The sequence below is a fragment of the Bos taurus genome, chromosome Y (assembly GCF_002263795.3).
Source record: "Bos taurus isolate L1 Dominette 01449 registration number 42190680 breed Hereford chromosome Y, ARS-UCD2.0, whole genome shotgun sequence".
In the NCBI taxonomy this organism is placed as follows: Eukaryota; Metazoa; Chordata; class Mammalia; order Artiodactyla; family Bovidae; genus Bos; species Bos taurus.
In genome coordinates, this window is record NC_082638.1 from 50588501 (window position 1) to 50660589 (window position 72089).

Below are 72089 nucleotides of genomic sequence, written 5' to 3' on the forward strand. Positions count from 1 at the left end.
GGATTGCTGGGTCATATTTCCAGTTTTTTAAGAAATTTCCACACTCTTCTCCACAGTGGCTGTACTAGTATGCATTCCCACCAATAGTGTAATATAGTTCCTTGTACTCCACACCCTCTCCAGCATTTACTGTTTGCAGACTTTTTGATAGCAGCCATTCTGACCGGTGTAATATGGTACCTCATTGTGGTTTTGATTTTAATTTCTCTGATACCGAGTGTTGTTGAGCATCTTTTCATGTGTTTGTTAGCCATCTGTATGTCTTCTTTGGAGACACGCCTATTTAGTTCTTTGGCCCATTTTTTTGATTGGGTCGTTTATTTTTCTGGTATTGAGCTGCATGAGCTGCTTGTATATTTTTGAGATTAACACCTCTGTACAGAAAACTATAAAACACTGATGAAAGAAATCAAAGAGGACACTATTAGATGGAGAAATATACCATGTTCATGAATCAGAAGACTCAATATAGTGAAAATGAGTATTCTACCCAAAGCAATCTGTAAATTCAATGCAATCCCTATCAAGCTATCAATGGTATTTTTCAGAGAACTAGAACAAATAATTTCACAATTTGTATGGAAATACAAAAAAACCTTGAATAGCCAAAGCAATCTTGAGAAAGAAGAATGGAACTGGAGGAATCAACCTGCCTGATTTCAGACTATACTACAAAGCTACAGTCATCAAGACAGTGTGGTTCTGGCACAAAGACAGAAACATAGATCAATGGAACAAAATAGAAAGCCAGAGATGAATCCATGCACCTATGGACACCTTATCTTTGACAAAAGATGCAAGAATATACAATGGAGAAAAGACCATCTCTTTAACAATTGGTGCTTGGAAAACTGGTCAACCACTTGCAAAAGAATGAAACTAGAACACTTTCTAACACCATACACAAAAATAAACTCAAAATGGCTTACAGATCTAAATGTAAGACCAGAAACTATAAAACTCCTAGAGGAAAACATAGGCAAAACACTCTCTGATATAAATCACAGCAGGACCCTCTATGACCCACCTCCCAGAGTAATGGACATAAAAGCAAAAATTAACAAATGTAACCTAATTAAACTTAAAATCTTTTGCACAACGAAGGAAACTATAAGCAAGGTGAAAAGACAGCCTTCAGAATGGGAGAAAATAATAACAAAAGAGGCTCTTTAGTTCTTCTTCACTTTCTGTCAAAAAGTGGTGTCATCTGCATATCTGAGTTATTGATATTTCTTCCAGCAAACTTGATTCCAGATTGTACTTCCTCCAGCCCAGCGTTTCTCATGATGTACTCTGCATATAAGTTAAGTAAGCAGGGTGACAATATACAGCCTTGACCCACTCCTTTTCCTATTTGGAACCAGTCTGTTATTCCATGTTCAATTGTAACTGTTCCTTCCTGACCTGCATACAGGTTTCTCAAGCGGCAGGTTACGTGGTCTGCTAATATGTACCATGGGTGTATACCCATGGATGTATATGGGTGCCTAATCCTGAACCCCCTCCCATCTCCCTCCCCATCTCATTCCTCAGGATTGTCCCAGTGCACTGGCCCTTGGCACCCTGTCTCATGTACCAAACCTGGACTGGTCTTCTATTTCACATATGGTAATATGCATGTTCCACTTCTATTCTCCCAAATCATCCCACCCCTAGCTTCTTCCATAGAATCCAAAAGTCTGCTATTTATATCTGTGACTCTTTTGCTCTCTCACATGTAGGGTCCTCATTACTATCTTTCTAAATTATATATATATGTATATATATATATATATATATATATATATATATATATATATATGTTAATATAGTGTATGGATGTTTTCCTTTCTGCCTTGCATCACTCTGTATCATAGGATCCAGTTTCATTCACCTCATTAGAACTGATTCAAATGCACTCTTTTAAGTAGCTGAGTAATATTCCATTCTGTATATGTACCAAAGCTTTACTATCCACTCATCTGCTCATGGATATCTAGGTAGCTTCCATGTCCTAAACATGAAAACACTGCTGTGATGATGAACATTGGGGTAGACATGTCTCTTTCAATTCTGGTTTCCTCAGTGTGTATGCCCAGCAGTGGGTTTCTTGGGTCACATGACAGTACTAGTTCCAGCTTTTTAAGGAATCTACACAGCGTCCCCCATACTGGCTGTATTAGTTTGCATTGCCTCCAACACTGTAAGAGGATTCCCGTTCTTCTGCAGTCTGTTCAGCATGTATTTTTTGTCGACGTTTTGATAACAGCCATTCTGACAGGTGTGAGATGGTATAACATTGTGGCTTGATGTCCATTTCTGTGATAATGAGTGATGTTGAGCATCTTTTCATGTGTTTCTTAACCATCTGTATGTCTTCTTTGGAGAACTGTCTGTTGAGTTCTTCAGCCTAATTTTTGATTGGGCCATTAATTTTTTCTGGTATTGAGTTGCATGAGCTTCTTGTATATTTTTGAGTTTCACTTAGTCAATTGCTTCATTTACTATCATTTTCTCCCGTTCTGATGACTGTCTTTTCACCTTCCTTGTTTCCTTCATTGTTCAGGAGCTTTTAAATTTGATTCGTTCCGTTGGTTTATTTTTGCTTTTATTTACATTACTTTGGGAGGTGAGTCACAGAAGGTCCTGCTGTGATTTATGTCAGAGACTGTTCTGTCTATATTTTCCTCTAGAAGTTTTACAGTTTCTGGTCTTTCATTTAGATCTTTAATCCATAATTAGTTTATTTTTGTGTATCATTAGAAAGTATTCTAGAATCATTATTTTACAGGTGGTTGGCCAGTTTTTCCAGTGCCACTTGTTAAAGATATCGGTCTTTTCTCCATTGTATATTCCTGAGTACTTTGTCGAAGATAAAGTGACCATAGGTGCGTGGATTTATCTCTGGGCTTTCTATTTTGTTCCATTGATCTATATTTCTGTCTTGGTGTCAGTAACATACTGTCTTGATAACTGTAGCTTTGTACTATAGCCTGAAGTCATGCAGGTTGATTCCTTCAGTTCCATTCTTCTTTCTCAAGATTGCTTTGGCTATTCGAGGTTTGTTTCCCCCCCCCCCCCCTTCATACAAACTGTGCAATGATTTGTTCTAGTTCTCTGAAAAACACTTTTGGTAGGTTGATAATTACTTTAAATGTAAACAGATTAAATGTTCCAACCAAAAGACACAGACTGATTGAATGGATACAAAAACATGACCCATATATATATGCTGTCAACCAGAAACCACCTTCAGATGCAAGGACACATATAGACTGAAATTGAGAGGATGGAAAAATACATTCTATGCAAATGGAAAGCAAAAGAAAGCTGGAATATTAATCCTGATATCAGACAGGCCTTAAAATAAGAATACTATAAAAAATAAGGAAAGACACTACACTACGATAAAAGGATCAATCCAAGAGGGAGACATAACAGTTGTAAACATCTATGCAGTGAACACTTTACTGCCGAATTTTACCTTAAATTGAAGAAACTAGCGAAAATGACTAGATGATTCAGGTATGAACTAAATCAAATCCCTTATGTTTATACAGTGGAAGTGACAAATAGATTCAAGACAGAATATTGAAGATTCAAGACAGAATCAAGATAGACAGAATGCCTGAAGAACTATCGATGGAGTTTTGTGACAGTGTACAGGAGGCAGTGATCAAGACCATACCCAAGAAACACAAATGCCAAAAGTCAAAATGGTTCTCTGAGGAGGCCTTCCAAATAGCTGAGAAACGAAAGGAAGCAAAAGACAAAGGAGAGAGGGAAATATATACCCATTTGAATGAAGAGTTCCAAAGAATTTCAAGTAGAGATAAGAAAGCCTTCCTCAGCAATCAACAAAAAGAACAGAGGAAAACAATAGAATGGGAAAGACTAGAGATCACATCAAGGAAATTAGAGATACTAAGGGAGCATTTCATGGAAAGATGGGCACAATAATGGACAGAAATGGTATGGACATAAGAGAAGCAAAAGATATTAAGAATTGATGGCAACAATGCACAGAAGAATTATACAAAAAAGATCTTCATGATGCAGATAACCAGGATAGTGTGATCACTCACCTAGAGCCAGACATCCTGGAATGTGAAGCCAAGTGGATCTTAGGAAGCAAAGCTAGTGGAAGTTATGGAATTCAAGTTGAGCTATTTGAAATCCTAAAAGACGATGTTGTGAAAGTACCACGCAATACGCCGGCAAAGTTTCAAAGCTTGGCAGTGGCCACCGGACTGGAAAACGTCAGTTTTCATCCCAGTCTCAAAGGAAGGTAATGCCAAAGAATGCTCAAACAACCACACAGTTGCACTCATCTCACGTGCTAGTAGAGTAATGCTCAAAATTCTCCAAACCAGGCTTCAACAGTATGTGAACTGTGAACTTCCAGATGTTAAAAGTGGACTTAGAATAGTCAGAGGAACCAGAGATCAAATTGCCAACATCCACTGGATCATGGAAAAAGCAAGACTTCCAGGAAAAACATATATTTCTGCTTTATTCAATATGCCAAAACCTCTGAGTGTGTGGGTCAAAATAAACTGTGGAAAATTCTAAAAGAGATGGGAGTACCAGGCCACCTGACTTGCCTCCTGAGAAATCTGTGTGCAGGTCAAGAAGCATCAGTTAGAACTGGACATGAAACAACAGACTGGTTGCAAGTCGGGAAAGGAGTATATCAAGGCTGTATTTCATCACCCTGCTATTTAACTTATAAGCAAAGGACATCATGCTAAATGCCAGGCTGGATGAAGCACAAGCTGGAATCAAGATTGTCAAGAGAACTATCAGTAATCTCATATATGCAGATAACACCACCCTTATGGCAGAAAGTGAGGACCTAAAGAGCCTCTTGATGAAAGTGAAAGAGGAGAGTGAAAAAGTTGGCTTAAAACTCAACATTCACAAAACTAATATCATGGCATCCAGGCACATCCCTTCATGGCAAATAGATCAGGAAACAATGGAAACAGTGCCAGACTGTTTTTCGCAGTTGGGCAGGCAAATCACTACAGATGTTGATTGCAGCCATGAAATTCAAAGGTGCTTGCTCCTTGGAAGTCACGCTATGACTTACTTAGAAAGCATTAAAAAGCAGAGACATTATTTTACCAACAATCAACCAATGTGTCAAAGCAATCCTTTTTCCAATAGTCATGTACTGATGTGAGAGTTGGAGGAGAAGGAAAGCTGAGTGCCTAAGAATTGATCCTTTGGAACTGTGGTGTTGGAGAAAACTCTTGAGGATATCAAAGCAGTCAATCCCAAGAAAATCAGTCCTGAACATACATTGAGATGACTGAAGCTCCAATACTTTGGCAACCTGATGCAAAGAAGTAACTCATTTGAAAAGACCCTGATGCTGGAAAAGATCGAAGGCCAGAAGAGAAGGGGACGATAGAAGATGAGATAGTTGGATGGCATCCTCAATGCACATGAGTTTTACCAAGCTCCGGAAGTTGGTGATGGACAGGGACAGGGAAGCCTGGTGTGATGTTTTACCATAAAGTATGATGTTAGTTACACAGTTTATTACCATCATCAGGTTGAGGAAGTTTTCTATTTCTAGTTTGCTAAGAGTTTTTATACAGAATGTGTTCAGTCACTCAGATCTGCCCAGCTCTTTGCGACCCCATGGAGTTTAAACCCAAACGGTTCCTCTGGTTGAGGATTCTCCAGGCAAGAATACTGGAGATGGTTGCCATGCCCTCCGCCAGGGCATCTTCCCAACCCTGGAATAGATATTAGACTTTATCAAATTATTTTTCAGCGTTTTTCGAGATGACCCTACTGTGTTTTATTTTTTGTCCTTTAATACTTTAAATTACACTGATTGATTTTCAAATGTTTAACCAATCCTGCATTCTTAGGGGACAAAAATTAATAGATTATGCTGCGTTCTCTTTGTATATATTGGCATAGTCTGCGCTTCACTCTGAACACTTTCTGTTGCTACGTCTTCAAGTGCACAATTTTCTCCTGCTGTCCTGTCTAATCTGTCATTTATTCCATCGACTGTGTTTGCCATCTGACGCTACAGTTTTCCTATCTACAAGATGGAATTGGTCTACTGTATTATTTGCATGTCTCTACTTAATTTTACAAAATGCAAAACACAGTCATTCCAATATTTTAATGTCTCTGTCTGCAATGTCTTAAATCTATGCCGCTTCTGGGTCAGTTTGATTTCTCAAGGGAAATTTAATATGATTTTTTCTTACCTTAGTGAGATTAAATATCTTTTTAATGTGGTTAGTGTATAGTCCCATATCTTTCTTGTCAAATGTCTGCTCATGTCTTTTAAACATCTCTTAATAAAGTGAATGTCCAGTAGTACATCTTTCTTAGAAACTGTTGGCTCGTGTGTTTTTCACATTTTCTATCATTCTTTAGGTTCTTTGTTATAAAATTTTAACAGTCATTTTTTGGGTTTGTTTATGGTGCTTTTTTTTTTTTTTCTACCTCTTAAAATTTTAAGCAGTGTCATGCATCCAGGGTGAATAAGGAACCAGTGAACACCAGGAAGTGAGCACTTCACAGGAAATCCAGGAAGTCCCACTAAGACAAAAAACTGTGTACCCCAGGGCACACCTCAGGCTGGCTGACCCTGCTTGTCAATTAGGAACACAAGGACTGAGATGAAGCCGACACCTCATTCCCCTTTCCTCCAGAGGCAACCACCTCAATGAGAGACCTTGGGAACTAGGTGAGGATACATGATTACACAGTGTTTCTTCCAGGAAGCTGGAATCTTGTCGTAGTTCTTCATGGAAATGAATTCCAGCATGGTCTCAATGGTGACGTAAGCAGCAATGGAGGTACCAGCTGGAAAACAAGATGAGAAAAGAGATTTGTAAGGGCACATGTTGAGAAAGCCCTTTCCAGACGAGGCTCACACAACTCTGAGCCAGCACCGCCCCTTCGGGGGAATACTAATCACTCAAAGGTCGTCATTTCCTTCTTGGGATGCCTCATCCCCATCACCCTGTAGAAACCCAAACTTGGGTATTACACCTAATGTGGTGAGCATGAGTCCTAGATTTGAAACTAGACAGCTCCAAGTGGACCAATAGCAAAAATATTCAGTGCATTCTCACAGCCTGAAGACAGGGTTTTCAGACTGGAAACTAGAAAAGTGAGGACACCTATGTGCAAACTGAGCAAAGGAAGTGGGATGGAAAAGATTCCTGGTAGGTGGTCCAGAATTAAATGGTGCTCAAAGTGCTTTAAGAACACCTTATAGGAGGAAAGTAGAATGATTCTCTTTTCCACAGAAACTTCGATAGAACCTAATTATCATGGAGGAATTTTAGGCAGGATATGAAAAACTAGATAATGGTGAAATGTGAGAGAGAAAAGAATGAAAGCCTGAATACTGTGGCTGTGGGCCAAGGTTTGGAGGAGACCCAGTCTCCCTGCCATGTGGCCCTTCATGTAGACTTAGAGAGATGAGGATGGCAGGTGAGTTTGGAGGGCTCCTAAGGCCATTAAAAATGCTACCTTTCCCCCACCAAATCATCTGAGTTGCTCTCCATCCTCCCCTAGAGTTGACAGGATCGGGCTTTTTGATGTGAAGGCCCACCCAGGGCCACCATTGGCTGGTGGCAGCAACTTTATGAGTTGCTGACCTCAGAAAGCATAAGGCTGTGGCCCCCTGGGAGGGGTATACATAGGGCTGCTCAGGGGCTCTGGAGCAGACCACTGTGAGTCTTCAAAATGACTAAGGTGACTGGGAAGCCACAAGGCTCTAGAGAAGTTGTGGAACAGCAGACTCTAGATACCCAGGAGGAAAAGATGAAAAGCTCCTGTCAACAGATGTCCAAAGAAGTGTCAAGGTGAGCTGAACCCATGCAAGGTCCCTTTGCCCATTGAGACCGCCCCATAAGACCCCTCCCCTTGTCCTTGCCAGGCCCTTACCCCTTCTCCTCCCACACCCCTTCTCCTGAAGCCATTGTTCCCATCCATCTTCACCCTCTTCCCCAAACAAACCGCCACTCTGTACTCCCTTTTTTTGTTTTCTCCAGGTGGCCAGGGTAACCATGAGGGTGAATAAGCCATCTGGTCCTGAGCTTAGTTTTTCTTGTGGTTGGAAGCTTTTTGATTGCAGTTTTGCCTTCTGTGTTCGTGATGGGTCTGTTGAGATTATCTATTTCTTCCTGGTTCAGTTTTGGAAGGTTATACTTTTCTGAGTATTTGTCCATTTCTTCTAAGTTGTCCATTTTATTGTCATATAGCTGCTGATAGTAGTCTCAGGATCCTTTCTATTTCTGTGTCGTCTGTTGTGATTTTTCCATTTTCATTTCTAACTTGTTGAATTGATTCTTCTCCCTTTCTTTCTTGATGAATCTGGCTAATGGCTTGTCTTTTTTTTTTTTTTTTAATTCTTCTTAAAGAACTGTCTTTTCCTTTCACTGATTTTTGTAACAGTTTCCTTTCTTTTTCACTTATTTCTTCCCTAATTTTTATGATTTCTTTCCTTCTGCTAACCCCGGGGTTCTTCATTTCTTCTTTTTCTCATTGCTTTAGCTGGGACGTTAGGTCATTTATTTGAGGTTTCTCTTGTTTCTTCAGATAAGCTTGTATTTTTATGAATCTTCCCCTTAGCACTGCTTTCTGAATCCCATTGGTTTTCATTTCATTTTCATTCATATCGTGTTTTCATTTTTGTTTGTATCTATGCATATTTTCATTTCTTTTCTGATTTCTTCTGTTATATGTTGGTTATTCAGAAGTGTGTTGTTCAGCCTCCATATGTTTGTATTTTTAATAGTTTTATTTTTCCTGCTGTTGTAGGTTGTTTAGTCGCTCAGTTGTTTCCGACTCTTGTGGCCCCATGGACTGTAGCCTGCCAAACTCCTCTGTCTGTGGAACTCTCCAGGCCAGAATACTGGAGTTGGTTGCCATTTCCTTCTCCAGAGAATCTTCCCAACTCAGGAATCGAACCTGGGTCTCCTGCATTGCAGGCAGATTCTTTGCTGACTGAGCTACAACATCTAATCTTACTGCATTGTGATCAGAAACGATGCTTGAAATGATTTCATTTTTGTTTTCTTTTTCTAATTTATCAAGGCTAGATTTATGCGATCTATCCTGGAAATGTTCCATGTGCACTTGAGAAAAAGGTGAGATTCATTGTTTTGGGGTGAAGTGTCCTATAGATATCCATTAGGTCTAACCGGTCCATTGTATCACTTGAAATTTGTGTTTCCTTGCTGATATTCTGCTCGGTTGATCTATACATACATGTAAGTGGGATATTAAAGTCTCTGGTTTCTGCCTTTTAGCAGGGCTGCTGAAAATACTCCTGATCACACCTCTCTGTCACTGCACTGAACGAATCTAGGTTCTGCCCTCGTTAGTCTCCCAACACATAATCCTGAACGCACATAAGGATCCCTGCACAAAAGCAGGCTGGGTGCTCCCAATGTTTAAGCCCCGAGAAACACTCCTGATCCTGCAATTCGGTCCCTGCACTGAACCAGGATGAGTCCTAACCTTGTTCAAACCCCCAACAAATACTCCTGAGTCAGCATCTCTGTCCCTGCCATGAACCAGGCTGGGTCCTTCTCTTGTTCAAGCCCCTGACAAATGTAGGTTAACATTAGTATCCAAACAAAAGTGAAATGTACTTACACTCCTGGTAAGAAACTTACAGTTAGCAAATGGTGTCAATGCGTAAGAAGCTGAAAGGTGAAGGCTGCAATAGACTTATTCCCCTGAATACCTATGCAATTCATAATCCACACAGACCTCCTGTATCAAGAGACATGTCCTCAACAGATTCTGTTGATTTTTTCAGATTCTGAAAAAAATAGGTGACAATAACTGCAGCAGAATACCTCCAGTTGTCTGTGGAAGGGAAGGAGAAACTGTGTACCTGCAATAATTACAATGGAGTAAATAGTCTTAAGTAAGAAATAAAACTTTACTTATAGTAAAAAATCTTAAAGGCTCAAGAGACAAAAGCTTTGGGTGGCTTCCTCTTTCTTATTTTACTCTCATTTACAAGCAGGTCTGGGATAACCACAGAGGCTTCTGTTACCAGAGCAACAAGAGCAGGGCATGAAGAAATGCTGGCGTCTTGTGGACATTTTTTTCTAATAGTAACCTTAAAATGCTTGCTGATGGACACACTATTCACAAGGGTGCTGAGCTCCAACTGATACCCACCCATGACAAATTACCAGAGCTCACCTAAGGGGAAAAATAACGTAAACACAGGAGAAGCTAACAGGAAGAGCATGTGAACAGGTAAACACAATTCCATGTTTATCTAAGAAAGCACATGGCAATTTGCACATTGGGTTGAATTCTAAGAGACATAAACATCGAAGTTGTGAGGACATTATCACCTCTGCATGAGCATGGAACAAGACCATGTGTCAAAAGCTGGACATGGTATCAATGGTAGAGTAACATTACTACAGTGGACAGTTTAGAGTACTGGTGGGATAGACTTGGTAAGAGTCATATGAGCATGACTAGAAAAGTGCACTCCCATGAGAGAGAAATAAATAAATAAATAAATAAAGAGGTAGAGACAGTTTGATTAATCAGATCCTCTCCTGGAATATTTCAGAAATGAAGAGATTTTGCACACAACACACCCCAAACCTCCCGTGGCACCATTCAGAACATTGAAGAGATGAAAGCAAAGTTAGCATACCTGGAGAGAGCAATGGATAAACAAACATGATACAGGTCTAGAATGATTTTTGAATCAAGCATTGAAATATGAACATAGGCCGTCTTCAGAGAGAGAGATCAACCCAGAGATCATCACACTGAGTGAAGGAGAGTCGACTCAAGAAACATTATGGGATGCAACGGACAATTGCTATACAAAAATCCAGAGCAGTTAGCACCCGCACAAAGGTGATGTGAGCATCCAACCTGGCATGAAATTTATGGGTAGCAGAGGACCCTGGTTGCATGGAAGGGATACATCTGGAAATTGGTACTAATTTCTTCCCAGAGATACATATAACATACAGAATCCATGCAAACCTAGTTCAGCAAGAGTGGTAGATGAGACTCGTTCTAATAACATGTAGGTGAAAACAAGCACAGCTGAATATCTAGTATTCTCAGTCCCATGGAACAAGAATCTGTACAAGTAAAACAAACGTGTCCTTGTCAATCAAGGACTGACTTTTACTTAAAATAAAATCCAAGTGTGAGCAGTCACCAAGTGTGAGCAGTCACCAGGTTTGCCGGCATCCTCTGGCTCTTTCTACTTTAATATACAACCAGGCCTGAGTAAAACTCTCAGGCGGCACAGACCATCCTAAAATAGGACAGAATAAAGAAACCCTTCAGCATGGAAGATTTTCTCTGCAACTGCAGCATCAAAACTATCGCTGATGGACATCTGATATTCACAAGGCCTCTGGACTCGACAGGACACCCACCCTTGAACATGTCAAGGTCACACACCCAAAATTAAATAAATAAACACACACACACACACAACTGGAACACTCTCAGGAAGAAAGTATCAACAGGAAAATACAACTCAAAGTGCTTTCTAAAAGCAAAAAGCCCATGAATAGTACTCCACAAGGTTTCTTATCAGAGATACAAACTGCCACAAGATATCAACTCTGACCAGTGAAAAAGGCCACCGTGGAAAACAGACCAGGCCAGAAATGGTAGATTAACATTAGTCAGTGGGATCCTTTTATAGTAGTGAGGGTATATCAGCGGGAGGAGCCAGTATAAGAATCACTGTCCACGTGGCTTTATAAAAAAAAAAAAGAAAATATGACAGGGCTTCTCCACTCCTATGATACTTCAGAAATACACAGACTTTGAAAACCACATGCCCCAGAGCATGCACTGCAGCAGGATTCCCAATGCCCAGAGATGAAATTAAAGGAAGTACACAGGGACAGAGAGATGAACAGATAAAGGAATGGGGTAGGGGTTCATGACGGAATATGACTCAAGCATTGAAACAAGGAAAGAATGACCTTGTCAGAGGTACAGACAATTGTGATAATCAGAGTCACTGAAGAAGGGCAGATGAGAGTTGTGTTACAGAATTTACGTTTCACATAGGACAGACAATATTGCTGGTAGTGAGTACTCCAACCGAGGTAAAATGGAACTCCCTGGAAGGCTTATATTGGTAGGCTGAAATTCATGGATTCCCACAAATACCTGTCACATACATAATCTACAGGGACCGACTTAGCAAGAGTGATGTCGTACACACTTCTGAGAGCAGGTCAGAGAAAATAAACACTGCTGACTGCCTCTGTGTATCGATGTAAGGGAGCGAGAATCAGTACAGCCACAACAAAGGAAACTCTGTACAGATTCGTCAAACAAGAAATACGAACTATAATAAAGCTGAGAAGGAAGGAGACACAAGCTCCCGGAGTTAGTGATTGACAGGGAAAGCGGGGCATGCTACAGTCCATGGGGTTCCAAACCATCGGACACAACTGAGCAATTGAATTGAAGTGACTGACATATCCATATAAAATCCTAATACAGACTCAAAATGGATGTACTATACCAAGAGTGGTGTACTACACTCATTTAAAAATATGTATACAGGAAATTAATCACAGATGAATAATTCTATGTATAGTTAGAAGGATACAAGAAAATGTACAACTACAAAAATAAGGCCATTTGAGTCAACATGCATGGCCCGAGAGATAATCATACTAAATGAAATAAGGCACACAGAGAAAGACAAATACCAAATTATATCATTCAAATGTAGAATCTAAGATATGACACAAATGAACATGTGTATGCAACAGATGCAAGCTCATGGACATATATAACAGACTTGAGGCTTCCAAGGCAGAGAGAATTGGGGGAGCAATGGACTAAGAGATTGGGGGGAGGAGATATAAACTAGAGTACATGGAATAGATTGACAAGTTTCTACTGTAGAACACAGAGAAATATATTCAGTACCCCATGATAACTTATAATGAAAACAAATATATATGGGGGAACCCTGGCAGTCCAGCAGTAAAGATTCCACACTTGCACTGCAGTGGATACATGTTCAAATCCTGGTTATAGAACTAATCACACACACTACAGTGTAGTAAAAAAAAAAAAAATAAATAAATAAATGCATACATACATAAAGATTAAATAAAAGAATGTGTATATATATGTGTGTGTGTGTGTGTGTGTGTGTGTGTACACACAATGCATTTACACGTATATATGTGCATAACTGAATCACTTTTCTGTAAAACAGACATTCACACAATGTTGTAAATCAACTATACTTCAGTTAAAAAGTAACGTGACTGTGAAAAGAAAATATTGCTATATATCATTGTATCTAAAATTAGTATCCAAAGAAAATTGCTGTAAACAAATTCGGCTCACTACTTAATGGCAGGCTTGCTGAAATATCTAAGGAGACACATACTGATGTCTGCAATTTAAAACAAAAGCAACAAGGAAAAAGATCGACTGTGCGTTGGAAAGAGGGATGGACAAATGGATAGATAGGTGACAAAGGAAGTATTGTAAAATGGTTACCAAACCAGACTCCTTTATATGCTCTCTACAAGAGAACCACCTGAAGCCAAGGTACACATATAGCTTGAATGTGGAGTGCTGGGAAAAGGTATTTCATGCAAGTGGAGACCGAAAGAATGCAGGAGTAGCTATATTCATATCAGATAAAATAGACTGAAATAAAGCCTGTGAAATGAGAAGGTGAAGGCCACTACATAATGATCAAAGCATCAATACAAGAAGAAGATATCAGATCAGATCAGATCAGTCGCTCAGTTGTTTCTGACTCTTCGCAACCCCAGGAATCGCAGCACGCCAGGCCTCCCTGTAGATCACCAACTCCCGGAAGTCACTGAGACTCACGTTCATCGAGTCAGTGAAGCCATCCAGCCATCTCATCCTGTGTAGTCCCCTTCTCCTCTTGCGCCCAATCCCTTTCAGCATCAGAGACTTTTTCAATGAGTCAATCCTTCTCAAGAGGTGGCCAAAGTACTGGAGTTTCAGCTTTAACATCATTCTTCCAAAGAAATCCCAGGGCTCATCTCCTTCAGAATGGACAGCTTGGATCTCCTTGCAGTCCAAGGGACTCTCAAGAGTCTTCTCCAACACCACAGTTCAAAAGCATCAATCCTTAGGCGCTCAGCATTCTTCGCAGTCCAACTCTCACATCCATATATGACCATAGGAAAAACCATAGCCTTGACTAGATGGACCTTTGTTGGTAAAGGAATGTCTCTGTTTTTGAATATGCTATCTAGGTTAGTTATAACTTTCCTTCCAAGGAGTAAGCGTCTTTTAATTGCATGACTGCAGTCACCATCTGCAGTGATTTTGGAGCCCAGAAAAATAAAGTCTGACACTGTTTCCACTGTCACCCCATCTATTTCCCATGAAGTGATGGGCCCAGATGCCATGATCTTCGATTTCTGAATGTTGAGCTTTAAGCCAACTTTTTCACTCTCCACTTTCACCTTCATCAAGAGGCTTTTTAGCTCCTCTTCACTTTCTGCGATAAGGGTGGTGTCATCTGCATATCTGAGGTTATTGATATTTCTCCCGGCAATCTTGATTCCAGCTTGTATTTCTTCCAGCCTAGCGTTTCTCATGATGTACTCTGCATGTAAGTTAAATAAACAGGTTGACAATATACAGCCTTGACGGACTCCTTTTCCTATATGGAACCAGTCTGTTGTTCCATGTCCAGTTCTAACTGTTGCTTCCTGACCTGCATACAAATTTCTCAAGAGGCAGATCAGGTGGTCTGGTATTCCCATCTCTTTCAGAAGTTTCCACAGTTTATTGGGATCCACACAGGCAAAGGCTTTGGCATAGTCAATGAAGCAGAAATAGATGCTTTTCTGGAACACTCTTGCTTTTTCCATGATCCAGCGGATGTTGGCAATCTGATCTCTGGTTCCTCTGCCTTTTCTAAAACCAGCTTGAACAGCAGGAAGTTCACGGTTCCCATATTACTGAAGCCTGGCTTGGAGAATTTTGAGCATTACTTTACTAGTGTGTGAGATGAGTGCAAATGTGTGGTAGTTTGAGCATTCTTTGGCATTGGCTTTCTTTGGGATTGGAATGAAAACTCACCTTTTCCAGTCCTGTGGCCACTGCTGAGTTTTCCAAATTTGCTGGCATATTGAGTGCAGCACTTTCACAGCATCGTCTTTCAGGATTTGGAATAGCTCAACTGGAATTCCATCACCTCCACTATTTTTGTTCGTAGTGCTGCTTTCTAAGGCCCACTTGACTTCACGTTCCAGGATGTCTGGCTCTAGGTCAGTGAATACACCATCATGATTAACTGGGTCATGAATATCTTTTTTGCACAGTTCTTCTGTGTATTCTTGCCATCTCTTCTTAATATCTTCTGCTTCTGTTAGGTCCATACCATTTCTGTCCTTTATCGAGCCAAGGTTTGCATGAAAGGTTCCTTTGGTATCTCTGATTTTCTTGAAGAGATTCCCTAGTCTTTCCTATTCTGTTGTTTTCCTCTATTTCTTTGCATTGACCGCTGAAGAAGGCTTTCTTATCTCTTCTTGCTCTTCTTTGGAACTCTGCATTCAGATGTTTATCTCTCTCCTTTTCTTCTATAAATACCTATGTACCCAACATAGGAGTACCGCAGTACGTAAGGCAAATGCTAACAAATTTGAAAGGGGAAATTAAAAGTAATGTAGTAATAGTCGGAGACTTTCATATCCCAGTTACATGTATGTATAGATCAACCGAGCAGAAAATCAGCAAGGAAACACAAACTTCAAATGATACAATGGACCGGTTAGACCTAATTGATATCTATAGGACACTTCACCCCAAAACAATGAATCTCACCTTTTTCTCAAGTGCACATGGCACATTTCCAGGATAGATCGCATAAATCTAGCCCTGGTAAATTAGAAAAAGAAAACAAAAATGAAATCATTTCAAGCATCATTTCTGATCACAATGCAGTAAGATTAGATGTTGTAGCTGAGTCAGCAAAGAATCTGCCTGCAATGCAGGAGACCCAGGTTCGATTCCTGAGTTGGGAAGATTCTCTGGAGAAGGAAATGGCAACCAACTCCAGTATTCTGGCCTGGAGAGTTCCACGGACAGAGGAGTTTGGCAGGCTACAGTCCACGGGGCCACAAGAGTCGGAAACGACTGAGCGACTAAACAACCTACAACAGCAGGAAAAATAAAACTATTAAAAATACAAGCATATGGAGGCTGAACAACACACTTCTGAATAACCAACATATAACAGAAGAAATCAGAAAAGAAATGAAAATATGCATAGATACAAACAAAAATGAAAACACGATATGAATGAAAATGAAATGAAAACCAATGGGATTCAATAAGCAGTGCTAAGGGGAAGATTCATAAAAATACAAGCTTATCTGAAGAAACAAGAGAAACCTCAAATAAATGACCTAACGTCCCAGCTAAAGCAATGAGAAAAAGAAGAAATGAAGAACCCCGGGGTTAGCAGAAGGAAAGAAATCATAAAAATTAGGGAAGAAATAAGTGAAAAAGAAAGGAAACTGTTACAAACATCAGCGAAAGGAAGACAGTTCTTTAAGAAGATTAAAAAAGAAAAAAAAAAAAAAAAAGACAAGCCATTAGCCAGATTCATCAAGAAAGAAAGGGAGAAGAATCAATTCACCAAATTAAAATGAAAATGGAAAAATCACAACAGACAACACAGAAATAGAAAAGATCCTGAGACTACTATCAGCAGCTATATGACAATAAAATGGACAACTTAGAAGAAATGGACAAATACTCAGAAAAGTATAACCTTCCAAAACTGAACCAGGAAGAAATAGATAATCTCAACAGACCCATCACGAACATAGAAGGCAAAACTGCAATCAAAAAGCTTCCAACCACAAGAAAAAATAAGCTCAGGACCAGATGGCTTATTCACCCTCATGGTTACCCTGGCCACCTGGAGAAAACAAAAAAAGGGAGTACAGAGTGGTGGTTTGTTTGGGGAAGAGGGCGAAGATGGATGGGAACAATGGCTTCAGGAGAAGGGGTGTGGGAGGAGAAGGGGTAAGGGCCTGGCAAGGACAAGGGGAGGGGTCTTATGGGGCGGTCTCAATGGGCAAAGGGACCTTGCATGGGTTCAGCTCACCTTGACACTTCTTTGGACATCTGTTGACAGGAGCTTTTCATCTTTTCCTCCTGGGTATCTAGAGTCTGCTGTTCCACAACTTCTCTAGAGCCTTGTGGCTTCCCAGTCACCTTAGTCATTTTGAAGACTCACAGTGGTCTGCTCCAGAGCCCCTGAGCAGCCCTATGCATACCCCTCCCAGGGGGCCACAGCCTTATGCTTTATGAGGTCAGCAACTCATTTCCCCAGCCAATGGTGGCCCTGAGTGGGCCTTCACATCACAAAGCCCGATCCTGTCAACTCTAGGGGAGGATGGAGAGCAACTCAGATGATTTGGTGGGGGAAAGGTAGCATTTTTAATGGCCTTAGGAACCCTCCAAACTCACCTGCCATCCTCATCTCTCTAAGTCTACATGAAGGGCCACATGGCAGGGAGACTGGATCTCCTCCAAACCTTGGCCCACAGCCACAGTATTCAGGCTTTCATTCTTTTCTCTCTCACATTTCACCATTATCTAGTTTTTCATATCCTGCCTAAAATTCCTCCATGATAATTAGGTTCTATCGAAGTTTCTGTGGAAAAGAGAATCATTCTACTTTCCTCCTATAAGGTGTTCTTAAAGCACTTTGAGCACCATTTAATTCTGGACCACCTACCAGGAATCTTTTCCATCCCACTTCCTTTGCTCAGTTTGCACATAGGTGTCCTCACTTTTCTAGTTTCCAGTCTGAAACCCCTGTCTTCAGGCTGTGAGAATGCACTGAATATTTTTGCTATTGGTCCACTTGGAGCTGTCTAGTTTCAAATCTAGGACTCATGCTCACCTCGTTAGGTGTAATACCCAAGTTTGGGTTTCTACAGGGTGATGGGGATGAGGCATCCCAAGAAAGAAATGACGACCTTTGAGTGATTAGTATTCCCCCGAAGGGGCGGTGCTTGCTCAGATTGTGTGAGCCTCATCTGGAAAGGGCTTTCTCAACATGTGCCCTTACAAATCTCTTTTCTCATCTTGTTTTCCAGCTGGTACCTCCATTGCTGCTTACGTCACCATTGAGACCATGCTGGAATTCATTTCCATGAAGAGCTACGACAAGATTCCAGCTTCCTGGAAGGAACACTGTGTAATCATGTATCCCCGTCTGGTTCCCAAGGTCTCTCACTGAGGTGCTTGCCTCTGGAGGAAAGGGGAATGAGGTGTCGGCTTCATCTCAGTCCTTGTGTTCCTAATTGACAAGCAGGGTCAGCCAGCCTGAGGTGTGCCCTGGGGTACACAGTTTTTTGTCTTAGTGGGACTTCCTGGGTTTCCTGTGAAGTGCTCACTTCCTGGTGTTCACTGGTTCCTTATTCACCCTGGATGCATGACACTGCTTAAAATTTTAAGAGGTAGGAAAAAAAAAAAAGCACCATAAACAAACCCAAAAGATGGCTGTTAAAATTTTATAACAAAGAACCTAAAGAATGATAGAAAAATGTGAAAAACACACGAGCCAACAGTTTCTAAGAAAGATGTACTACTGGACATTCACTTTATTCAGAGATGTTTAAAAGACATGAGCAGCCATTTGACAAGAAAGATATGGGACTATACACTAACCACATTAAAAAGATATTTAATCTCACTAAGGTAAGAAAAAATCATATTAAATTTCCCTTGAGAAATCAAACTGACCCAGAAGCGGCATAGATTTAAGACATTGCAGACAGAGACATTAGAATATTGGAATGACTGTGTTTTTTGCATTTTGATAAATTAAGTAGAGACATGCAAATAATAAAGTAGACCAATTCCATCTTGTAGATAGGAAAACTGTAACGTCAGATGGCAAACACAGTCGATAGAATAAATGACAGATTAGACAGGACAGCAGGAGAAAATTGTGCACTTGAAGACGTAGCAACAGAAAGTGTTCAGAGTGAAGCGCAGACCATGCCAATATGTACAAAGACAACGCAGCATAATCTATTACTTTTTGTCCCCTAAGAATGCAGGATTGGTTAAACATTTGAAAATCAATCAGTGTAATTCAAAGTACTAAAGGACAAAAAATAAAGCACAGTAGGGTCATCTCGAAAAACGCTGAAAAATAATTTGATAAAGTCTGATATCAATTCCAGGGTTGGGACGATGCCCTGTCAGAGGGCACGGCAACCAACTTCAATATTTTTGCCTGGAGAATCCTCAACCAGAGGAACCATTTGGGTTTAAACTCCATGGGGTCGCAAAGAGCTGGGCAGATCTGAGTGACTGAACACATTCTGTATAAAAACTCTTAGCAAACTAGAAATAGAAAACTTCCTCAACCTGATGATGGTAATACACTGTATAACTAACATCATACTTTATGGTAAAACATCACACCAGGCTTCCCTGTCCCTGTCCATCACCAACTTCCAGAGCTTGCTAAAACTCATGTGCATTGAGGATGCCATCCAACTATCTCGTCTTCTATCGTCCCCTTCTCTTCTGGCCTTCGATCTTTTCCAGCATCAGGGTCTTTTCAAATGAGTTACTTCTTTTCATCAGGTTGCCAAAGTATTGGAGCTTCAGTCATCTCAATGTATGTTCAGGACTGATTTTCTTGGGATTGACTGCTTTGATATCCTCAAGAGTTTTCTCCAACACCACAGTTCCAAAGGATCAATTCTTAGGCACTCAGCTTTCCTTCTCCTCCAACTCTCACATCAGTACATGACTATTGGAAAAAGGATTGCTTTGACACATTGGTTGATTGTTGGTAAAATAATGTCTCTGCTTTTTAATGCTTTCTAAGTAAGTCATAGCGTGACTTCCAAGGAGCAAGCACCTTTGAATTTCATGGCTGCAATCAACATCTGTAGTGATTTGCCTGCCCAACTGCGAAAAACAGTCTGGCACTGTTTCCATTGTTTCCTGATCTACTTGCCATGAAGGGATGTGCCTGGATGCCATGATATTAGTTTTCTGAATGTTGAGTTTTAAGCCAACTTTTTCACTCTCCTCTTTCACTTTCATCAATAGGCTCTTTAGGTCCTCACTTTCTGCCATAAGGGTGGTGTTATCTGCATATATGGGATTACTGATATTTCTCTTGACAATCTTGATTCCAGCTTGTGCTTCATCCAGCCTGGCATTTAGCATGATGTCCTTTGCTTGTAAGTTAAACAGCAGGGTGATGAAATACAGCCTTGATATACTCCTTTCCCGACTTGCAACCAGTCTGCTGTTTCATGTCCAGTTGTAACTGATGCTTCTTGACCTGCACACAGATTTCTCAGGAGGCAAGTCAGGTGGCCTGGTACTCCCATCTCTTTTAGAATTTTCCACAGTTTATTTTGACCCACACACTCAGAGGTTTTGGCATAATGAATAAAGCAGAAATATATGTTTTTTCCTGGAACTCTTGCTTTTTCCATGATCCAGTGGATGTTGGCAATTTGATCTCTGGTTCCTCTGCCTATTCTAAGTCCACTTTCAACATCTGGAAGTTCACAGTTCACATACTGTTGAAGCCTGGCTTGGAGAATTTTGAGCATTACTCTACTAGCACGTGAGATGAGTGCAACTGTGTGGTTGTTTGAGCATTCTTTGGCATTACCTTCCTTTGAGACTGGGATGAAAACTGACGTTTTCCAGTCCGGTGGCCACTGCCAAGCTTTGAAACTTTGCCGGTGTATTGCATAGTACTTTCACAACATCGTCTTTTAGGATTTCAAATAGCTCAACTGGAATTCCATAACTTCCACTAGCTTTGCTTCCTAAGATCCACTTGGCTTCACATTCCAGGATGTCTGGCTCTAGGTGAGTGATCACACTATCCTGGTTATCTGCATCATGAAGATCTTTTTTGTATAATTCTTCTGTGCATTGTTGCCATCAATTCTTAATATCTTTTGCTTCTCTTATGTCTGTACAATTTCTGTCCCTTATTGTGCCCATCTTTCCATGAAATGCTCCCTTAGTATCTCTAATTTCCTTGACGTGATCTCTAGTCTTTCCCATTCTATTGTTTTCCTCTGTTCTTTTTGTTGATTGCTGAGGAAGGCTTTCTTATCTCTACTTGAAATTCTTTGGAACTCTTCATTCAAATGGGTATATATTTCCCTCTCTCCTTTGTCTTTTGCTTCTTTTCGTTTCTCTGCTATTTGGAAGGCCTCCTCAGAGAACCATTTTGACTTTTGGCATTTGTGTTTCTTGGGTATGGTCTTGATCACTGCCTCCTGTACACTGTCACAAAACTCCATCGATAGTTCTTCAGGCATTCTGTCTATCTTGATTCTGTCTTGAATCTTCAATATTCTGTCTTGAATCTATTTGTCACTTCCACTGTATAAACATAAGGGATTTGATTTAGTTCATACCTGAATCATCTAGTCATTTTCGCTAGTTTCTTCAATTTAAGGTAAAATTCGGCAATAAAGTGTTCAGTGCATAGATGTTTACAACTGTTATGTCTCCCTCTTGGATTGATCCTTTTATCGTAGTGTAGTGTCTTTCCTTATTTTTTATAGTATTCTTATTTTAAGGCCTGTCTGATATCAGGATTAATATTCCAGCTTTCTTTTGCTTTCCATTTGCATAGAATGTATTTTTCCATCCTCTCAATTTCAGTCTATATGTGTCTTTGCATCTGAAGGTGGTTTCTGGTTGACAGCATATATATATGGGTCATGTTTTTGTATCCATTCAATCAGTCTGTGTCTTTTGGTTGGAACATTTAATCTGTTTACATTTAAAGTAATTATCAACCTACCAAAAGTGTTTTTCAGAGAACTAGGACAAATCATTGCACAGTTTGTATGAAGGGGGGAAAAAAAAAAAAAAAAAAAACAAACCTCGAATAGCCAAAGCAATCTTGAGAAAGAAGAATGGAACTGAAGGAATCAACCTGCATGACTGCAGACTATAGTACAAAGCTACAGTTATCAAGACAATATGTTACTGACACCAAGACAGAAATATAGACCAATGGAACAAAATAGAAAGCCCAGAGATAAATCCACGCACCTATGGTCACTTTATCTTTGACAAAAGACTCAGGAATATACAATGGAGAAAAGACCGATCTCTTTAACAAGTGGCACTGGAAAAGCTGGCCAACCACCTGTAAAATAATGACTCTAGAATACTTTCTAATGATACACAAAAATAAACTAAATATGGATTAAAGATCTAAATGAAAGACCAGAAACTGTAAAACTTCTAGAGGAAAATATAGACAGAACAGTCTCTGACATAAATCACAGCAGGACCTTCTGTGACTCACCTCCCAGAGTAATGTAAATAAAAGCAAAAATAAACCAACGGAACGAATCAAATTTAAAAGCTCCTCAACAATGAAGGAAACAAGGAAGGTGAAAAGGCAGTCATGACTAAGTAAAACTCAAAAATATACAAGAAGCTCATGCAACTCAATACCAGAAAAAATTAATGGCCCAATCTGGACATGGGTTTGGGTAGACTCCAGCAGTTGTTGATGGACACGGAGGCCTGGCATGCTGCAGCGCGTGGGGTCGCAAATAGTCGGGCACAACTGAGCAACTGAACTGAACTGAACTGATACATCCATGGCTGATTCATGTCAATGTATGGCAACAACCACTACAATTTTGTAAAGTAATTAGCCTCCAATTAAAACAAGTATATTACTTAAATTTAAGTAAAAAAAAAAATCTAGTGTAGAGGGTAGACTCTCTGAAATACAATATTAAAAATACAAAACACAATCAATCACAAAATATATTTAAAAAATATGAAATATGCTTTAAAAATAGGGTCATATTTTGCAAGGTAATAGGTTGTAAAATTGAAAATTAAAGGATTAATTATGACCCAGCAATCCCACTGCTGGGCATACACACCAAGGAAACCAGAATTGAAAGAACACGTGTACCACAATGTTCATCACAGCACTGTTTCTAATAGCCAGGACATGGAAGCAACCTAGATGTCCATCAGCAGACGAATGGATAAGAAAGCTGTGGTATGTATACACAGTGGAGTATTACTCAGCCATTAAAAAGAATACATTTGAATCAGTTCTAATGAGGTGGATGAAACTGGAGCCTATTATATCGAGTGAAGTAAGCCAGAAAGAAAGAAAGAAAGAAACCCACACCAATACAGTATACTAACACATGTCTATGGAATTTAGAAAGATGGTAACGATAACCCTGGATGTGAGACAGCAAAAGAGACACAGATGTATAGAACAGTCTTTTGGACTCTGTGGGAGAGGAAGAGGGTTGGATGATTTGGGAGAATTGCATTGAAACATGTATAATATCATATAAGAAACGAATCGCCAGCCCAGGTTTGATGCAGGTTACAGGATGCTTGGGGTTGGTGTACTGGGATGACCCAGAAGGATGGTACAGGGAGGGAGTGGGAGGGGGGTTCAGGATGGATAACACGTGTACAACCATGACAGATTCATGTGGATGTATGGCAAAACCAATACAATATTGTAAAATTTAAAAAAAAAAAAAGTAAGAAGGAAAAAATAATAAATAATTTTAAAAAATTAGAAGGTTGATAATAGAAAAACTATATCTAGGAATTTCTCTGGAGCCGTTGTGGGCAGTGTGGGTTCAGTTGAGTTTCAGATGATTCCTTGTTCCAGCTTGCATTTCTTTACAAGATCTATAAGCCCTTCCTATGCTTAGTCAATATTAACTACAGGGTTTTAATCTGTTGCACCTTTCACTCCCAGAGGGGTTCCCTTTTCTTTATTTGTTTTGGCTTTCTCTCTTTGCAAGTCTCTTTAGTGTCTAATTTCTGCCCTGGCACAAGGGGGCAAAGGTGGTCACTTATTTCGGCTCACTTGTTCAGTTGAGTTGTGGGGAGGGAGGAACACTGCAAACAAATAATGTTGGTGTGTATTTTGGGAAAGTGCTTGCAGTGTATGGAACACACTGGGCTTTCCCAAACTCACGGTGGTGTGTGCTTTCCACGTGTACACTGCTCAGGTTCCAGATTGCTCTTCAGGGGTACTGCCCAATGTGGGCCCTGCATTTCCTGCAATTCCCAGGTCTAAGCTGCTCAGGTTCAGGTTTTCAGGTACACCGCAAAGTCACAGACTCAGATGCACGTGCGTTTTGTGCCCTTCCCAGGTCCCAGCAGCTCAGGCGACCAGGTGCTTGGCCAACGCACTGTCCCAAGTGGGCCATGCATCTTAATTACCTACTGGGTCCAGGCCGCTCAGTTTCCTGGGTGTGCCATGAGAACACTGCCTCAGGTGTATCATGTGTCTCCTCTGTGGAGCTGATCTCAAGCTGCAACTCTCCTGGCAGATGGCAACCGTCCAGGACTCCAGGAAGACATGGTTAGAAACTGGCAGCCTGCTCACAGTTTGGTGGAGAATGCCGGTCTCTGAGGCTGAGGCCGCCCCTTGCCTTCTGGTTCTGGCTGCCACACACATGGCTGTCTGCCTCTTGTTGGGGCAGGGGTCTGGAGACAGCCGGCTAGTTCTGCTTTGGTATTTGCTCAATCCTTTGTTCTCCTTTCAAAGACAATGAGCAGCCTATCCGGGTACCTGGTGTCCTCTGCCAGCATTCAGAAATTGTTTTGTGGAAGTTGCTCAGCGTTCAAATGATCATTTGATGAATGTGTTGGGGAGAATGGGGTCTCCCCATCTTATTCCTCTGCCATCTTAGGACCACGCCCCCACCCCGAGGTCTTGTTTATGTATCCATTTAGCCAGTCTGGGCTTTTTGGTTGGAACATTTAATCCATTTATATTTAGAATAATTATTGACATATGTGCTCCTATTCGGAGAAGGCAATGGCACCCCACTCCAGTACTCTTGCCTGGAAAATCCCATGGACGGAGGAGCCTGGTAGGCTGCAGTCCATGGGGTCACACAGAGTTCGACATGACAGAGCGACTTCCCTTTCACTTTTCACTTGCATGCATTGGAGAAGGAAATGGCAACCCCCTCCAGTGTTCTTGCCTGGAGAATCCCAGGGACCGGGGAGCCTGGTGGGCTGCCGTCTATGGGGTCGCACAGAGTCAGACAGGACTGAAGCGACTTAGCAGCAGCAGCAGCAGTGCTCCTATTGCCATTTTCTTAATTGTTTGGGGTCGGTTTTGTAGATCATTTTTCTTCTCTTATATTTCTGACTATATAAGTCCCTTTACCATTTGTTGTAAAGCTGGTTTTGTGGTAAAGAATTCTCTTACCTTTGGCTCATCTGAAAATCTTTGATTTCTCCATCAATTTTGAAGGAGATCCTTGCCACTTACAGTAATCTTGGCTGTAGATTTTTCTCTTTCAGTGCTTTAAATATGCCATGCCGTTCTCTTCTGGCCTGCAGAGTTTCTGTTGAAAGATCAGCTGTGAAACATATGGGGTTTCCATTGGATGTTACTTGTTACTTTTAACTTGCTACTTTTAATATTCTTTCTTTGTGTTTCATCTTCCTTAGTTTGCTTAGCATATGTCTAGGGCTGTTTCACCTTGGGTTTATCACAAATGGGACTCTTGGCACCTCTTGGACTTGATTGACTATTTCCTTTTCCATGTTGGGGGTTTTTCAAGTATAATCTCCTCTAAACTTTTCTCATACCCTTTATTTTTCTCTCTTCTTCTGGGACCCCTATAATTTGAATCTTGGTGCATTTAACATTGTCCAAGAGGTCTCTGAGACTATCCTCAGTTCTTTTCATTCTTTTGACTTTATTCTGCCCTTCCGCAGTTGTTTCCACCATTTTGTCTTTCAACACACTGATCCATTTTCTGGTTCAGATACCCTGCTCTTGATTCTTTCTAGAGTATTTTTAATTTCAGTAATTGTTGTTTGTCTATCTATTTATTTTTCAATTTATTTTTTGCTTATTCTTCAATTCAACTAGGGGTTTGCTCATTGATTCTTGCATTGTCTCCATGTCAATTTCAAAGTTTTTGATCATCTTTACTACCATTATTCTGAATAGTTTTTCAGGCAGTTTGCCTATTTCCTCTTCATTTGTTTAAATTTCTGTGTGTCTAGTTTGTTCCTTTATTTGTGCAGCATTTCTTTGTCATTTCTTCCTTTTTAAAAAGATCTTATTGTGTTTGAGGTCTCCTTTTGCCAGCCTTCAAATTTGCATTCTTTCTTCCTTTTAGTTTCTGCACTCCGAAATTTGGTCCAATGGTTTGTGTAAGCTTTGCATTGGGTGAGATTGGTGCTGAGTTTTTTTGGTTTTTTTTTGTTTTGTTTTTTTGGTTTTTTTCTTTTCTTTTCTTGTCCTTCTGATGTGCAGGGCTGATTGAGAAGGATAATCCTGTCTGCTGATGACTGGGTTTCTACTTTTGTCCTATTTGCTGTTTGGATGAGGTGTCCTACACTGGGTTGGGTGGTCCTGATTGGTGGTTGGGTGATTCTAGGTCTTATATTCAAGTGGTTTAGTTTGCATGAGTGAGTTCTCTGTAATTGATACTCCCTAAGGTTAGGAGTTCTCCGGTTGTATAGGGTCTTGGAGTCAGTGCTCCCACTCCAAATGTTCAGGGCTGGATCATTGGCAAGGAACACCATTACAACAGGTGGTTTGTTATGGTATTAAGTTAGATTAAAATAAATATCCAAAAAAAAAAAAAAAGAGAGAGAGAAACCAAAGGTGAACCCCTGACAAATGGCAGTTACACTGTCACACAAATAATAATTAAAATAAAGGAATATACACATATATTCCAATATATGGGAATATACACACATACAACCATCAGCAAAATCCAAACAGTTCAACAAAAATAAACTACAATAGGCTGACCTAGCAAACAAGGGAAACCAAAAATGATATCTACCAGTTAAGCACAAAACTAACGAGTGCACAAGCTGGAAAAGAAATCTAAAGCAAAGTCCCAAGTGGGGATGAAAGCACTGAAATAAAACTAACAAAATGTTAAGAGGAAAGGAAGGAAAGAAAAGAAAGAAAGAATAGATATGCGAGGTTCAACAGAGGTAGATGAACAAGGTTTGTTTAAAGTTTAACTGCAAGGGGACAAGAACAGAGGAAAGGCAAACAATGGAATAAATATAATAGGTTTAAAAAATTAAAATTTAAAACAATAAAAATAGAAAATAATAATAAAAAAATCAAAAATAAATGGGAAAACAAGGAATCCTCCAAAGAACTGTAAAAATCCAATGTAGAAGCAGAGGTTTATCACAAGAGTAAAAAGTATGACTGAATATATACATGTACATATACACCCACAAGCAAAATCAAAACATTCCAGAAAAATAAAGTACAATAGATTGATTGACCTGGTGAACAACGGAAAAAAAAAAAAATATATATATATGTATATGTATATATATATATATATACATACATACCAGAATAGAATCACCTGAAGCACAAACTGGGAAACAAATCTAGAGCAAGGTGCCAATTGGAGAATAAAAGAATGAAAATAAAACTAACAAATATATTGAGAGAAAAGGAAAGAAAGAAAAAAATACATATGCAGAGTTAAATAGAGGTACAGATGACTGTTGAGAGTCCCTTGGACTGCAAGTAAATCCAACCAGTCCATTCTAAGGGAGATCAGTCGTGGGTGTTCATTGGAAGGACTGATGTTGAAGCTGAAATTCCTATACTTTGGCCACCTGATGCGAAGAGCTGACTCATTGGAAAAGGCCCTGATGCTGGGAAAGATTGATAGCAGGAGGAGAAGCGAACAACAGAGGATGAGATGGTTGGATGGCATCATCAGCTCAATGGACATGGGTTTGGTTGGACTCCAGGGGTTGGTGATGGACAGGGAGGCCTGGCGTGCTGTGGTTCATGGGGTCACAAGGAGTCGGGCACAACTGAGCCACTGAACTGAAGTGAACTGAACTGAAAAGATGTATATACATTAAAGATTGACTGCAAGGGGAAAACAACAGTAGGAAAAGTAAACAAATAATAAATGTAGAAACAATAATAATAGGTTTAAAAAATGAAAAAGAGAGAGAGAAAAGGAAACTCCACAGAATTTCAAAAGCTGTATATAGAGACAGAGATTTATAACAGCAATACAAATGTGGCTGAAGAAAAATAAGGCTCAAAAGCTTCATTAGATTTCATAGTGCCAATGAAATTGGCAACTACAACGTGGGCGAGGGGAAGGAATTGAAACCAACCACACAAACAAAAATCCTAAAGAATCTACAGAGCAAGTCAAAACATGAGAGTAATACAGGTTTTTCTTTAGTCATTGCTCTCAGAGTCCTTTCGCCCGCTAAAATTGCAGTCCACCTCACCTCCCTAGGATGCCCTCCAAAACTGTGCTGAACTCTGAACCTGATTTGGGGGGAGCTCATTCTAATCCGGTCCTACTCCTATATGTTTTTTGTCTCCTATGTTCACAACTATCAGAACCAGGACGTTTCCTTTTGTGGCAGTTATCAGTGTCTTTTTATATATTATTCAGTTCAGTTCAGTCGCTCAGTAGTGTCCGACTCTTCGCAACCCCATGAATCGCAGCACGCCAGGCCTCCAGTCCATCACCAGCTCCCGGAGTTCACTCAGACTCACGTCCATCGAGTCAGTGATGCCATCCAGCCATCTCATCCTCTGCTGTCCCCTTCTCCTGCCCTGAATCCCTCCCAGCATCAGAGTCTTTTCCAATGAGTCAACTCTTCGCATGAGGGGGCCAAAGTACTGGAGTTTCAGCTTTAGCATCATTCCTTCCAAAGAAATCCCAGGGCTGATCTCCTTCAGAATGGACTGGTTGGATCTCCCTGGAGTCCATGGGACTCTCAAGAGTCTTCTCCAACACCACAGTTCAAAAGCATCAATTCTTCAGTGCTCAGCCTTCCTCACAGTCCAACTCTCACATCTATACATGACCACAGGAAAAACCATAGCTTTGACTAGACGGACCTTTGTTGGCAAAGTAATGTCTCTGCTTTTGAATATGCTATCTAGGTTGGTCATAATTTTCCTTCCAAGAAGTAAGCGTCTTTTAATTTCATACCTGCAGTCATCATCTGCAGTGATTTTGGAGCCCTGCCCCATCAACACCGCCCCCCCAAAAAAACAAAACAAAACAAAAATTGACACTCTTTCCACTGTTTCCCCATCTATTTCCCATGAAGTATATGGGACCGGATGCCATGATCTTCATTTTCACTCTCCACTTTCATTTCATCAAGAGACTTTTCAGTTCCTCTTCACTTTCTGCCATAAGGGTGGTGTCATCTGCATATATGAAGTTATTGACATTTCTCCCAGCAATCTTCTTTCCAACTTGTGTTTCTTCCAGTCCAGGGTTTCTCATGATGTACTCTGCATAGAAGTTAAATCAGCAGGGTGAGAACATACAGCCTTGACGAACTCCTTTTCCTATATGGAACCAGTCTGTTGTTCCATATCCAGTTTTAACTGTGGCTTCCTGACGTGCATACAGGTTTCTCAAGAGGCAGGTCAGGTGGTCTGGTATTCCCATCTCTTTCAGAATTTTACACAGTTTATTGTGATCTACACAGGCAAAGGCTGTGGCATAGGCAATAAAGCAGAAATAGAGGTTTTTCTGGAACTCTCTTGCTTTTCCATGATCCAGCAGATGTTGGCAATTTGGTCTCTGGTTCCTCTGCCTTTTCTAAAACCAGCTTGAACATCAGGAGGTTCACAGTTCATGTATTGCTGAAGCCTGGCTTGGAGAATTTTGAGCATTACCTTACTAGTGTGTGAGATGTGTGCAATTCTGTGGTAGTTTGAGCATTCTTTGGCATTGCCTTTCTTTGGGATTGGAATGAAAACTCAGCTTTTCCAGTCCTGTGGCCACTGCTGAGTTTTCCAAATTTGCTGGCATATTGAGTGCAGCACTTTCACAGCATCATCCTTTGAGATTTGAAATAGCTCAACTGGAATTCCATCACCTCCACTAGCTTTGTTCATAATGCTGCTTTCTAAGCCCCACTTGACTTTATATTCCACAATGTCTGGCTCTAGTTCAGTGATCACACCATCGTGATTATCTGGGTCGTGAATATCTTTTTTGTACAGTTCTTCTGTGTATTCTTGCCATCTCTTCTTAATGTTTTCTGCTTCTGTTAGGTCCATACCATTTCCGTCCTTTATCGAGCCCATCTTTGCATGAAATCTCCCCTTGGTATCTCTAATCTTCTTGAAGTGATCTCTAGTCTTTCCCATTCTGTTGTTTTCCTCCTTTTCTTTGCATCGCTCCCTGAGGAAGGCTTTCTTATCTCTTCTTGCTCTTCCTTGGAACTCTGCATTCAGATGCTTATATCTTTCCTTTTCTCCTTTGATTTTCACTTCTCTTCTTTTCACAGCTATGTGGATTTAATCTGCAGCTTGTACAGGTGGTAGGAAGGTTTTGGGTCTTCTTCCTTTACAACACTGCCCCTGGGTTCCAATTGTGGTTTTATTCCCACTTCTGAATGTGAATCATCCACTGGGGTTTGCTCTTGAGACTGTCCTGGAGGACTTGGGTTTGCCCCTGTGAGGGGGCCAGATGTGGAGATGCAACTGCTTCAGTCATAGTGGCTCTGGCTGCATCAGGGACTCAGAGGAGTTGGTGGCTAGGGCAGCAGGACATATAGTGCTCTAGAAGGGTATGTCAACCAGTACTGGCCCATACGTACCAGTATTTTTGCATGTACAAGCCCCTTCCCTGAGAAAGAAGCCTGGCAAGCCACAGTTACAATGTCACATGCAGTTGGACACTAAGGGCGGCAGTGAGGAGATACCCCTCCTCCAAGGTAAGGAGCAGTGGCTGCGCTTTGATGAAGCGGCTGTGAAGGGATACCCCACACCCAAGGTAAGAGAAACCCAAGTAAGATGGTATGTGTTGCAAGAGGGCATCAGAAGGCAGACACACTGAAACCATACTCACAAAAAACTAGTCAATCTAATCACACTAGGCCCACAGCCTTGTCTAACTCAATGAAACTAAGCCATGCCCTGGGGGCAACCCAAGACGGGCGGGTCATGGTGGAGAGATCTGACAGAAGGTGGCCCACTGGAGAAGGGAATGGCAAACCGCTTCAGTATTCTTGCCTTGAGAACCCCATGAACAGTATCAAAAGGCAAAATGATAGGATACTGAAAGGGGAACTCCCCAGGACAGTGAGGACCCAATATGCTACTGGATATCAGTGGAGAAATTACTCCAGAAAGAATGAAGGGATGGAGCCAAAGCAAAAACAATACCCAGTTGCAGTTGTGACTGGTGACAGAAGCAAGGTCTGATGCTGTAAAGAGCAATATTGCATAGGAACCTGGAATGTCAGGTCCATGAATCAAGGCAAATTGGAAGTGGTCAAACAAGAGATGGCAAGAGTGAATGTAGACATTCTAGGAATCAGCGAACTAAAATGGACTGGAATGGGTGAATTTAATTCAGATGAGCATTATATCTACTACTGCAGGCAGGAATCCCTCAGAAGAACTGGAGTAGCCATCATGGTCAACAAAAGATTCCGAAATGCAGTACTTGGATGCAATCTCAAAAACGACAGAATGATCTCTGTTTGTTTCCAAGGCAAACCATTCAATATCACAGTAATCCAAGTCTAGACCTCAACCAGTAATGCTGAAGAAGCTGAAGATGAACGGTTCTATGAAGACCTACAAGTCCTTTTCAAACTATACCCAAAAAAGATGTCCTTTTCATTGTAGGGGACTGGAATGCAAAAAATAGGAAGTCAAGAAACACCTGCAGTAACAGGCAAATTTGGCCTTGGAATACGGAATGAAGCAGGGCAAAGACTAATAGAGTTTTGCCAAGAAAATGCACTGGTCATAGCAAAGACCCTTTTCCAACAGCACAAGAGAAGACTCTACACATGGACATCACCATATGGCCAACACTGAAATCAGATTGATTATATTCTTTGCAGCCAAAGATGGAGAAGCTCTATACAGTCAACAAGAACAAGACCAGGAGCTGACTGTGACTCAGATCATGAACTCCTTATTACCAAATTCAGACTGAAATTGAAGAAAGTAGGACAAAGCCCTAGACCATTCAGGTAAGATCTAAATCAAATCACTTATGATTATACAGTGAAAGTGAGAAACAGATTTATGAGCCTAGACCTGTTAGATAGAATGCCTGATGAACTATGGAATGAGGCTCATGACAATCTACAGGAGACAGGGATAAATACAATCCCCATGAACAAGAAATGCAAAAAAAGCAAAATGGCTGTCTGGGCACCCCTTACAAATAGCTGTGAAAAGAAGAGAAGCGAAAAGCAAAGGAGAAAAGGAAAGATATACGCATCTGAATGCAGAGTTCCAAAGAATAGCAGGAAGAGATAAGAAAGCCTTCCTCAGTGATCAATGCAAAGAAATAGAGGAAAACAACAGAATGGGAAAGACTAGAGATCTCTTCAAGAAAATTAGAGATACCAAGGGGACATTTCATGCAAAGATGGGCTCAATAAAGGACAGAAACGGCATGGACCTAACAGAAGCAGAAGATACTAAGAAGAGATGACAAGAATACACAGAAGAACTATACAATCAAGATCTTCATGATCCAGATAATCCCGATGATGTGATCACCGACCTAGAGCCAGACATCCTGGAATGTGAAATCAAGTGGGCCTTAGAAAGCAGCAGTACGAACAAAGCTAGAGGAAGTGATGGAATTCCAGTTGAGCTATGTCAGATCCTGAAAGATGATGCTGTGAAAGTATTGCACTCAATATGCCAGCAAATTTGGAAAACTCAGCTGTGTCCACAGGACTGGAATGGTCAGTTTTCATTCGAATCCCGAAGAAAGGCAATGCCAAAGAATACTCAAAGTACTGCACAGTTACACTCACCTCACATGCTAGTAAAGTAATGCTCAAAATTCTCCAGGCCAAGTTTCAGCAATACGTGAACTGTGAACTTCCTGATATTCCAGCTGGTTTTAGAAAAGGCAGAGGAACCAGAGATCAAATTGCCAACATCTGCTGGATCATGGAAAAAGCAAGAGAGTTCCCGAAAAACCTCTATTCCTGCTTTATTGACTATGCCAAAGCCTTTGCCTGTGTGGATCACAGTAAACTGTGGAAAATTCTGAGAGAGATGGGAATACCAGACCACCCGACCTGCCTCTTGAGAAACCTCTATGCAGCTCAGTAAGCAACAGTTAGAACTGGACGTGGAACAACAGACTGGTTCCAATTAGGAAAAGGAGTACGTCAAGGCTATATATTATCACCCTGCTTATGTAACTTCTATGCAGAGTACATCATGAGAAACCCTGGACTGGAAGAAACACAAGCTGGAATCAAGATTGCCGGGAGAAATATCAGTAACCTCAGACATGCAGATGACACCGCCCTATGGCAGAAAGTGAAGAGGAACTAAAAAGCCTCCTGATGAAGGTGAAAGTGGAGAGTGAAAAAATTGGCTTCAAGCTCAGCATTCAGAAAACGAAGATCATGGCATCCGGTCCCATCACCTCATGGGAAATAGATGGGGAAACAGTGGAAACAGTGTCAGACTTTATTTTTGGGGGCTCCAAAATCACTGCAGATGGTGACTGCAGCCATGAAATTAAAAGACACTTACTCCTTGGAAGGAAAGTTATGACCAACGTAGATAGCATATTCAAAAGCAAAGACATTACTTTGCCAACAAAGGTCCGTCTAGTCAAGGCTATGGTTTTTCCTGTGGTCAGGTATGGATGTGAGAGTTGGACTGTGAAGAAGGCTGAGCACCTAAGGATTGATGCTTTTGAACTGTGGTGTTGGAGAAGACTCTTGAGAGTCCCTTGGATGGCAAGGAGATCCAACCAGTCCATTCTGAAGGAATTGAACCCTGGAATTTCTTTGGGGGGATGATGCTAAAGCTGTAACTCCAGTACTTTGGCCACCTCTTGAGAAGAGTTGACTCATTGGAAAAGACTCTGATGTTGGGAGGAATTGGGGGCAGAAGGAGAAGGGGAGAACAGAGCATGAGATGGCTGGATGCCATCACTGAGTCTATGGACGTGGATCTGGGTGAATTCCGGGAGGTGGTGATGGACAGGGAGTCGTGGCGTTCTGCGATTCATGGGGTCGCGAAGAGTGGGACAGGAATGAGCGACTGAACTGAACTGATCTGAACTGAACTGAACTGAAGTGACCAGGTATCCATAGACACCAGACTTTTTTGGCCTGTAGCAGCTCCGCCCCATCGAGCATTGGGTATGAACTTGGCATAGCTTCTTGATTTCTGGGGACCGTGGTAGCGATAACTCTGCAGGGACAAAGACCTCCTCTGCCACAGAAGTTTTGACCCTATCAGAGTCTTTTCACCAGCCTCTTGTAGCTGGTGATAAGGAGGTCTCTTTTGCCACTCTTCTTCCATAGCTCCACTCTTTCAGGCACTTAGAGGGCTCCCTTGCCTGGGGTACTTCTCTGTTGTTTGGAGCATCAGGCACATAGATGGGGCCCCTGTGTGGGGTCCTAGTCTGCAGATCAGTAAGTCAGGCACTTGATTGGCCAGCCTATCTATTGTTCAGCTGTCTATGCTGGTGTATGGGGAGAAAGAGACTATGATGAGGGCTCCACCACCTATGATTGACCCAGTAGGATCCCCTCGCTTTCATGGGGCCTGGTGTTCCTCCACAAGCATTTCCCATCCCGATCTCCTTCCTCACATCCCATCAGTCCGTCTCTCTGCAGTCAATAGCAGCCCTTGCCCTGGGATTGCTCCACAATCCGAAAAATCCAGATCCCAACTGCTGTCCCTTCTATGGGACCTGTGTCCCTGTCTGGGGTGTGTATGACTGTGGCAAGGACTGTCTGATTCTCATTCCATTTAGGCTCCCACAGATCAACTGTTTCACTCTCAGCCTAAAATATTTCTCCTCTGATCCAGACAGTTGATCCCAGGTGGGGGGTCGGACACCAACTTATAGTTCTCCCACCCACCGAGGGCAGGTCCAGGCCTATTACCATTCCTGTTCCCCCCACCCCTAGTTCCTTCACCCTACCGAGTTTTGTGGTTCTATTTATTATTTTCCTCTGGTCAGGTACTCCTGTCAGCTCTCAGCTGGCGTTCTGCACACACTTCTGTGTCTGAAGGTGTATCCTTGATGTATCCGTGGAGTGAAATGTACTCCACTTCCAGCTACAGTTCTGCCATTTTGTTCATCTCAACTTTTGGACTACTAGAAATAAGACTGTTGTGAACATTCATGTGCACATCTGTGGGTTTTTTTTTTTTTTCTTTTCATACTTGCTGGTATAAACCTAAGAAAGGGATTGCTGGGACATATGGTAACCCTATGTTTAACTTTTGAAGGAACTTCCAAACTGTTTTCCACCATGGTGTACTATTTTGTATTCCCATAAACAGTGCATGAAAGTTCAAATATTTCCACTTCCTCATCAGACTTGTTCTTCTCTGTCTCTCATGAGAGCCATACTTCGGTGTGCCCTGCATGCTTACTTGCCATCTATATATCATTATCTAGTGAATTTCCTGTTCAAATCTTTTGTCCATTTTTGCACTGGTGTGTTTCATATATTCTGTCTGATTCTTAAGTTTTTCTTACTTCAATTTGACTGTTATTATTTTTTATTTTAATTTTAAATTGGCCTACTATATAGGAAAGCAATTTATTAAATTTTATATATCATCTCTATATCTTGTGACATTGCTTAAATTAATTCTTAGTTTTAGGTATTCTGTTCCTGTAGATTTCATTGGATATTCTACATAGATGTCACCAACAGATAAAAACAGCTTTATTCTTCTTTTCCAAACTGGATAACTTTTCAATCATTTCCTAATATGACTTCACGGACAGAAATTCAATATAATGAGAGTGGAAATCTTTCTGTTGATTGTGATTTTAGAAGTAAAACACTCAGTGTTCTACCATAAAGTGTAATGTTAGTGATAGTTTAGTACTTTCATAAGGTTGAGGAAATCTTCTCTTTCTGCTGCTGCTAAATCGTTTCAGTCGTGTCCGACTCTGTGCGACCCCATAGATGGCAGCCCACCAGGCTTCCCTTCCCTGGTTTCCTCCAGGCAAGAACACTGGAGTGGGTTGCCATTTCCTTCTCCAATGCATGAAAGTGAAAAGTAAAAGTGAAGTCGCTCAGTCATGTCCGACTCTTAGTGACCTCATGGACTGCAGCCTACCAGGCTCCTCCATCCATGGGATTTTCTAGGCAAAAGTACTGGAGTGGGGTGCCATTGCCTTCTCCAATTCTATTTCTATTTCTTCTCCTATTTCTAGTTCGCTAAAATATTTTATACAGAATGTGCTCAGTCACAGAGTTGTGTCCAGCTTTTTGCAACCCCATGAAGTGTAGGCCAAACAGGCTCCTCTGGCCTTGGGGATTCTCCAGGCCAGAATACTGGAATGGATTGTCATGCTCTCCTCCAGGGGATCTTCCCAGCCCAAGGATGGACCCAGATCTCTGAGATGCCAGGCACTTTCTTTAATAGCTGAGCTGCCAGCGAAGCCTAAGAACACTGATGTGGGTAGCCAATCCCTACTTCAGGGAATCTTCCCAACCCAGGGATATTAGATTTTATCAAATTATTTTTCAGCATTTATCTAAATGACCCTACTGTGTCATCATTTTCAGTTCTTTAGTAAGTTGTTTATCCTGATGGATTTTCAAATGTTTAATGAATGCTACACTCTTAAGGGGACAAAAACCAATGGATTCTGCTATGTCATACATTGTATGTATTGGTGTAGGCTGCCACAGATCAGCTGTTTCATTCTCAGCCTTAAATGTTTCTCCTCTGATCCACACAATTACTCCAATGCGGGGAGTGGAAACCTACTTCAGTTCTCCCACCCACCAAGGGCAGGTCCAGACCTATTAACACTCCTGTTTTTCCCCCTAGTTCCTTCATCCTACCAAGTTTTGTGGTTCTATACATTCTTTTCCACTGGTCAGGTACCCCTGTTAGCTCTCAGCTGGTGTTCTGCAAGCACTTCTGTGTCTGAAGATGTATTCCTGATGTGTCCAAGGAGAGAGGTGTATTCCTCCTGCAACTACCACTCTGCCATCTTGTTCATCTCAACTTTTTGACTATTAGAAATAAGACTGCTATGAACATTCATGTGCACGTCTTTGGGGAAACATTTTTTTTTTTTTTTTACACATAGTGAGGTGACCATGATTCCAAGACTTGAAGCAAGACAAATCCAAGTGGAGAAAGGGCAAGTGTATTCAGTGCAGTCTCACAGCCTGAAGACAGCAGTGTCTGAATGGAAGCTAGAACAAAGGAGGTGGGATGGAAAAAGCTTCTGGGAGGTGGCCCAGAATTAAATGGTCTTGAAAGTGCTTTAAGACCACCTCTCAAAGAGTCAGACATGACTGAGAGACTGAACTGAACTGTAGGAGGAAAGTGGGATGATTCTCATTTCCACAGACACTTCAATACAGCCTAATTATCATGGAGGTACTTTAGGCAAGATATTACAATCTAGATGATGGTGAAATGTGGGAGAGAACAGAAACAAAGCCTCGATACTGTGGCTGTGGGTCAAGGTTTGGAGGAGACACATGCTCCCTGCCTTGTGACACAACAGAGTTGACTTAGAGAGATGAGGATGACAGGTGAGTTTGGAGGGCTCCTAAGGGCCATTAAAAATGATGCATTTCCCCCCCCATCAAATCATCTGGGTTGCCCCCCATTCTGCCCTAGAACTATCAGGATTGCGCTTTGTGATGTCAATTCTCAGCCAGGGCCACCATTGGCTGGTGAAGTGAGTTGCTGATCTCTTAAAGCGTAATGCTGTGGACCCTAGGGAGTGGTATATAGAGGTGTGCTCAGGGGCTCTGGAGCAGACCACTGGGAGTCTTCAAAATGACTAAAGAGACTCAGAAGCCACAAGGCTCTAGAGCACTTATGGCACAGCCGACTTCAGGTAACCAGGAGGAAAAGATGAAGACTTCCTGCCAACTGAGGTCCACAAAAGTGTCAAGGTGAGTTGAACCCATCCAAGCTCCTCTTGCCCATTGACACTGCCCCATGAGACCCCCCTGCCCTCTACTGGCCTGGCACATAGCTCTCCTCTGGTCACACTTTTCCTGAAACTATCGTTCCTATTCATCTTCACCCTCTTCCCCAAACAAGTGGCATTCTGTGCTCCCTCTCTTGTTCTCTCCAGGTGTCCAGGGTAACCAGGAGGGTGAATAAGTCATCTGGTCCTGAGCTTCGTTTTTGTTCAATGGAAGATTTTTGATTACAGTTTTGCTTTCCATGCTTGTGATGGGTATGTTGGGATTATCTATTTTTCCTGGTTCAGTTTTCGATTGTTATACTTTTCTAGGAATTTGTTCATTTCTTCCAAGTTGTCCATTTTATTGTCCTATAGCTGCTGATAGTAATCTTTTATGATCCTTTGTACTTCTGTGTTGTCTGCTGTGTTTTATCCATTTTCCTTTCTAATTTTGTTGATTTGATTATCCCCCCTTTCTTTCTTGATGAGTTTTGCTAATGGTTTGCCTATTTTATTTATCTTCTCAAAGAACCAGCGTTTATTTTTGCTGAGTTTTGCTATAGGTTCCTTTGCTTTTTTTCATGTGTTTCAGCTCAATTTTTTTTTTAATTTTATTTTATTTTTAAACTTTACAAATTGTATTAGTTTTGCCAAATATCAAAATGAATCCGCCTCAGGTATACATGTGTTCCCCATCCTGAACCCTCCTCCCTCCTCCCTCCCCATACCATCCCTCTGGGTTGTCCCAGTGCACCAGACCCAAGCATCCAGTATCATGCACCAAACCTGGACTAGCAACTCGTTTCATGCATGATATTGTACATGTTTCAATGCCATTCTCCCAAATCTTCCCACCCTCTCTCTCTCAAACAGATTCCATAAGACTGTTCTATACATCTGTCTCTTTTGCTGTCTCGTACACAGGGTTATTGTTAACATCTTACTAAATTCCATATATATGCTTTAGTATACCGTATTGGTGTTTTTCTTTCTGGCTTACTTCACTCTGTATAATAGGCTCCAGTTTCATCCACCTCATTAAAACTGATTCAAATTTATTCTTTTTAATGGCTGAGTAATACTCCATTGTGTATATGTACCACAGCTTTCTTATCCATTCATCTGTTGATGGACATCTAGGTTGCTTCCATGTCCTGTCTATTATGAACAGTGCTGCGATGAACATTGGGGTACATGTGTCTCTTTCAATTCTGTTTTCCTCAGTGTGTATGGTGAGTAGTGGGATTGCTGGATCATAAGACAGTTCTATTTCCAGTTGTTTAAGGAATCTCCACACTGTTCTCCATTGTGGCTGTACTAGTTTGCATTCCCACCAACCGTATAAGAGGGTTCCCTTTTCTCCACACCCTCTCCAGCATTTATTGTTTGTAAACTTTTGGATCACAGCCATTGTGAGTCGTGTGAAATGGTACCTCATAGTGATTTTGATTTGCATTTTTCTGATAATGAGTGATGTTGAGCATCTTTTCATGTGTTTGTTAGCCATCTGTATGTCTTCCTTGGAGAAATGTCTATTTAGTTCTTTGGCCCATTTTTTTGATTGGGTCATTTATTTTTCTGGAATTGAGCTGTAAGAGTTGCTTGTATATTTTTGAAATTACTTGTTTGTCAGTTGCTTCATTTGCTATTATTTTCTCCCATTCTGAAGGTTGTCTTTTCACCTTGTTAATAGTTTCCTTTGATGTGCAGAAGCTTTTAAGTTAAATTAGGTCCCATATGTTTATTTTTGCTTTTATTTCCAATATTCTGGGAGGTGGGTCATAGAAGATCCTGCTGTGATGTATGGCAGAGAGTGTTTTGCCTATGTTCTCCTCTAGGAGTTTTATAGTTTCTGGTGTTACATTTAGATCTTTAATCCATTTTGAGTTTATTTTTGTGCATGGTGTTAGAAAGTGTTCTAGTTTCATTCTTTTACAAGTGGTTGACCAGATTTCCCAGCACCATTTGTTAAACAGATTTTCCTTAATCCGTTGTATATTCTTGCCTCCTTTGTCAAATATAAGGTGTCCATATATGTGTGGAATTCTCTCTGGGCTTTCTATTTTGTTCCATTGATCTATATTTCTGTCTTTGTGCCAGTACCATACTGTCTTGATAACTGTGGCTTTGTAGTAGAGCCTGAAGTCAGGTAGGTTGATTCCTCCAGTTCCATTCTTCTTTCACAAGATAGCTTTGGCTATTCGAGGTTTTTTGTATTTCCATACAAATTGTGAAATTATTTGTTCTATACCGTTGGTAGCTTGATAGGGGTTGCATTGAATCTATAAATTGCTTTGGATAGTTGTAGAGGAAGGTAAACTTCCAAACTCATTCTATGAGGCCACCATCACCCTAATACCAAAACCTGACAAAGATTCCCAAAATAAGAAAACCACAGGCCAATATCACTGATGAACTTAGATGCAAAAATCCTTAACAAAAGTCTAGCAATTAGAGTCCAACAGCACATTAAAAAGGTTATACACCACGACCAAGTGGGCTTTATCTCAGGGATGCAAGGATTCTTCAATATCCACAAATCAATCAATGTAATACACCACATTAACAAATTGAAAAATAAAAACCATATGATTATCTCAAAAGATGCAGAGAAAGCCTTTGACAAAATTCAACATCCATTTATGATAAAACCTCTCCAGAAAGCAGGAATAGTCGGAACATACCTCAACATATTAAAAGCTATATATGACAAACCCACAGCAAACATTATCCTTAATGGTGAAAAAGTGAAAGCATTTCCTCTAAAGTCAGGAAAAAGACAAGGGTGCCCACTTTCACTGTTACTATTCAACATAGTTTTGGAAGTTTGGCCACAGCAATCAGACCAGAAAAAGAAATAAAAGGAATCCAAATTGGAAAAAAAGTAAAACTCTCACTATTTGCAGATGACATGATCCTCTATATAGGAAACCCTAAAGACTCCACCAGAAAATTACTAGAACTAATCAATGATTATAGTAAAGTTGCAGGATATAAAATCAACACACAGAAATCCCTTGCATTCCTATACACTAATAATGACAAAACAGAAAAAGAAATTAAGGAAACAATTCCATTCACCATTGCAACAGAAAGAATAAAATACTTAGGAATATATCTACCTAGAGAATCTAAAGACCTATACATAGAAAACTATAAAACACTAGTGAAAGAAATCAAAGAGGACACTAATAGATGGAGAAATATACCATGTTCATGGATTGGAAGAATCAATATAGTGAAAATGAGTATACTACCTAATTGTTATTATTACTTTTTCCTTCTTCTAACCCTGGGATTCTTCACTTCTTCTTTTTCTAGTTGCTTTAGGTGTAAAGTTAGGTCATTTATTTGAGGTTTCTCTTGTTTCTTGAGGTAAGCTTGTATTTCTATGAACCTTCCCCTTCAGATCAGATCAGTCGCTCAGTCATGTGCAACTCTTTGCGACCCTATGAATCACAGCACGCCAGGCCTTCCTGTCCATCACCAAAACCTGGAGTCACTGAGACTCATGCCCATGGAGTCAATGATGCCATCCAGCCATCTGATCCTATGTCTTCCCCTTCTCTTCCTGCCCCCAATCCCTCCCAGCATCAGAGACTTTTCCAATGAATCAAGTCTTCGCATGAGGTAGCCAAATTACTTGAGCTTCAGCTTTAGCATCATTCCTTCCAAAGGAATCCCAGGGCTGATCTCTTTCAGAATGGACTGGTTGGTTTTTCTTGCAGTCCAAGGGACTCTCAAGAGTCTTCTCCAACACCACTGTTCAGAAGCATCAATTCTTTGGCACTCAGGCTTCTTCACAGTCCAACTCTCACATCCATACCTGACCACAGGAAAAACCATAGCCTTGACTAGACGAACCTTTTTTGGTAAAGGAATGTCTCTGCTTTTGAATCTGCTCTCTAGGTTGGTCATAACTTTACTTTTAAGGAGTAAGTGTCTTTTAATTTGATGGCTGCAGTCACCTTCTGCAGTGATTTTGGAGCCCCCCAAAATAAAGTCTGACACTGTTTCCACTGTTTACCCATCTATTTCCCATGAAGTGGTGGGACTGGAGGTCATGATCTTCGTTTTCTGAATGTTGAGCTTTAAGCCAACTTTTTCACTCTTCACTTTGCCATAAGGGTCGTATAATCTGCATATCTGAAGTTATTGATATTTCTCCCAGCAATCTTGATTCAAGCTTGTATTTCTTCCAGTCCAGCGTTTCTCATGATGTACTCTGCATAGAAGTTAAATAAACAGGGTGACAATATACAGCCTTGATGTACTCCTTTTCCTATTTGGAACCAGTCTGTTGTTCCATGTCCAGATCTAACTGTTGCTTTCTAACCTGCATACAAATTTCTCAAGAGGCAGATCAGGTGGTCGGGTAGTCCCATCTCTCTCAGAATTTTCCACTGTTTATTGTGATCCACACAGACAAAGGCTTTGGCATAGTCAATAAAGCAGAAATAGAGGTTTTTCTGAAATTCTCTTGCTTTTTCCATGATCCAGCAGATGCTGGCAGTTTGGTCTCTGTTTCCTCTGCCTTTTCTAAAACCAGCTTGAACATCAGGAGGTTCATGGTTTCCATATTACTGAAGCCTGGCTTGGAAAATTTTGAGCATTACTGTACTAGCGTGAGATGAGTGCAATTTTTTGGTAGTTTGAGCATTCTTTGGCATTGTCTTTCTTTGAGATTGGAATGAAAACTCAGCTTTTCCAGTCCTGTGGCCACTGCTGAGTTTTCCAAATTTGCTGGCATATTGAGTGCACCACTTTCACAGCATCATCTTTCAGAATTTGGAATAGCTTAACTGGAATTCCATCACCTCCACTCTCTTTGTTCGTAGTGATGCTTTCTAAGGCCCACTTGACTTCACATTCCAGGATGTCTGGCTCTAGGTCAGTGATCACACCATCGTGATTATCTGGGTCGTGAAGATCTTTTTTGTACAGTTCTTCTGTGTATTCTTGTCATTTCTTCTTAATATCTTCAGCTTCTCTTATGTCCATACCATTTCTGTCCTTTATTGAACCCATCTTTGCATGAAATGTTCCTTTGGTATCTCTGATTTTCTTGAAGAAATCCCTAGTCTTTCCCATTCTGTTATTTTCCTCTATTTCTTTGCATTGATCGCTGAAGAAGGCTTTCTTTTCTCTTCTTGCTATTCTTTGGAACTCTGCATTCAGATGTTTATATCTTTCCTTTTCTCCTTTGTTTTTCGCTTCTCTTCTTTTCACAGCTATTTGTATGTGTTGTATTTTCATTTTCATTTGTTTCTATGCATATTTGCATTTCATTTCTGATTTCTTCTGTTATATGTCGGTCATTCAGAAGCATGTTGTTTACCCTCCATATGTTTCTATTTGTCATGGTTTCTTTCCCCCTGTAGTTGACATCTAATCTTACTGCTTTGTGATCAGAAGAGATGCTTGAAATGATTTTGATTTTTGTTTTCAGTTTACCAAGGCTAGATTTATGGCCCAGTATATGATCTATCCTGGAGAATGTTCCATGTGCACTTGAGGAAAAGGTGAAATTCTTTGCTTTGGCGTGAAATGTTCTTTTGAAATCAATTAGGTCTAACTGATCCATTGTATCACTTAAAGTTTGTGTTTCCTTGCTAATTTTCTGTTTGGTTGATCTATCCATAGGTGTGTGTAGGGTCTTAAGGTCTCCCACTATTATTGTGTTATTTTTCATTTCCCGTTTCTTACTTGTTAGCATTTGCCTTACATATTGAGTGCTCCTATCTTGGGTGCATATATATTTATAATTTTTATATCTTCTCCTTGGGTTGATCATTTGACCATTATATAGTGGCCTTTTTTGTCTCTTTTCACACCCTTTATTTCAAAGTCTATTTTATCTGATATGAGTATTGCTACTTCTAATTTCTGTTGCTCACATTTTGCATGAAATACCTTTTCCCAGCCCTTCACTTTCACTCTGTATGTGCTCCTTGGTTTCAGGTGGGTCTCTTTTACACAGCATACATAGAAGTCTGGTTTTGTACCCTATTTATAATACTTTCTTTGTCACCTATCTATCCATTTGTCCATCCCTCTATCCAATCAACAATCAATCTTTTTCCTTGGTGCGTTTCAGTATGTGTCTCCTTAAGTATCTCAGCAAGCCTGCCGTTAAGTAGTCAGCCGTGTTTGTGTATAGCAATTTTCTTTGGATATTAACTCTACACACAATGAAATATAGCAATCTTTTCTTTCCTCAGTCATGCTATTTTTTAACTGAAGTATAGTTCATTTATAATTTTGTGTTAATTTCTGCTTTACAGCGAAATGATTCAGTTATAGATATATATGTATATATGTATATGTTGTGTGTGGATATATATATATATATATATATACACATACACACATTCTTTTATTTAATCTCTCTTTTTTTTGGCTACACTGTGCTACAAGTGGAATTAGTTCCCTGACCAGGGTTTGACCTTGCCTCCCCTGCAGTGGAAATCTGCAGTCTTAACCTCTGGACTGCCAGGGAAGTCCCTGATGCTGAGAAAGATTGAAAGCAGGAGGAGAAGCAGAAAACAGAGGATGAGATCATTGGTTAACATCGCCCACTCGGTGGATCTGGGTTTAAGCAGGCTCAGGTAGTAGGTAATTGTACAGGGAAGCGTGGCATGCCACAGTTCATGGAGTCGCAAAGAGTTGGACATGACTGGGCAACTGAAGTGAAGTGACAGATACATATAAAATCCTTATACAGACTCAAAATGGACATATATACCAAGAGTGCTTTATAAACACCTTTTAATAATATATTTTAGAAAATAACCATAGATGAATAGCTCTATGTATGGTTAAAATGATACAGGAATATGTAAAGTTACAACAATAAGGCCATTTGAGTCAACATGCATGGTCTGAGAGTTGATCATACAAAATGAAGTGAGGCACACAGGGAAACATATATACCAAATAATATCATAATATCCAAATGTGGAATCTAAGATATGACACAAATGAACATATGTGTGAATCAGAAAGACACTCATAGACAGAGAGAATAGACCTACAGCTTCAATGCAGAGAGAATTGGGGGATAATTGGATACTGAATGTAGTCCTCTGTGCTCTAGAGTAGGAACTTGTCTATCCATTCCATATAATTTGTTTTATATCTCTTAACCCCAGTCTCTTACTCCATTTCTCCCCCAATTCTCTCTGACTTGAAGCTGTAGGTCTATTCTGTCTATGTGTGTCTTTCTGATTCACACATATGTTCATTTGTGTCATATCTTAGATTCCACTTTTGGATATTATGATATTATTTGGTATACATGTTTCCCTGTGTGCCTCACTTCATTTAGTATGATCAACTCTCAGACCATGCATGTTGACTCAAATGGCCTTATTGTTGTAACTGTACATATTCCTGTATCATTTTAACCATACATAGAGCTATTCATCTATGGTTATTTTCTAAAATATATTATTAAAAGGTGTTTATAAAGCACTCTTGGTATAGTATGTCCATTTTGAGTCTGTATAAGGATTTTATATGTATCTATCACTTCACTTCAGTTGCCCAGTCATGTCCAACTCTTTGCGACTCCATGAACTGTGGCATGCCACGCTTCCCTGTACAATTACCTACTACCTGAGCCTGCTTAAACCCAGATCCACCGAGTGGGCGATGTTAACCAATGATCTCATCCTCTGTTTTCTTTTCTGCTTCTCCTCCTGCTTTCAATCTTTCTCAGTATCAGAGGCCTTTCCAATGAGTCAGTTCTTCACATAAGGTAGCCAAAGAATTGACGTTTCAGCATCAGTCCTTCCAGTGAATATCCAAGAGTAATACCCTTAAGGATTGACTGGATTGATTTCCTTGCAATCCAAGAGACTCTCCAGAGTATATGTGGGTATGAACAAATATTTATTGTGCTTATGTTACGTCTTTTGGAGACATAGAATAATACTTATGAATGTAATTCATAAAATGTTGATGTATTCTCTCATATGTATATGTGGGTATGAATAAAATTTACTATGCTCTTGATGAAGGTGACAGAGGTGAGGGGAAAAGTTGGCTTAAAACTCAACATTCAGAAAACGAAGATCATGGCATTTGGTCCCATCACTTCATGGGAAATAGATGGGGAGACAGTGGAAACAGCGTCAGACTTTATTTTTTAGGGCTCCAAAATCACTGCAGATGATGACTGCAGCCATGAAATTAAAAGACGCTTACTCCTTGGAAGAAAAGTTATGACCAAACCTAGATAGCATAGTGAAAAGCAGAAACATTACTTTGCCACCAAAGGTCCATCTAGTCAAGGCTATGGTTTTTCCAGTGGTCAAGTGGATGTGAGATTTGGACTGTGAAGAAAGCTGAGTGCCGAAGAATTGGTGCTTTTGAACTGTGGTGTTGGAGAAGACTCTTGAGAGTCCCTTGGACTGCAAGGAGATCCAACCAGTCCATTCTGAAGGAGATGAGCCCTGGGATTTCTTTGGAAGAAATGATGCTAAAACTGAAACTCCAGTCCTTTGGCCACCTCATGCGAAGAATTGACTCATTGGAAAAGACTCTGATGCTGGGAGGGATTGGGGACAGGAGAAGAAGGGAACGAAAGAGGATGAGATGGCTGGATGGCATCACTGACTCAATGGACGTGGGTTTGAGCGAACTCCAGGAGTTGGTGATGCACAGGGAGGCCTGGCGTGCTGCAATTCATGGGTTCAAAAAAGCCCGACACCACTGATCCACTGAACTGAACTGAACGGATGCATATGATGCCTTCTCAAGCAGAAATAGAAAAATGATAACAAATGAAAATATAAAATCCGAATGTATTCACTCATATGTATAAATGTGTATGAAGAAATATTTATTGTGCTTATACTGCCATCTCATGGAGAAATAGAAGAATGCTTATGAATGAAATTTTTAAAATCCAGATGCATTCTTCACATATTGAAAAAGATGCTGTATAACTTTATTAAAAAATTATTAAATGCTCTTAATAGAAAATGTAAATTTGCTCGAAAAAAAAAAAAAAGAAAAAATCGCCCATGATTTCATTTAACACTGGCTCAGAATTCTGAGTTCCTGAGCTGGAGAGATAAAATATCAGGGAGTGTTAGTTCTTTCACTATAAAATACTTTCTGTTATTTGAATTTTAACATATAACTTGGTTCTGATATGTGGTTCTTGCTTTGTTTACTTATACTGAAGATTTTCCTTTTGCAAATACTGAGTAATTTGACCGCATCTTTAGAGACTGCTTGCTTTATACGTTTTTTATTCCTTTTTGTTTTCTTTTTTCCGTTTTTGCTATAAATAAAAAATGTTGCATGTCGCGCCTCCAGGAAATAATGCTGTAATGAACATTAGTGTGCATCAATCTTTTGGTTTTAAGGTTTTTTTCCAGAAAAAAATGCCCAGGAGTAGGTCATAAGGTGACTATATTTTTTAGTTTTTAAAGGAGCTGCCATAGTCTTCATCATAGTGGCTGTACCAATTTACATGCCCACTAACAGTGCAAGATTGTTCCCTTTTTTCCCGCATTCTCCCCAGGAATTATTGCTTGTAGAATTTTTGTTGCTATCTATTCGGACTGGCGTGAAGGAATACCACATTGTAGTTTTGATTTTTATTTCTCTAATGAATAGTGATGATGAACCATGGATGGAGGTTCATGACACTGTACAGGAGACAGGAACCAAGACCATCCCCAAGAAAAAGAAATGCACAAAAGCAAAATGGCTGTCTGAGGAGGCCTTACAAATAGTTGTGAAAATAAGAGAAGCCAAAAGCTAGGAGAAAAGGAAAGATATATCCATTTGAATGCAGATTTCCAAAGAATAGCAAGTAGAGATAAGAAAGCCTTGCTCAGTGATCAGTGCAAAGAAATAGAAGGAAATAAAGAATGAAAAAGACTAGAGATCTCTTCAAGAAAATTAGAGATACCAAGGGAACACTTCATGCAAAGATGGGCTCAATAAATGACAGAAATGATATGGACCTAACAGAAGCAGAAGACATTAAGAGGAGAACTGTACCAAAAATATCTTCAAGACCCATTTAATCACAATGGTCTGATCACTCACCTAGAGACAGACATCCTGGAATGTGAAGTCCAGTGGTCCTTCAGAAGCAACGCTATGAACAAAGCTAGTGGAGGTGATGGAATTCCAGTTGAGCTATTTCAAATTATCAAAGATGCTGCTGTGAAAGTTCTGCACTCAATATGCCAGTAAATCTGGAAAACTCATAAGTAGCCACAGGACTAGAAAACATTAGCTTTCCTTCCAATCCCAAAGAAAGGCAATGTCAAAGAATGCTCAAACTACAGAACAATTACACTCATCTTACACACTAGTAAAGTAATGCTCAAAATTCTCCAAGCCAGGCTTCAGCTATACGTGAACCGTGAACTTCCAGATGTTCAAGGCGGTTTTAGCAAAGGCAGAGGAACAAGAGATCAAATTGCCAACATCTGTCAGATCATGAAAAGCAAGAGAATTCCAGAAAAACACCTATTTATTCTTTATTGACTATGCCAAAGCCTTTGAGTGTGTGAATAACAATAAACTGTAGGAAATTCTCAAAGAGATGGAAATACCAGACTACCTGATCTGCCTCTTGACAAATCTGTATGCAGGGCAGGAAGCAAGAGTTAAAACTGGACATGGAACAGCAAACTGGTTCCAAAGCGGGAAAGGAGTACATCAAGGCTGTATATTCTTGCCGTGCTTATTTAACTCATATGCAGACTACAACATGAGAAACCCTGCACTGGAGGAAGCACAAGCCGGAATCAAGTTTGCTGGGAGAAATATCAATAAACTCAGATACGCAGGTGACACCACCATTTCTGCAGGCAGAAAGTGAAGAAGAACTAAAGAGCTTCTTGACAAAAGGGAAAGAGGAGAGAGAAAAAGTTGGCTTAAAGCTCAACATTCAGAAAATGAAGATCATGGTCTCATCACCTTATGGCAAATAGATGGGGAAATGGCAGAAACAGTGGCTGACTTTATTTTGGGGGGCTCGAAAATCACTGCAGGTGATGACTGCAACCATGAAGTTAAAAGACATTACTCCTTGAAAGGAAAGTTATGATCAACCTAGGCAACTTATTAAAAAGCAGAGACATTACTTTGCCAATGAAGGTCCATCTATTCAAGGCTATGTGTTTTCTAGTAGTACTGTATGGATGTGAGAATTGGACTGTAAAGAAAGCTGAGCACTAAAGAAGTGATGATTTTGAACTGTGGTGTTGGAGAAGACTCTTGAGAGTCCCGTGGGCTCCAGGGAGATCCAATCAGTCCATCTTAAAGGAGATCAGTCCTGGTGTTCATTGGAAGGACTGATGTTTAAGCTGAAACTCCAATATTTTGGCCACCTGATGTGAAGAGCTGACTCATTTGAAAAGACCCTGATGATGGGAAAGATGGAGGGCAGACAGAGAAGGGGACGACAGTGGATGAGATGGTTGGATATCTTCACTGCCTCAATGAACATAAGTTGGAGGACTCCTGCAGTTGGTGATGGACAGCGAGGCCTGGCATGCTGAAGTCCATGGGGTCGCAAAGAGTCGGACACGACTGAGTGACTAACCTGAACTTAGCCTCTTTACAAGGGTTTTTTCATCATCTGTATAACTTCTTTTGGGAAATGTTTATTTAGATCTGCCTGTTTTTTTACTGAGGTGTTTTTGTGTGTGTGTGTGTGTGTGTGTGTGTTTGATACTGGGCTACATAGCCGTTTGTATGTTTTGGAAAATAATGCCTTGATAAATAATGGGAACTATCTGTGTAGAACAAGAAACTGTCCTCCATGCTCTGTGATGACCTAAATTTAGAAGAAAATTAAATGAAAGATGTTATGTTTATACACTTGTACATCTAGTGTGATTTGTGTACAGAAGAATGTAACACAACATTGTTAAGCAACTACATGTGTACATGTGTACATACTCTAGGCTCCATTTAAAGGAAGTTCTAAAAGAAGCAGAAGTAATCTACAATAACAGAACTGAGAACAGGGGTTGCATGGGGAAGGACAGTGTGGGGAAGTGTACCAAAGAAATTATCTAGGAAGATGTGGAAAAAAAATTTTTTTTCAGTGAGCATTAGGTATATAATCTAGGTGAAATTGCAGAAATATTTCTGAAATGGAAATTCCAAACAGGGTCTTGCCAAGTTGCTCTATGTATTTATAAATTTACTAGATAATGTCATATTGTCCTTCAGAAAGTTGCATCATATTATGCACTCACAACACTGCTGAAACAGCCCTTTTCCAATTTGTCATCCTTCATTTGGAGGAACAATTTGGTATATTTCAACTTTGTCATTGAACTTTGGCAATTTTCATGTTGAGAAATCATATTCCATTATTATTTTTGTTTGCATTTATTTTAATACCAAGTAGGTTTGATATTTTTTCCTGATTTTTGGTAATTTTCCTTTTTTTTCTGGGTAATTTGTTTTTGTTTTTTTGTGTTTTTTTTTGTATTCTTGTTTACTTCACAATTCTCTTCTATTGGGTTTTTCATCTTTTCTTATTTTAACTTTGGACTCTGCATAAATGAGGTAAATGGGTCATTTGTCAGTTGTCTTCCAAATATTTCTCAATTGTCATTTTATAATTCCTTATTTATTTTCTATTCAGTCATGCAGGAGTTTTCCTACAAAAAACATTATGTAAATTTTCCCTTTTAAACTTCTGGACAAAGAACATGTAAAATAAGAAATTTTAAAGGTGGCCCAAAACTCTAGGAAGATAGAGGGTGTGGTTAAAAGAATCGGGAGAGGTCAACTCTCTCTGACTTGCTCCCCATACTCCCCTAGAGGTGTCAGGATGAGGCTTTGTGATGTCAAGGCTCAGCAGGGCCACCGTTGGCTGTGGAAGTGGCTTGCTGACCTCATAAAGTGTAAGGGTGTGGCCACCTGGGGAAGGATATATATAGGGGTGTTCAGGGGCTCTGAAGTAGACGACTGCAAGTCTTCAAAATTACTAAGGTAACTGGGAAGGCTCTAGAGTGCTGGAGTTTCAGCTTTAGCCTCATTCTTGGACAGCTGACTCTAGATACCCAGGAGGAAAGGATGAAGATCTCCCATCAACTGAGGTCCAAAGGATGTGTCAAGGTAAGCTGAACCCACCTAAGCTCCTCATGTCTTTCTCTGACTTATTTAGTATTATCATCTCTAGATCCACCCATGTTGGAAAGAATAACATTATTTCATTCTTTCTCATGGAAAATATTCCATTGTATGCATAATATATCTGTCTTTATCCACTCACATATTTAAGTGCCTTAAGGTCGTTTGCATGTCTTTGCTACTGTACATTGTGCTACTATAAACACTGTTGTGCATATCACTTTTCTGATGGGAGTTTTCATCTTAATGGATATATGCCCAGTAGTGTTATTGTTGGATCATATACTAACTGTATTTTTAGAGTATTAAAAAACTCTATACGAGGGAAGGAGATAATGGGCAGGTGGTTCAAAAGGAAGGAATATATGTATACATATGGCTGATTAATGTTGAGGTTTGAAAGAAAGCAACAAAATTCTGAAAAGCAATTACCGTTAGGAAAAAAAAAATAATTATAAAAGAACTGCTTACTCTTTTCAATAGTGGCTGCATCAGTTTCTTAATTTTCATGTATAGTAGTGGTAGTGAAAGTCACTCAGTCATGTCTGACTCTTTGCGACCATATGGATTATATAGCCCATGGCCAGAATACAGTAGTGGGTAGCCTTTTCCTTCTCCAGGAGATCTTCCCCACGCAGGGGTCGAAACCAGGTCTCCTGCATTGCAGGTGGATTCTTTACCAGCTGAGCCACAAGGGAAGCCTGATTTTTCATGTATGCTGCTGCTGCTGCTAAACCACTTCGTTGTGTCTGACTCTGTGAGGCCCCGTAGACGGCAGCCCACCAGGCTCCCCCATCCCTGGGATTCTCCAGGCAAGAACACTGGAGTGGGTTCCCATTTCCTCTCCAATGTATGAAAGTAGAAAGTGAAAAGGAAGCCGCTAAGTCCTGTCTGACTTTTCGCAACTCCATGCCCTGCAGCCTACCAGGCTCCTCCGTCCATGGGATTTTCCAGGCAAGAGTACCGGAGTGTGGTGCCATTATAGGATGTTGTTGATCTCCCTGCAGTACATGGCTGAGTTACATGTTTTTTTCAAAATCTGTTTTGTTTAGTTTTGTTTTAATACATAGTCTTAGGAGTGGAGCTGCCAGGTCATATGCTCAGTCTCTTGTATTCTTGAAAAGGCAAATTTTAGCAATCAGAATCCAACAACACATTAAAAAGATCATACACCACGACCAAGTAGGCTTTATCCCGGGGATGCAAGGATTCTTCAGTATCCACAAATCAATCAATGTAATACACCACATTAACGAATTGAAAAATAAAAACCATATGATTATCTCAAAAGATGCAGAGAAAGCCTTTGACAAAATTCAACATTCATTTATGATAAAAACTCTCCAGAAAGCAGAAATAGAAGGAACATACCTCAACATAATAAAAGCTATATGAGACAAACCCTTCAGCAAACATTATCCTCAATGGTGAAAAAATGAAAGCATTTCCTCTAAAGTCAGGAACAAGACAAGGGTACCCACTTTCACCATTACTATTCAACATAGTTTTGGAAGTTTTGGCCACAGCAATCAGAGCACAACAAGAAATAAAAGGAATCCAAATTAAAAAGAAGAAGTAAAACTCTCACTATTTTCAGATGACATGATCCTCTACATAGAAAACCCTAAAGACTCCACCAGAAAATTACTAGAACTAATCAATGATTACAGTAAAGTTGCAGGATATAAAATCAACACATAGAAATCCCTTGTATTCCTATACACTAATAATGAGAAAACATAAAGAGAAAATAAGGAAACAATTACATTCACCTTTGCAACAGAAAGAATAAAATACTTAGGAATATATCTACCTAAAGAAGCTAAAGACCTATAATAGAAAAGTATAAAACACTGGTGAAAGAAATCAAAGAGGACACTAATAGATGGGGGAATATACCATTGTTCATGGATTGGAAGAATCAATATAGTAAAAATGAGTACACTACCCAAAGCAATTTATAGATTCAATGCAATCCCTATCAAGCTACCAATGGTATTCTTCACAGAGCTAGAACAAATAATTTCACAATTTGTATGGAAATGCAAAAAAAAAAAAAAAAAAAAAAAAAACCTCGAATAGCCAAAGCTATCTTGAGAAAGAAGAATGGAACTGGAAGAATAAACCTGCCTGACCTCAGGCTCTACTACAAAGCCACATTCATCAAGACTGTATGGTACTGACACAAAGACAGAAATATAAATCAATGGAACAAAATAGAAATCCCAGAGATAAATCCACGCACATATGGACGCCTTATCTTTGACAAAGGAGGCAAGAATATACAATGGATTAAGGAGAAACTCTTTAACAAGTGCTGCTGGGAAAACTGGTCAACCACTTGTAAAAGAATGAAACTAGAACACTTTCTAACACCATACACAAAAATAAACTCAAAATGGATTAAAGATCTAAATGTAACACCAGAAACTACAAAACTCCTAGAGGAGAACATAGGCAAAACACTCTCCGACATACATCACAGCAGGATCCTCTATGATCCACTCCCCAGAATATTGGAAATAAAAGCAAAAATAAACAAATGGGACCTAATTAAACTCTAAAGCTTCTGCACAACAAAGGAAACTATAAGCAAGGTGAAAAGACAGCCTTCAGAATGGAGAAAATAATAGCATATGAAGCAACTGACAAACAACTAATCTCAATAATATACAAGCAACTCCTACAGCTCAATTCCAGAAAAATAAATGGCCCGATCAAAAAATGGGCCAAAGAACTATATAGACATTTCTCCAAAGAAGACATACAGATGGCTAACAAACACATGAAAAGATGCTCAACATCACTCATTATCAGAGAAATGCAAATCAAAACCACTATGAGGTACCATTTCACACCAGTCAGAATGGCTGCAATCCAAACACCTACAAGGAATAAATGCTAGAGAGGGTGTGGAGAAAAGGAAACCCTCTTATACTGTTGGTGGGAATGCAAACTAGTACAGCCACAATGGAGAACAGTGTGGAGATTCCTTAAACAACTGGAAATAGAACTGTCTTATGATCCAGCAATCCCACTGCTGAGCATACACACTGAGGAAACCAGAAGGGAAAGAGACATATGTACCCCAATGTTCATAGCAGCACTGTTTATAATAGCCAGGACATGGAAGTAACCTAGATGTCCATCAGCAGATGAATGGATAAGAAAGCCGTGGTACATATACACAATGGAGTATTACTCAGCCATTAAAAAGAATACATTTGCACCAGTTCTAATGAGGTGGATGAAACTGGAGCCTATTATACAGAGTCAAGTAAGCCAGAAAGAAAAACACCAATACAGTTTACTAATGCATATATATGGAATTTAGAAAGATGGTAGCAGTAACCCTGCATACGATACAGCAAAAGAGACACAGATGTATAGAACCGTCTTTTGGACTCTGTGGGAGAGGGAGTGGGTGGGATGATTTGCGAGAATGCATTGAAACATGTATAATATCATATATGAAACAAGTCGCCAGTCCAGGTTCAATGCACGATACTGGATGCTTGGGGCTGGTGCACTGGGACGACCCAGAGGGACGGTATGGGGAGGGAGGAGGGAGGAGGGTTCAGGATGGGGAATGCGGGTATACCTGTGGCGGATTCTTTCAATATTTGGCAAAACTAATACAGTATTGTAAAGTTTAAAAAGAAAATAAAATTTAAAAAATAAAATTAAATTAAAAAAAAATAAAGGGCACTTAGTAGTGACATTTATAATGGCTCCTACCAAATATATCTCACTAATACTATAAAGATTCCCCTTTAGCAATGTTTCTCTACCATGTCTTCTCTGTATAGTATTTGATACTTTTTCACTACTCAGAGATGATACTTCATTAGCATAGTTTGATTATTTATAACAATACACTGGGCTTCTCAGGTGGCACTGTTGTTAAGAATCTTCCAGCAAAGGCAGGAGTCAAAGGAGATGTGATTTGGGAAAATGCCCTGGAGGAGGAAATGGCGACTCACTCCAGAATTCTTGCCTGGAAAATCCCAAGGACAGAGGAATTTGTTGGGCTATGGTCTCCGGGATCACAAAAAGGTGAACCTAAAAGACTTCTTGGTAATTCACTATAATGAGTGTATTTCATGTGCTGTTAAAGAAATACTGAGAAATGTATTTACCTGTTGGTATTTTCTTCCAGATACGGTGTGCTATTTGACATTTTTCATCCGCACAAAAGAGTTAGAAATTTTTGTTGTTTGTTTTCATTTCTGTATTTCTGTATTTATTTATTTTATTCTTATTGTTTTTTACTTTACACTATTGTAGTGGTTCACCATACATCAACATGCATCCACCACAGGTATACACGTTTTCCCCATCCTGAACCCCCTCCTACCTCCTTCCCTATACCATCCTTCTGGGTTATCCCAGTGCACCAGCTCCAAGCTTCCTGTATCCTGCATGGAACATGGACTGGCGATTCATTTCTAATATGATATTATACATGTTTTAATGCCATTCTCTCAAATCATCCTCTGCTCCCTCTCCCACAGGGTCCAAAAGACTGTTCTATACATCTGTGTCTCTTTAGCTGTCTCACATACAGTGTTGTCATTACCATCTTTCTAAATTCCATATATATGTGTTAGTATACTGTATTGGTGTTTTTCTTTCTGGCTTACTTCATTCTGCATTATAGGCTCCAGTTTCATTCACCTCATTAGAACTGATTCAAATGCATTTTTTTAATGGCTGAGTAATACTCCATTGTGTATATGTACCACAGCTTTCTTATCCATTCATCTGCTGGTGGACATCTATGTTGCTTCCATGTCCTGGCTATTAGAAACTGTGCTGCGATGAACATTGGAGTACACGTGTCTCTTTCCCTTCTGGTTTCCTCAGTGTGTATGCCCAGCAGTGGGATTGCTAGGTCGTATGGCAGTCCTATTTCTAGTTTTTTTTAAGGAATCTCCACAGTGTTCTCCATAGTGGCCATACTAATTTACATTCCCACCAACAGTGTAAAGGGGTTCCCTTTTCTCCACATCCTCTCAAGCATTTACTGCTTGTAGACGTTTGGATCGCAGCCATTCTGACTGGTGTGAAGTGGTACCTCATTGTGGTTTTGATTTGCATTTATCCAATAATGAGTGATGCTGAGCATCTTTTCATGTGTTTCATAGCCATCTGTATGTCTTCTTTCGAGAAATACCTATTTAGTTCTTTGGCCCATTTTTTGATTGGGTCATTAATTTTTTTGGAATTGAGCTGTAGGAGTTGCTTGTATATTTTTGAGTTTAGTTTGTCAGTTGCTTCATTTGCTATTATTTTTTTTCCCATTCTGAAGGCTGTGTTTTCACCTGGCTTATAGTTCTTTTGTTGTACAGAAGCTTTAGAGTTTAATTAGGTCCAATTTGTTTATTTTTGCTATTATTTCCAATATTCTGGGGGGTGGGTCATAGAGGATCCTGCTGTGATGTATGTCAGAGAGTATTTTGCCTATGTTCTCCTCTAAAGACAGATATGTTTAAAGCTCAGAAGCCTTTGGAATATTAAGTGAGTCTGTTTTTTTTTCAAGCAGTTTGAGCTGTATTTAAATGTTGATGTTTTCTTCTTACGAGTGTCTTGGATTTCTTTTTCACTTATCATTATTATTATTATTATTATTTTTGATGAGTGACTACTGTCATGTTCAAGGGTAGGTGTCATATCAAGTCCAGCAATAGGACCTTGTGTATATCAGATGTCCATCAGTGATAGTTTTAAGGCTGCTGTTACAGAGAAAACTCCATGCTGCAAGGCTTTATTATTTGTTCCTTTTTAGGATGGCCTGTGATGTCTGAGAGTTTTTGTCAGGCCTTGGAGTACATTAGAGTAGAATGAGCCAAAGGATGCCACCAAATCTGATGTATCCTCACTTTTGGATCTTTGAAGTAAGTGTTCATATTCTCTTTAAGTTGAAGATAAGGATGAGTTGGTTTTACGTGTACAGATTCTTGTTCTGAAACACTGAGATGACTTTATGTATTCAGTGGTGCTTGCTTTTCCCTACATATTATTAGAAATTGTTTTGTCTACCACTCTTGCTGCAATAGGTTTATACGGATTTTGTATTTAAGATGTATCTGTGGGAAGAAATTAATATCAAGTTCCAGATGTATCCCTTCCATCCACCAAGGTCCTTGGCTACCATAAGTTTCTTGCCAGTTTCGATGTCCACATCACCTGTGGGACCCACTAGCTCTTTGGGGGCGGGGAGTGAGGGGGATGGTCGGGAGGTGGGGAGTGGTGTGTTGGGGGTGGCGTGAGGCCAAGGAAAGGGGTGCCGGACAGCCCAGGCCAGGGTGAACGGGCCCTGGGACATCAGCGGAAAACAGGCAGGAGCCTAGGCTGTGAGCCACGCACAGGCTCCTTGCCCAAATCTAGACCAAAGGCGGAGAGGGTAGTGGGCGGCACCCTTATGGACATGCCCCTAGACCGGAGGGCATCTTCCGCGGTTCTTGTGCTCCGGTGCCCCGACGTGGCCAGATTCTGCCCCAGGAATGTAGAGGGTTTTGCATGTGGCTGGGGTAGCCCCAGGCGCTGTCATTGACCTGGCTCTGGAAATTCCAACCACGGGTTCCTGCTCCGCAATCCAAACAATACACTCCTGTGTCCCCCAGAACCGGCAATAACTGGGAGCTCTCCCTGACTATCCAAAGGATATGCAGGGGTGCCAAGTGGCTGGATAATTTTCTTCATGGGACAGGGAGCCTGTTGCTGTCCTGATGCTAGGGGAGTAGGGAAAAAACCCCAAATTTGCTACAGTTGATCTTCACTGTTCAGGGAGACCAGAGCCTTAGGGTGCAGAGCTCGCTCTTTGTCTCTCTATCTTTGCTTCCGGCATAGCACTGTTTTGGGCAATCCTTCTGTATGTGTACCAGGGGCTGATGTCTGTGTGTCTCTGTCTCTCTAAGTAGTGTTGTTGCCGTCTGCCACTCTCTGGACAGCCTCTCTCAGAAAAGACGCTTATCCTTTGCAAGCCCTTCGCGTCCTGAGTGAGTTGCAGCAATGGGAGATTACACGGTTTTAGTCCACACGTTCCGAGAGTGCTTTCTCAACCTTGAGAGCCAACAGTGGGCGGTCACTGCTGAACTGCAGAATTGGACGTGCGACCCTCCCTCCCTCGCTGGACAGATGTGAACACTGCACAGGCCTGAGGTGGCTTGGCCACACTTTGCACAGAGGGAGAAATGGGGCCCGCTCTGCTGGCATGAGGGAACTCCCTGAACCTTGTTCGAATGCCTGCCAGGGAGACTCTAAAGACAGTTCCCCTTAAGTTCCATGACTCACCGGTGTCGGAGACATGCATGTCTGCCATTTACCCTATTGAGACCCTTTCAAAGTGGTACTGTTCTCCATGTGAGAACACATCCCAGCCTGCCCTGTCACCCAAGCCTGTGGGGCCTGGAGCAGCAAGAGGACCAAGCTAAGCCAGCCATCCTATAGTCCTGATATATGATACATGCATTCTACAAAGAGCTTGAACATGGGCAGGACCCACCGGATTCAGTGCAAGGACTGAGATGTGGGCTCAAGAGTGTTTGTTGGGGGCTTGAACAAAGGCAGGACCCAGCCTGGTTCATTGGAGCGACTGAGATGTGGCCTCAGGAGTGTCTGTCTGGATGAACAAGGGGTGGATCCAGCCGCGATCAGTGCAGGGACCGAGATGTGGGCTCAGGAGTGTTTTTCGGGTGCTTGAACAAGGGCAGGACCCAGCCTGGTTCAGAGAAGGGACCCAGATATGGGCTCAGGAGTATTTCCCATGGATTTCAGCAAGTGCTGGACCTAGCCTAGTTCAGTGTAGGGAACGAGATCAGCCTGAGAGTCAAATGCACGCCAAGCAGTGTTTGTCAGGGTCTTGAACATATGTAGGACCCAGCCTAGTCCAGTTCAGGGGCAAAAAATGGAGTCAGGCGTGTTTGTCTGGGCTTGAATATGGGCAGGACCCAGCCGCTATCAGTGCAGGAACCAAGATGTGGTCTTAGGAGTGTTTGTCGTGGTTGATATGGGCAGGAACCAGCCTGGTTTGGTGCAGGAACCGGGATGTTGGCTCAGCAGTATTTGTCATGGCTTGAACTTTGGAGGGACCCACCCTGGTTCAGGGCAGCGAGTGAGATGCAGGCTCAATAATGTTTCCTGGGGGATTGAACAAGGGGAGCACACACCTTAATTCAGGATCAGGGAGCAATTTGTGGGCTCAGGATTGCTTGCTGGGGCTTAAATAAGACCAGAAACCAGCCTTTGAGTCAGATGCAGGCCCAGAACAGTTGGTCAGGGACTTGAATATGTGCAGTTCCTGGCCTGGTTCAGTGAAGTTTCTGATGTGTGGGCTCAGGAGTGTTTGTCAGGGGTTTCAACAAGGGCAGGACCCAGCCTGCCTCAGTGCAGGGACCAGGATGTGGGTTCAGGAGCATTTGCAGGGGACTTCTGCAAGTGCTGAACCCAGCCTATTTCAGTGCAGGGAACAAGATATTGGCACAGGAGTGTTTGTAAGGGTCTTGAACAAGTGTGTGGATCACAGTAAAGTGTGGGAAATTCTGAAAGAGATGGGAATACCAGACCACCTGATCTGCCTCTTGAGAAATTTGTATGCAGGTCAGGAAGCAAGAGTTAGAACTGGACATGGGACAACAGACTCATTTCAAATAGGAAAAGGAATACCCCAAAGCTGTATATTGTCACACTGTTTATTTAACTTACATGCAGAATACATCATGAGAAACGCTGGACTGGAAGAAACACAAGCTGGAATCAAGATTGCCGGGAGAAATATTAATAACCTCAGATATGCAGATGACACCACACTTATGGCAGAAAGTGAAGAGGAACTGAAAAGCCTCTTGATGAAAGTGAAAGTGGAGAGTGAAAAAATTGGCTTAAAGTTCATCATTCAGAAAATAAAGATCATGGCCTCCAATCCCATCACTTCATGGGAAATAGATGAAGAAATAGTGGAAAAAGAGGCAAACATTATTTTTCTGGGCTCCAAATCACTGCAGATGGTGACTGTAGCCATGAAGTTAAAAGATGCTTACTCCTTGGAAGTAAAGTTATGACCAACCTAGATAGCATATTCAAAATCAGTCTAGTCAAGGCTATGGTTTCTCCTGTAGTCATGTATAGTTGTTAAAGTTGGACTGTGAAGAAGACTGAGCGCCAAAGAATTGATGCTTTTGAACTGTGGTGTTGGAGAAGACTCTTGAGAGTTCCTTGGACTGCAAGGAGATCCAACCAGTCCATTCTGAAGGAAATCAGCCCTGGGATTTCTTTGGAAGAATGATGCTAAAGCTGAAACTCCAGTCCTTTGGCCACCTCATGCGAAGAGTTGACTCATTGAAAAAGACTCTGATGCTTGGAGGGATTGGGGGCAGGAGGAGAAGGGGACCACAGAGGATGAGATGGCTGGATGGCATCATTGACTCGATGGACGTGAGTCTCAGTGAACTCCTGGAGTTGGTGTTCGACAGGGAGGCCTGGCGTGCTGAGATTCATGGGGTCGCAAAGAGCCAGACATGACTGAGCGACTGATCTAATCTTAACAAGTGTAGGACTCAGCCCAGTTCAGTGTAGGGAGCGAGATGTGGGCTCAGAAGTGTTTGTCAGGGCTTCAACGTGGGCAGGACCCACCTGCTTCAGTGCAGGGACCGAAATGTGGTTTCAAGAGCATTTATCAAAGTCTTGAACAAGGGCAGGAACCAGGCGGCTTCAAGGCAGGGCGTGAGATGCGGGTACAGGAGTGTTTCCAGGGGGATTGAAAAAGGGGAGGACACACCTTAGTTCAGGGGCAGGCAGCGAGTTGTCAGCTCAGGATGGTTTTGTGGGGGCTTGAACAAAGTAGAAACCATTCTAGTTCAGTTCAGGGATGGAGATGTTGGCTCAGGAGTGTTTGTCAGGGATTTGAATGAGGGCAGGGACCAGCGTACTTCAGTGCAGTGAATGAGATATGGGCTCGTAGTGTTTCCTGGGGTATTGGTCAAGGGGAGGACACACCTTACTTCAGTGGCAGGGAGAGAGTTTTTGGCTCAGGATTGTTTGCCGGGGCTTGAACAAAGGCAGGAACTATCCTGGTTCAGTGCAGGAACCAAGATGTTGGCTCAGGAGTAGTTTGTCAGGGTCTTGAACAAGTGCAGGACACAGCCTAGTTCAGTGCAGGGATGGCGGTGGAGGCTCAAGAGTGTTTGTCGGGGGGGTTGAACAAGGGCTTGACCCAGCCTATTTTAGTGCAGGTACTGAGATGTGGGCTTAGGAGTTTTTGTCAGGGATTTCGACAAGGTCTGGACCCAGCCTGGTTCAGTGCAGTTCGTGAGATGAGGGCTTAGTAGTGTTTCTGGGGGTTTGAACAAGGGAAGGACTCACCTTAGTTCAGGGGCAAGGAGCGAGTCGTCGGCTCAGGATTGTTTGTCAGGGCTTGAACAGAGGCAGAAACCATCCTGATTCAGTGCAGGGATGGAGATGTTGACTCAGGAGTTTTTGTCAGGGAGTTGAACATGGGCAGGACCCAGCCTAGTTCAGTGCATGGACTGCGATGCATGCTCAGGAGTGTTTGTCGTGGGTTTGAACAAGGGCAGGACCCAGCCTAGTTCAGTGCTGAGACCGAGATGTGGCCTCAGGAGTATGTGTAGGGGGATCGAACAATGGCAGGACCTAGACTCGTTCAGACGGAGAAGTCAATGGCACCCCACTTCAGTACTCTTGCCTGGAAAATCCCATAGATGGAGGAGCCTGGTGGGCTACAGTCCACAGGGTCACTAAGAGTTGGACACGACTGACCGACTTCACTTTCACTCTCTTTCTTTGGAAAAGGAAATGTCAACCCACTCTAGTGTTCTTGTCTTGAGAATCTCAGGGATGGGGGAGCCTGGTGGGCTGCCATATATGGGGTCGCACAGAGTCGGACACAACTGAAGAGACTTAGCAGTGGTAGCAGCAGACTCGTTCAGTGCAGTGACCGAGATGTTGGCTCAGGAGTGTTTGTCAGGGTCTTGAACAAGTGTAGGACCCAGCCTAGTTCATTGTAGTGAGTGATATGTGGGCTCAGGAGTATTTGTCGTGGCTTGAACATGGGCAAGAACCCATCTGCTTCAGTGCAGGGACTGACATGTGGGTTCCAGAGTATTTGTCAGGGTCTTGAACAAGGGTAGGGCCCAGGCGGCTTCAGTGCAGGGAGTGATATGTGGGATCAGGGGTGTTTCCTGGGGGGCAGAGAGTTGAACAAGGGGAGGACACACCTTAGTTCAGGGGCAGGGAGCTAGGTGTCGGCTCAGGATTGTTTGCCAGGGGGCTTGAACATGGACAGTGCATGGACAGAGATGTTGGCTCTGGAATGTTTGTCGGGAGTTTGAACAGGGGCAGGACCCAGCCTAGTTCAGTGCAGGGACTGAGATGCAGGCTCAGGAGTGTTTGTCAGGGTCTTCAACAAGGGCAGGACCCAGACTGCTTTCGTGCAGGGACCGAGATGTGGGTTGAGGAGTATGTGTTGGGGGATCTAACAAGGGCATGATCTAGACTGGTTCAGTGCTGGGGATGTGATATGGACACAAGAGTGTTTGTTGGGGTCTTAAACAAGGGCAGGACCCAGCCTAGTTTAGTGCAGGGACTGAGATGTGCGCTCAGCAGTATGTGTTGGTGGATCTAACAAGGGCATGACCTAGACTGGTTCAGTGCACGAACTAAGACGTAGGTTCAGGAGTATTTATCGGGGTCTCAGAGCAGGGAGTGAGATGAGGGATCAGGAGTGTTTTCTGGGGGATTGAACAAGGGCAGGACAGACCTAATTTCAGGGGCAGGGAGCGAGTTGTGGGCTCACGGTTGTTTGCCGGAGGCTTGAACAATAGGCAGGACTCAGCCTGCTTCAGTGCGGGGACTGAAATGTGGGCTCAGGTGTATGTGCTGGGGGATCTACCAAGGGCAAGACATAGACTGGATCTTGTGCAGGGCATGAGATTCAAGTGTAGGAGCGAGCCTAGTTCAGTGCAGTGACCGAGAGGTTGGCTCAGGAGCATTTGTCGGGGCTTGAACATGGGAAGGACCAACCTGCTTCAGGGCAGGGCCCGAGATGTTGGTTCAGAGGTATGTGTCGGGGGACTAACTAAGGAAGAACCTAGACTGGTTCAGTGCAGTGACCGAGATGTGGACTCATGAGTATTTTCCAGGGGTTTGAGCAACTGCTGGACCCAGCCTAGTTCAGTGCAGTGACAGAGATGTGGGCTCAGGAGTGTTTCTCACGGTTTGAACATGGGAAGGATACAGCCTGCTATTGTGCAGGGACCAAGACTTGGGCTCAGGACTGCACTGGAAAAAGGTGATTCCATTACTAATGAGTGTAATGCCTATGTATAACAATTAGGTGTAACTAGTCCATTGTGCCATTTAGGAGCACCTCAAGATGCAAGGCAAATGCAAGGAAGTAGGAAAGGGGGAATTAACAGTACCACAATTATAATGGGGGACTTTAATACCCCACTCACACCTATGGATACATCAACTGAAAAGAAAATTAGCAAAGAATCATGAGCTATAAATGTACTTGTGTGTGTTATCTGCCTTTACACTTACTGTAGTGCCTCTAGTATGGCAGGAGGAGATACTATATAGTTGGCCATATTTAGTAGTGTCAGGAAGTTACCTAGAACAATTGGTAGAGTTGGGAAATTGATAGAAAAGTCCTAATACAAAGATGTACCTTCTAACTAGTGCTATCTTCCTTTTTCTTAAGTGGAGAAGTACTCACCAAGAAAGTGAAATCCCAGATATCAGGTTATATGATCTCATAATTGGAATTTTCCTAAGATAGCAGTCTACATGCATATAAGTGAGTCCTGGCTCGAGCCCCGTTAATTATGCTAAATGTTAGAACATGTCTGATAGAACACATCTCCGACAAGTCTCACACACCCTCCCTAAATTAATATCTCTTGAATTTCTAAGCTATGACTCTCTACTTGGTATAGTATCATAGGCTGAGACTTTAAGGTTGTAAAAGCTCATAAAGGACAGAGACCACATTAATTTATTACATTTGGAAATATCTCCTCAAGGCCTGCAGCCAGGTCTGGAGCAGCTGCCATCACCCTAAATGTCCAGAAGCTAGATCTGAAATCTGCCGTTCATTCTCCTCTCCAACTTCCTCCATCTTATCACCAACCTGTGGTGTTGTCTGTCCCTTGCCCTGGAAAGATACTTTGTTCTTACAGTCTTCATCATCTTCCGTGGGTGCCTACCCATTGCCTATATTTCATACTGTCTGCTGATTGAATGAACACAATTTATGAATGGAAAGCAGAGGCTGAAGACAGGCCTGCACAGAAGCTTCTGAAGTTACCTAGTGGGAATCTGCATTGACATGTGGCTACGTTGAGTGTTATTAGTGACTTGAATCCTGTTCACTTGGGCATCTGGGAAATGCACATTTTCAGTCTGAAACTGGCACAAAAGGCTTTTTTTTTATTATTTCATTTTTGTGTACACCTTCTCTATAGTGTCCTATACCTGGTACTGTTACCTCCAAATATTCCCAGTTGAATGTGTCTTGGGCCTGATATGCACATATTCTGTCTTTTAGGCTTGGCTAAGATGGGAGGTTCAGAGGTCTTGTTGACACAATTTCTCAAATCGGTAGAGGACTTACAATCTACAATCTTTATCCATTACCAGGACATGTCCTTTGAAGGGCTGCAGGTGTTAACAATGAACTTGCCTGGACCCGTGCTTTAGTGGCCCTAATGGCCCTTCATAGAACTGAGGACCATTTGATTATCCTTAGGCACTTCAGTTTGGACTGGATTTTATCCTTTTGTTTGTTTTTTAAGCAGATGTATACTTTGCAAGCTAGAATTGGTCTTGTGGGGTTCTCACAAATTCAGAGGACTGGCAGTAAGACTGGTGGCCATAGATGAGAATTTTTGCCATGGAAAAGGTGACCTCATCACACCTGCAAACCCTCTGTGGGAAAGGCCCAGGTGGCTCCAACCATTTACAGGAGACCTTGTGATCCTGTAAGCTCCCCAATGGCTAGTGCAGCCTATTGTCTTGGTTAGGGAAGGTTAACGAAGGCATGATTACCATAATGTGCTTGCTTTGTGTCATCACTAAAGTAATAGGCAGAAATTGTTTTAGATAACATCCATTTGCAATGACCATTCCTCAGGATTGGTGAGGTCCCATCGTCAGGATTCAATTGATGGGTAAGAGAGTTCTTTACCATTTTCATTTTGCTGAGAACCTAAGTAAGTACAGTGATATCATTAAGTACTTAGTCCAGTCCGACTTCTGACCCCATGGATTGCAGCATGCCAGGCTTCCCTGTCAATCACCAACTCATAGAGCCTGCTCAAACCCATAACCACTGATTCCCTGATGCCACCATGCATTTCATCTTCTGTTGTCACCCTCTCCTCCAGCCTTCAATCTTTCTCAGCATCAGGTTCTTTCCCAATGAGTCAGCCTTTCATTTCAGGTGGCTAAAATATCCAGGATCCAGTTTCAGCATCAGCCCTTCCAATCAATATTCTGAACTGATTTCCTTTAGAATTGACTCCTTTCATTTCCTTGCAGTCCAAGGGACTCTCAAGTGTTTTCTCTAACACCACATATCAAGAGCATCGATTCCTTGGAGGTCAAGATTCTTTAGGTCCAATTCTCATCTCTGTACATAGCTTTGATGAGACTGACCTTTGTCTGCTTTATAGTGTACCGTCTAGCCTGGTTGTAACTTTTCTTCTAAGCAGAAAGCATATTTTAATTTCCTGAACAGAGTCACCATCTTCAGTGATTTTGGAACCTGCTCCCCCCAAATAAAGTTTCTCAGTGTTTCTGTTGGTTCCCCATCTTTATGCCATGAAGTGATGGGACTAGATGCCATGAATCTCATTTTGAATGTTGAGTTTTAAGTCACCTGAATCACTCTCCTCTTTTACTTTCCTCAAGATACTCTGTAGTTCTTTCCGTGTTCTGCTACATGAATCATGCCATCTGCATATCTGATGTTATTAATATTTCTCCCAGAAAACTTGATCCCAAACCCTGTTTCATTCAGTCTGGCATTTTGTGTGATGAACTCTTCATGTAAGTTCAATAAAGAGATTGACAGTACAGCCTTGAAATATTCCTTTCCCAACTCAGAACCTGTCTGTTGTTCCATTTCCTTTTCTGACTGTTACTTCTTGAACTGCATACAGATTTATCAGGAGGCATATAACATACTCTAGTAGTCCCATGTTTAGAAGAATTTAAAATGTTTTGTTGTGATCTACACAAACAAGACTTTGGCATAGCCAAAAAGGAGTAGATGTTTTTCTGGTGTTCTCTTGCTTTTTTGATAACCCAACGTGTGTTGGTAATTTGATCTCAGGTTCTTCTGACCTTTCTAAATCGAGCTTGAACATCTGGAAGCTCATGGTTCACATTCTATTGAAGCCTGGCTTTGGGAATTTTGAGCAATACTTTGCGAATGTGTGAGATGAGTGCAGTTAAGCAGTAGTTTGCACATTCGATGGATTGCCTTTTATTGTGGTTGGAATGAAAACTGAACTTTTCCAGTCATCTGGTCACAGCTGTGTCTTCCAAATCTGCTGGCATATGGAGGGCAGCACACTCACAACATCATCTTTTAGAATGTGAAAGAGCTCAACTGAATTCCATCACCTCCATGAGCTTTGTTTATAGTTATGCTTCTAAAGTCTGACTTGACTTTGCATTCCAGGACGTCTGGCTCTAGGTGAGTGATCACACCATGTGCTTAACTGGGTCATGAAGATCTTTTGTGCATAGTTCATCTGTGTATTCTTCCCTCCTCTTCTTAAGAGCTTCTGCTTCTGTTATCTCCATACCATTTCTGTCCTTTATTGTGCCCCTCTTTGCATGAAATGTGCCCTTGGTATCTCTGATTTTCTTGAAGAGATCTGTAGGCTTTCCCATTCTATTTATTTCCTCTATTAACTGGTTTTGATAACTGAGGAAGGTTTTATCTCTCCTTGCTATTCTTTGGGACTCTGCACTCAAATGGGTATTGTTTTCATTTTCCCGTTTTTGTTTTGCGTCTTTGGTCTTTTCAGATCTTTGCAAGGCCTCATCACTTTGTCATTTTGCATTTCTTTTATATGGGAATGGTCTTTATCCCTGATTACTGTACAATGTCACGCCTCCACCCATAGGTCTTCAGGCACTCTGTCTATCAGATAGAATCCCCTGAATCTATTTATCACTTCCACTGTATAATCATAAGTGTTTTGGTTTTGCATGTGTAAAATATGCTAATCCCCTATTTCATGCAGAGAAATCTTCACCCAGACTTTTTTCAAAGAAATACAGAGAACCCTTTCTGTTATTCAGGAAATACATGAAATATAGCTGTACCTATTTGATGTTTTAGCTCAAATATCAATTTCTGATTCATTGAAAATTCTCTATTTCACGTATACAGTTCAGTTCAGTTTAGTTCAGTCACTCAGTCGTGTCTGACTCTTTGCAACCCCATGAATTGCAGTATGCCAGGCCTCCCTGTCCATCACCATCTCCCGGAGTTTATTCTAACTCACTTCCATCGAGTCAGTGATGCTGTCCAACCATCTCATCCTCTGTCATCCCCTTTTCCTTCTGTCCCCAATCTCTCCCATCATCAGAGTCTTTTCCAATGAGTCAACTCTTCCTATGAGGTGGCCAAAGTACTGGAGTTTCAGCTGTAGCATCAGTCCTTCCAAAGAAATCCCAGGGCTGATCTCCTTCCAAATGCACTGGTTGGATCTCCTTGCAGTCCAAGGGACTCTCAAGAGTCTTCTCCAACACCACAGATCAAAAGAGTCAGTTCTTCAGCGCTCAACAATCTTCACAGTCCAACTGTCACATCCATATATGACCACTGGAAAAACCATAGCCTTGACTAGATGAACCTTTCTTGACAAAGTAATATCTCTGCTTTTGCATATGCTATCTAGCTTGGTCATAACTTTTCTTCCAATGAGTAAGTATCTTTTAATTTCATGGCTGCTCATTATCTGCAGTGATTTTGGAGCCCCCAAAAATAAAGTCTGACATTGTTTCCACTGTTTCACCATCTATTTCTCATGAAGTGATGGGACCAGATGCCATGATCTTTGTTTTGTTAATGTTGAGCTTTAAGCCAACTTTTTCACCCTACTTTTTCACTTTCTTCTAGAGGCTTTTTTGTTCGTCTTCTCTTTCTGCCATAAGGGTGGTGTCATCTGCATATCTGAGGTTACTGATATTTCTCCCAGCAATCTTGATTCCAGCTTGCACTTCTTCCAGCCAAATGTTTCTCGTGATGTACCCTGCATATAATTTAAATAAGCAGGGTGACAATATATAGGCTTGTGGTCCTCCTTTTCCTAATTGGAACCAGTCTGTTGTTCCATGTTCAGTTCTAACTGTTTCTTCCTGACCTGCATATAAGTTTCATGTGTACAAATCTAGAAAAAATTTCGTAAGTGAATAATCAAGATTTCATATTTCATATGAGAACATTTCTCCCCAAATTGTTATATGTGAAATACACAAAATTCCAAGTCTCATATCAGAAGACCTTCATTCAAGCTTTCTTGATGGAAATATAGAGAATTTCACAGCTCAAGCATAAAAATCTGTGGGAAAATTCTGCATTTCTTGTAGGAGAATGAATGCACTTTTTTCAAATGTTAAATAGACAGTATTCAATATTTCATGAAGGAAAGACAGCACAAAGATTTTCAAATGAGAAATATGAAAAAATTCCATATTTCATGTGAGAAAAACCTGTGACTATATTTTGATATGTGAAATAGCCATTTTTGTATTTCCTGTCAAAGAATCTGCATCCCGATTTTCATATCTCTAACATGAAAAATTCCACATTTTACACAGAAAATATTGTATCTATACTTTCATGTGAGAATTCCACATTTCTAGTCGGAAAAATTGTCCCCAGATTTGTATATGTGACTGAAATTTATATTTCACATTCTGAAATATGCATCTAGATTTTCATATGTGAAACTGAGAATTTCATATTTTATGAAGGACTATGTCATTTCAGATGTCTGTACTTGAAACAGGTAATACCTTCATCAAGAGGTGCCTTAATTCCTATTATTCTTCTGTCATTTGGGTGTTGTCATCTGGATAACTAAGTTATCATATCGCCCACATAAATTTTGTGTCTAGCTTGAGATTCACCTGGGATTTTATTTTTTCATGATGTCCTCTGCACAGAAGTCAAATAACCAGGGCAACACTAGATAGCTTTGACTTATTCCTTTCCCGATTTTGAATCACTTCATTGTCCCGTGTCCAGGTCTAACTGTTGTAAATTTAATAGCGTACACATTTCCCAGGAGACAGGTAAGGGATTATAGTATTCTTTTCTCTAAGAATTTTCCAAAATTACTTTTCTTTTTTAATGGTTTGTGTGCGATTCACAGTGTCCAAGTCATTAGCAGAAACAATTAAGCAGATATAGATGATTATATAGTCCATACATCAATTCATGTGTACCTGTTATGACTGAATCCCTAACTACACATTTCTGTGTTTTTTTGTTTGTTTATTTTTTGGTCATTGTTGCTATTGTCATTTTCTCTCTTTATCAAGTAGTCAAGTACCAAGTAGTCAAGTCAGTATGAACTTGCCAACTTATTCTACAGGAATTAAATTATGTCCATGGCAGTCTCTGACCCTTGAGACTCACTGAATGGAATTAAGCTTTGAGATTCAAAATCAGACATCGGTACTCTGGGAAAATGTCAGGAACATTCAAAATATAGCTAGATATATTCAAGTGCTGACTTTTTGAGCCCAGTTATGCTATTATATTTTATGTGGAAAGTTCTGCATTTCTTCATGCTGACGACAATTCATCATTAAGAGAAATTTTCTAGGGGGAAAACAACAACAACAACAAATGTGCTTGATTGCATGTTGGAAGTCAAAGTAATGCCAGTGACATGTGTACGTAAGCAACGTCCCATCAAACAGAGTAATTCATGTCCACTAATGTTTCATGTTTTGCTGTCAAGGAAAAAGAATAATAGAGCTTTCCAGGAAACACTGAGAAGTTCAAAGAAGGCAGAAATGTAGAAGGATATGAAATACACCTCTCTCAATGTATAGATCAGAAATAATACTTCTACATGGTCAACAGTTTTCCCAGAGCATCAGATAAATACTAGCAGAAGACCCTAGTCCCCAGAGTGTCCCATGTGGGTTTCAGACATACCTGGGTGGGAAGGAATTAGGATGGGAGAAGGAGTATAAGAGGAAGCAAAACAAAACCTGAGCCTTGTGGTGGGAGATGGAGAAGCAGGGAAGAGATTTCCAGAATGAGGCAAGCCCCTTCAGTAAAGGGTAAATTGCTTTGGACTAAAAGGAAGCAAGGTAGAACAGCTGATGAAATATTATTTATGTAGAGCAAAAGTTACACAGATAATGTGTGTCGTGGCTCTATATGGCCCAAACTGCAATGCAGCTCAACCAGTGTGCATGGGGTCTGGAAGCTGGACACGGGATTTAGAGAGCCATCCTGGGAGAGGACTGTTGTTGGTTATGTGGAGATGGCCTGACGGAGCACGTATGAGTAGTTGTGTAGCAGAAAATGCCTTTTGGGAAATCACAAACTGCCAAAGAGGGAGAACCTTACTGCTGTGTCACACTCAGGAGGTAGAGATACCTTTGTAGCCACTCCTCTTCCTGCCTGTTAACACCTACTACAAAGCAATAGAGAAAGACCAGTCAGAAGTACTACTCATGCTTCTGCAAAAACACGCTAGATAAGGATCCCATTAAGGCCAAATCTCTTCTGCCCATGGCTGCTGGCTCCTATTCATAATTGGCACCACCAGGGTTCCAGCACTCCAAGCAGCTGTACCACAACCTGTGCTCACCCAGGCAGACCCCGGTGTGCCACGAGTTTCTCAGGGCAGACTCCTTTGGTGACCACATGTGAGGAAGGACAAAAATTACACCAGAGACCCAGGGATAGAGCCATTAAGCAAGAGGATTGGAAACCTTCCAACCAGTTGTGCACGCGGCAAATTAAATATACATGATTAATGACACAGACCCTGTATCTATGGAATACATCAAAAGATGAGAAGAGGCCAAAGGAAAGAAAATGCCCAGGATCAGGAGTATACTAACACATGTATATGGAATTTAGAAAGATGGTAACGATGACCCTATATGTGAGACAGCAATATAGACATAAATGTACAGAACGGTATTTTGCACTCTGTAACCTAGATAGCATATTCAAAAGCAGAGACACTATTTTTCCAACAAAGGTTCGTCTAGTCAAGGCTATGGCTTTTCCTGTGGTCATGTATGGATGTGATAGTTGGACTGTGAAGAAGGCTGAGCGCCAAAGAATTGATGCTTTTGAGCTCTGGTGTTGGGGAAGACTCTTCAGAGTGCCTTGGACTGCAAGGAGATCCAACTAGTCCATTCTGAAGAAGATCAGCCCTGGGATTTCTTTGGAAGGAATGATGCTAAAGCTGAAACTCCAGTTCTTTGGCCACCTCATGTGAAGAATTGACTCATTGGAAAAGGCTTTGATGCTGGCAGGGATTGGGGGCAAGAGGAGAAGGGGACGACAGAGGATGTGATGACTGGATGGCATCACTGACTAGATGGACATGAGTCTGGGTGAACTCCGGGAGTTGGTGATGGACAGGGAGGCCTGGCGTGCTGCAATTCATGAGGTCACAAAGAGTCGGATACGACTGAGCAGCTGATTTGATCTGATCTGATCTGAAGAGAAGGCGAGGGTGGGATGATTTTAGAGGTTAGCATTGAAAAATGTATATTATGATATGAGAAACAGATCTCCAGTTTGGATTTGATACATGAGAGAAGGTCCTCAGGGCTGGTGCACTGGGATGATCCTGAGGGATGGGATGGGGAGGGATGTGGAAGGAATGTTCATATCAGGAACACATGTAAACACATGGCTGATTCATGCCAATGTATGGAAAACCAACTACAATATTTTATTTTATTTTA